The sequence below is a fragment of the Lepidochelys kempii genome, chromosome 7 (assembly GCF_965140285.1).
Source record: "Lepidochelys kempii isolate rLepKem1 chromosome 7, rLepKem1.hap1, whole genome shotgun sequence".
In the NCBI taxonomy this organism is placed as follows: domain Eukaryota; kingdom Metazoa; phylum Chordata; order Testudines; family Cheloniidae; genus Lepidochelys; species Lepidochelys kempii.
This window is the reverse complement of record NC_136386.1, coordinates 106,423,488-106,476,414: the sequence shown is the minus strand read 5'-3', so window position 1 is coordinate 106,476,414 and position 52,927 is coordinate 106,423,488. Positions and strand designations below refer to the sequence as shown.

Genomic DNA, 52,927 nt, shown 5'->3' with positions numbered 1-52,927 from the left:
CCCGGTGGTGCGGGAACCACAGAGCTCCTAGGCAGCAGGGGAACCCTGGAGCTTGTGGGTGGCACCTGGGGATGGCAGGGGAACTTCTGGGTGGTGGCAGCAGTGGCTGGGGAACCCCTGAGCTCATGGGGGGGGACCCCCAAGCTCCCCTGAGCTCCCAGCCACCATGAGTCCCCGGAGCTGCAGGTGGTGGGGGTTCCCTATGGCTCCCAGCTGACAGAGGAGCCGGGGCACTCTATAACCATTTAAAACAGATGTCTAAAGCATGATTGGGAAGCATTTTATCATAGTAATAGCCTACCAAAATGCATTATTCCCCATCACTTTTAAAACAACATATTTAATGCTCTAAGACAAAATGTTAAGATAATTTGTGTTTAATTTATATCTTGACAATTACTACTTAAGTACATGTGAATATTTTCTGCTGTTTCAAATCCTGAAATCAAATTATTTTGGAAACAGCAACTTTAAGGGATTGTCCTTGTTATCCTGGGTTTATATCTGGAAGAATTAATTCTATGTAGATTTTTGTCTTCTGCTAACCAACCATTTAGTCAGCTGTGGGCCTGATCCAACTCCTGTTTGAAGTTGGCTTGAGCCTTTTTACAGACTTAGTGGTCTTTGGTTAAAAACAATGAGGAGTCCGGTGGCACCTTAAAGACTAGATTTATTTGGGCATAAACTTTCGTGGGTAAAAAAGTCTCTTCAGATGCATGGAGAGAAAATGACAGATACAGGCATAAATATATATTGGCACATGAAGAAAAGGGAGTCACCTTACAAGTGGAGAACCAATGTTGAAGGCCAAATGAGTCAGGGTGGATGTTGTCCACTCCTAATAATTGATGAGGATGTGTCGATACCAAGAGAGGGAAAATTGCTTTTGTAGTGAGCCAGCCACTCCCAGTCCCTATTGAAGCCCAAATTGAAGGTGTTAAGGTTGCAAATGAATTGTAGCTCAGCAGTTTGAGGGATTGGAGCAAATGCCTGTATCTGTAATTTTCACTCCATGGATCTGAAGAAGTGGGTTTTTAACCCACGAAAGCTTATGCCCAAAAACTGTTAGTCTTTGAGGTGCCACCACATTCCTTGTTGTGTTTGTGGACACCAACCCCTCTGATGCTTGGTCTTAAGTTAAGTCACTATTATTTACATACATTACCACAGGTTCAGATTCTGGCAGCCAAAATATCCTTCATCCTTTTCAAACTGGTAAATGGTGTTCAGGGCAGCATAACTCTGTTTTATAAGAATGGGGATTTGTCCCAGAGTGCTTCTCCAGATTTCCTTTCACTGTACCCCTGCATTTCAAATTCGCAGCATATCAGTGATGGTGTCTCCAATGGTTTGTGCAGTGGTTTGGGATCCTTGGTTGTAATAAGATGCTAAATAAATGTGCAATTATTAACTATCTTCTCTGCTGTGTATGCTGGTAACTTCTATGTAAAAGAGGTACAGTGCTTTTACATTATCAACCCAAGGCCCTCCTGTCCTTTGTACAGGCTGTCCTTTGTACAGGCTGCCCTTCGCAGTAGTCCCTGGCTGGTAGTATGGGTCCCAAGTAAAAAATGTGAGATCATTCATATCTAATCTAAATTTTGTTAAGAAATGTTGTTGGCTATTGGTCACCTCCTTCAATCCTACGGTCTTGCTCTGCAACCTTTTGGCATCCTTTTGTTAACCTTCTGCTGGGGGCGGGGGATTTATTTTTACTCCTTTTTCTCTCTGCCACTTTGTCATGCTTGGCACTACACCGAAATATGTCTGGGTCATAAATGAACGCGGCCAGGCTCTGCCCTCCACCCTCCTTTTCCCGGCTTGCTATCTGCAACGTACTTTGCCCCCTCGTCGTGTTGTCCCACCCCTACCTTCTGCCCTATGTCTCACTCACCTCTACCCCGCCTGCCCCTTTTCTCCACCGTCACCCGCCAGCTTACGAAAACTGCTGTCCTCCCCCATCCCCTCCCAAGCGCTGCAAACCAATGGGCCGCTTTCGACGCAGGCGAGACGCTTTATAAGGCAGCCCCAGCCGGGGCCCCTCCCCTGCCCTGACCCTCTCTCGCCGCACACCCCCGTCCGGCGCGCGCTCCTGGCCGCTTCCCCACAGCCCAGCAGCGACGTCCTGCCTTGTGCTTGGGGCCGCTCCGGCTGGGGGGGTGAGCTCTGCCTAGTCTCCTCCGTGCACCGCTCGCCTGGGGGGGCGCCCTTTGCACGGCTCCCCAGCTCTCCCCGCTGCAGAGCGGGGCTCGGGTTTCAGCGGCTTGGCAGCCCGGCGCTGCTGGTCTTCGCTGGCCGCTGAGCATCTTGGGGGCTGCATCCGTCTCCGCTCCGGCCGGCTCTCGGTTCCCCGGGCCAGGATGCTGCTGTGGCTGAGCTGGACAGGCGGCTGCTGCCTGCTGCTGCTGCTGCTCCCCGGCGGCGGCGGGGCTGAGCGGGCCGCCGGCTGCCCCGAGCGCTGCGAGCGGGCGCGCTGCCCCGCCGTGCCCGCCGACTGCGCCGGCGGAGAGGCGCGGGACGCGTGCGGCTGCTGCCTGGTGTGCGCGGCCCAGGAGGGCGAGCCCTGCGGCGGGCCCGCCGGGGAGCCGCCCTGCGGAGAGGGGCTCCAATGCCGGCTCCCGCCCGGCGCGGGAGTGGCGGCGACGGCCACGGTGAGGAAGCGAGCCAAAGCCGGGCTCTGCGTCTGCACCAGCAGCGAGCCCGTGTGCGGCAGCGACGCCAGGACCTACGGCAACCTGTGCCAGCTGCGGGCGGCCAGCCGGCGCTCCGAGCGCCTGCAGCAGCCGCCGGTCATCGCCATCCAGCGGGGCGCCTGCGGCCAGGGTAAGAGCCGGCTGGCGCCTCCCCAGCCGCCGCGGGAGTGCGGGGCGGGCAGGGGGGAGCGAGGGTCTGGGGTTCCCTGGGGCGCTAAACCGCGCTAATCCAATGGGCAGCCGCACACGTAATGAGCCGTATTACCTGGGCTGATGTCCGCTCCGCTGCCGAGCTTTGTAGTGAGCCCCGGGCCTGAAATCGGCTCCGCTGACCGCAAAAGAACCTGGTTGCCCTGTGAGGATCGGGGGTTGTGTTGGGCACCTCTGTCCGGGCGGCCCCGAAAGCCTGCCCAGGGCTCGGCCAGCAACCCAGGTGCCTGCTCCTAATCTCGTCTCCGTTTTATAGTACCCCATTAACAACGGCTAGCTGTGTTACTTGTGATCTCGCCATTGATCTCAGTTATGACTGGGTAGGTGCCCAGTAAACTGACGCATGTAAAGGAGATAAGCGAGACTCCGAATGTTCAAGTCTCAAGACTTGGTCAAGGATTCCAGAGCAAGCCCCTTTGCTCGTGAATGGCCTTGTCGAGCTCGATTTTTAAAATCTCATCCCACAGGCACACAGTAAATTGCAAAGAAGAATAGAGTGTTATCCAGGGTGATTTTTTTTGTTTTGTTTTTTAGTCTGTGGGTTCTGGGAATCCGTAGTTCAAACCATTCAGTGGCCATTCAGCCTGATACAGTGTACTGGTCCTAATGGAGACTTCAAACCTAAATTTATAACAGGTTGCTGCTCAACACCTTTAAAATGATCATGCAGACTGTTTTCATTTATGCATTTCTGTAGGTTTTGGAGCAAAACGAACATTCGCAAATAAACTATAATTCTCAGCCCTCTTAGAATTTAAAACAGTTTTAAATACATTTTGGGGTGAGGGAAAGTGGAGATCCTCTGCTCTTGCTTGAGTGGCTTCCCCTTCCAGTTGTAGTTTACATACCTGGGTGAGTGGGAGTGAAAAAGTTTTAGCCACGTGGCCTCCCACTAAATTAGTATAGAGGAGTTGGGAAATCTCTGAGACACACTAGCAAAATCTCAGTCTTATCAATTGTCATTATCATCATCATGCAGGGAACTGTCAATATTGAGTAATAAGGCTCCCTAAGTGCTTTATAAATTGGTATATAATTTCTACAGGAAGATTGTACCACTGAAATGCAGCCACCTTGGTGGTTAAAATAAGTTAATTTTATTATATATGCACAGAGGAAAGGGTTGTCCTTGCCTGATATTTGGCTTTCAAGTCTGGTCAGAAACTAGGGCAAGAATGCAATATTTTTAGTATGCAAAGTAACAAGGAAAATTGTTTTTATGTTCCACTTAAAATAAAACAAATACCCCCCCCCCCCTTAAAACTAGATACAATTTAATTCAGATAAAAATTATTGTATTGCCTGATGTAGGTTCTGAGAAATACTCGTGAGGGGGTTATAACTGGCTACTCTTTCTTGAAGAGATGTCATGGAAAATGAAATAAAAATACTAAGTTGGCAGCTTCTGTTGTAAAACCAGGTATTACTAAAGGATGCAGTATGTCCATGACTACAGAGCAAGCAGTGAGCTGCTGCCACCCACCTCATCAGATGTTTTATCTTGTTCTGTTTAGTAATAATACTTAGGTGGGAGTGGGAAAGATATAAACTAAAAGCACAATAGGTCAACTTTCTAAATTCTCTTCAAAAGGAACACAGGATCATCACAATACAAGTAACCGTGCACATAATAATGAAGAGGCATAATGTTTTCTCTTGGTATTGTTTATAAGCATTTATGGTTATGCTAATTGAATCTCACAATTAGGGAAGTGAATATTTATTTGTAGTTTAATGAGATTATTTTTCCCCATAACAAAATATGATGGGTTTTAATAGTTTTGTTAGGTATAGTTAATGTATTCCAAGGTAGAGTTCTGTAAATTTGAGCGGTTCATTGATCATGTATATTGAAATGAAGTCTCCTCACATATTATATCAGGATAAAAAAGGTAATAGCATTCTGTTCTCATATAAATGAGGCCCTACCAAATTCAAAGTCCGTTTGGTCAATTTCACGGTCATAGGATTTAAAAAAAAAAAATCATGATTTCAGCTATTTAAATCTGAAATGTCACTGTGTTGTAATTGTAGGGGTCCTCACCCAAAAAGGAGTTGTCGGGTGGCGGGGGTTGCAAGATTATTGTAGCGGGGGGTTGCGGTACTGCTGTCCCATACTTCTGTGCTGCTGCTGGCCACGGCGCTGCCTTCAGAGCTGGGCAGATGGAGAGTGAAGGCTGCTGGCTGAGACTCCAGATCTGAAGGCAGCAGCGCAGAAGTAAGGGTGGCATGATATGGTATTGCCACCCTTACTTCTGCACTGCTGCCTTCAGAGCTGGGCAGCCAGAGAGCGGTGACTGCTGACGGAGGGCCCAGCTCTGAAGATAGCAGTGCAGAAGTAAGGGTGGCATGGTATGGCATTGCCACCCTTACTTCTGCACTGCTGCTGCCAGGGTGCTGCCTTCAGAGCTGGGCGCTCGGCTAACAGCCGCCATTCTCCAGCTGCCCAGTTCTGAAGGCAGCGCAAAAGTAAGGGTGGCAATACCATGACCCCCCTAAAATAACCTTCTGACTCCTCCCTTTTGGGTCAGGACCCCCAATTTGAGAAACGCTGATCTTCCCTGTGAAATCTGTAGAGTGTAGGATAAAAGCACACAAAAGACCAGATTTCACCTGGGAAACCAGATTTCATGGTCTGTGACGCGTTTTTCATGGCTGTGAATTTGGTAGGGTCCTACATGTAGATAACGGTAAGAAACACATAATGAAGTTACATGACTCTGTTATACTCTTGTACGTGGAATTGCCATACTGAATCAGACCTATAGTCCGTGTAATCCAGTTTCAAGTCTCTTAACAGTGGCCAATACCAGATGCTTCAAAGGAATATGCAGTATCTCCTCCAAACCCATCCTTAGGCAGGAGTGGGATAATTTGTCCCCCATTCCTCTGGAAGGTTTCATCTTAATCACTTACAGTTAGAGATTGTTAAACCCTGGATCATAATGATTTATATCCATTCCAAACTACCCAGCGCTTTTGGAAGTTGTTTACAAAAAATAGGATAGAATATATGGCTCAGTTTTCAGTTTCTAAAATATTAGTCATGTTTAGTGTTTCAAATGTTGTTCCCCTTGAGGTCAATCATTCTGATGAAAAGCATGCAGAAACTTTTCATCATCTTTCTTCACAGAAACATCTGCAACTGTTTGAATGTTTTACTCTTTCATGTTCAGTAAAATAATATCTGTGTGGCTCAGTGCATGTATATTCCAGCTCTGAGTGAAAAACTTTTGTGGAATAGGTTTTGAGTTTCAGAAGTGATTGATATAAGTGTAGTGGTTATACAAATCTTACTTTAATGGAGCATCATATTTGGTACACAAACAGAAAAGTGAGATCTGAGTTTTGTACCTCTCGGTACAAATTTTTTAAAATTTAAAAGCTATACTGTATTCTATTAGAACAATCTCAACCAGTTAACTTCAGCAAACACTCAAAGCTTTCATTTCCTCAGTAAAGTATAAGCCTTTGATTTTAGATCTCAATTCACGAAAACAATATTGTCTCTTGGTCTTTTTGCAGAATGGTCACAGAATTTGGGCTGTGTTTGAGCGGTAGGGAAATACCACTCTGCTCTTGGTTATGCAGATAAAGCATAAGTCTGAACTGACTCATTCAGTTCATAGTCTTACGTTTTCAGTAGAAAACCTAAAAGTTAGTTTTTAGGGTAAATTTTCAATAAAAAAACATCAAACATCCAGAAATAGAGCATGTCTGGACAATCATTCTGTTCCTGTAGCATCTCTGATTAGTGCTTTGTTTGATGTCTGTATCAATGAGAACAAAAGGGAGGTGCTGGAAAAGCAGACCAGTTGTGTGACATCTCATCCCTGGTACAGAGCAAATGTTGTTGTAAGCAAAAATGTTTCAAACATAAAAAATTCCAAAACAAGGACACAGAGGCTAGTCTGTAGGCAGGCGAGAAGGGAGGGAGGCTTCTAGCAATTTCTGATAAAGCAAGCATTGCCTACTGCATGACTTGTAAAACTTTAGCTGTGGCTTTTTTTTTTTTCCAATCCTATTTCTAACAAGAAGGTTTTTTTATTCATATCCAATGAAGTTGGGTTTCCTGACTATAAAATTGAGGAGAGGAGGGAGAAATCCTATAACAGTCTTTTATTTGTAGAATAAATGTACTGAGTATATCATGAATTGCATAAGGAAACAGGGCAGTGGATGTGTAACAGTTTCCTTCAAATTCAGAAAATACAAAGCATTTTATATAATATTGGGTCATTTTAACAACTGATATAAAACAATCCATAGTGCAAACAGTCAAGTACTATGTTCAAAATCCCTTTTTTCTTGAAGTTGTCTGAAGATATGCAGCTGTTGACCATACAGAACAACTTCTCCTCCAGTTATTTCCCAGGAAAGCATATAGGAAATTCTACTCTGAGATAGCGCGTGAATTACTACCTCTGCCTTGTTCTTCACAAAAGGTCTTCAGATCAGAAAACCTGCTTGCCTTTCGGTCTCAGTACATGGACCAGCATTAGGAAAAAATGAAATGTACTTAACTTTGTACCGCCTATCTTTTGGTTCCCTGGGTGTTGTAAATATTCTTTACTTGTCCCAGGAGTCTTATCACAATGCTGCATAACTTGCATCTGTACTAGCCTTTTTCTTGGTTCTGATATTCTGTTTCATACACAGAGGTCCAGGCATGATGTCCTTTTCTTAATATGGCACACAGAGGACCGCAAGGATCCAAACATTATGATAATACATCTTATTCTTTAGCTATCAGTTATTCAGTATTTAAACCTTAGGCATCACACATTTTACTCATTGTTTAATCTATCCCAGTCTATGCTGAACATTTGCATTGGCTGTCTGCCTGATTGCTGCTGTGGGATATCTTTCTCCTCTAGAAATCAAACATTCAAATACATTTTATTTAACTCTAGGGCTATGTGTGTGAGTGTTGTGTTCTCTACAGAGAATGCAAAAGGGGGAATTTGAGTCATAGGTGAAAAGTTGTAGAAGGCAGAGTAAGTCTGGAACGTTTTCTTGTGCTTCCTTATCCCCTCTCTTCCCTGGCCTTCAGTTACAAATATTGTGAACTCTAGGGAAGAGGCAGTTCACTTCAGGGTCTCTGGCAGGTACTAAGACCCTGCCTAAGGATGCAGGCTGGAACTTGTCCTGGAAGCCAGATGAGCTTGGGAGAGTGAAAGTTGAGAACTTCTTGAAGACAGAAGGAACTAAGAGCCAGGACCCGCAGGGAGAAGTCCTAGGACCAGCAAAGTGGAGGTGAGAGAGCCCAAGCTGAATTGTTGTTGTTGAAATTACCCCCTCCTTGGGTTTCATACAATGATAAGTTTGAATGAGATGAGATGGACCAATTGAGGAAACTTATGTACAGGGTGCCACATTCCACATACACACAGGCTAATTGAACTTTTTTCATATACAAGCACCCCCTCATCTCCCCCTCCCCCCTAAAAAATGCATCCACAAACTTTTAATTTGTGAATTGCATGCCATTTTCATGCCAGTATATTGCAAATTACTTTAACAAAACAGAAGAAATTCTCCATCTTTGGAAAAGCATGAGAAATGTCAGCCTAGAGGGTTCAGGAAGATATTTTAATCTTTGTCCTATGTAGAGAGTCATTATGAAGACAGACCTTTTTCCTTCGGCAGTGTTCAGAGGTTTCAATCAGGCTTTGGACCCCATTGTGTTAGGTAGCGTACAAGAGCATACAAAGATATTGGTAATGTCCCTCAGCCCTGGTAAAGGGGAGCTTATCTATAAATGCAAATGTCATTATACTATAAAAATAATGAGGAAAGTGAAACAAAGTATCAGTACTTGGTATCTAGATACTGCAGCGATGGGGGCATTAGAAATAGCTAAGGCAGATCACCCTGAGTTACTAGGAAATAAACTTTCTGTTGCTTCTTCCTCCACAAGGATGTGTTTCAGTGGCTCTAACTTCCTCCTGGTCCTGTAGGTCAAAGGGAGAAAAATCCTTTGCAAATAACTTCCTAAATATCATTTTTCTTTTTGCTGTCTCTCTCCCATTATACACTTACAGGCATTCGAGGACAGCATCCCACACAATTTTGTATCCTTGCTTGATTGTTCTTATGGGGTTACAGCATAAAGTTTGGACAAATTTGGATTTTTTTTTTTAACATTTGCATCTAGTAGGGAAGGATAGAAACTTTCTTGTGAATGTTGTAAATATTAACCCTTTCCTAACAGCTCTTGTTCTGGAACGTTAGGACTCTTGCCTTCTATTCTATATAGGTTCTTATACTGCCCTCATCACTGTAGTATGTGGGTACCTTTCAATAGTGCATTAAGCAGTGTGACTATGGGCATGTCTACACTTACCTCCAGAGAGAGCGATCGATCTAGCAGGGGTCAATTTATCGCATCTAGGGAAGACGCGATAAATCGGCCCGCTGAGCGCTCTCCTGTTGACTCCAGTGCTCCACCAGGAGCATGAAGCATAGCGGAGTTGATGGGGGAACGTCAGCAGTCGACCTACCGCAGTGAAGACATTACGGTGAGTAGATCTAAGTACGTCAAGTTGCGTAACTTAGATCGATTTCTTCCCTCCTTGTCCCCCCCCCTCCCCCCCCCCCCCACACACACGGTGTAGACCAGGCCTAACAGTGTCACATGTGGTTCCTCCATTCTCTCATTCTGTCCCCAGGGGGAGATTGTGTGTGCAGTGCAAGGTTATGTTTTGGTAGTTTTATTTTGTGGCTTTTTGAATGTATATTCTGCCCTATGTGTGTATGAGAAAAGGCAGATTGAAGAGGCGTGCCTTGCACTGAGAGCAGAAGGTAGTGAGGTTTGGGATGTTCCTTAGTTCTTCTGGGGACTCTGTCTCAGACCAGCCCCTGAGAAGGCTCTGTGTCCTACACAGCCCAGCTTTATGGGTTTACTGAGTTTTATAACCTCCAGTCAGCACATCTTCCTTTCATAGTTTCAGAGATGGAAGAAGTTTATTCATCACTAAAGCTGACTGACTTGATATTTTGAAATGCACTAGAGCCATACATCTTGTCCAAATAACACACTATAATTATCTGACAGAATGATTTAAATGGAAGGTCAATAACCAACCATTTGTCATGAATTCTGAGTACTTTGAAACAACAGAGAAATGAGAACTATGCAGCAAACGATGGGAAAGAACAGTAAATGGAACGACTTAGATTCTTTAGCTTATAGGGCTGAAGTGGCTGAATGGTTTTGGCAGTGGAAAGCAGTGGAATAGTGGGGGCAGAAGAGAAGCTCAGCTGAGAAATCTGGGAAGGTCAAGAACTTAGCCAGATATATATCAAGGGGAAAGCTGATACGGTTTGTTGTGAACTGAGCTTTCAGCTGTTTTCCTGAAGATAATAATAGACATGTCATGTTTCGCATTCTGGAGAGATTTTTAAGAGAACTCCATAGGTTACTTACTACACACTAAATCCACAAAAATGATCTGTGTTAGACTGGGGGGTTGAATACAATGGGGGCACAAAGTAAGCTCTAGAGCAAATGGAATAATTGACATAGCTTTCTTCTCCGCCCTCTCCTCCCCATTGTGGCTACATCTTACCTTATCTAGGTGGCCTGAATTTGATTTTTTCCCTCTCTCTCTTTTTGTCTGGGTCTTTCTTACTCAGTGGGGAGTTGTTTTTTGTAGTGGAAATACAACAACAAAATATTTCCTGAAGAACAGAAGGCATTCCCAAACTGTGGGTATTGAAACTTCTCTGAGCCAAATATTCAGATTAAGAGGAGAGGGAGCTGTGTGAAGTGGATTGTCTGAAGTAGCTCACCTTTCCCCCCCTTCCATTCTAATCCTTCCTTGGTGGGAGTCGGCAGCAGTTTTGGAGTTACTCTAGGCTTTTCTTCAGGTCCTTATCAGCAAATAAAGCTTTGGAGGGTTGGACTTAATCCTCTTCTCCTCCTGGATTTGAAATTTAAGAGTAACTTACAGGAATATATTAAAAACCAAGAGTAAGTGGCAAGAACTTTAAAAAGTGGAATTTGAATGTGGTGGGGCATGTTATAGTCTTACAGTTCATGGAAAGTGTTGTGCTGTCCAAGAAACTGGAGATCTTGGAAAATATTTTTTGCAAATAAGAGCTTGTGTGTGCTTGGAGGGTAATGTTGGAAATAGAATCTGTGAATGGCATGCAAAATCTCTCTGAAATTTTGTTGAAATAAAGTTTGGGCCACTCTTTCCTCCCACCTCTCCCCAAACTGATTGGGCCTCTGGGATCCCTGGCCTGCCTGGGTGGTAGTACAAGTTTCAGGGTATATATAATTGGGTCCAGTCAGAAAGTGAATGCATGGTACTATTGTAGTGATTTGGCTTCAGAATGTGGCAAAGGAAAGGAGGGTTCTTTATGGGGTTGCAGGTGCATGTGTTTACTGACTTTGCTCATGTGTCTTAATTTAGGAGAAGGAGTTTAACTTCTTTAAAAAATCTGACTTCCCTGTACTGGAGGAGCACTACAGTGTATTGCCTTGATTTACACAAGTTTAACATATAATCTGCAGATGATTAAAAAAAATCTACATTGTAATAAATAGCACAGTTCATTACTGCTGTAGTTTTTGGAATCCATGAAGTGAGAAGATTTTTGTGCCCGATAGCTATAATCTCATAGTGAAGATGAATTAGGCAGTCAAACATGCTACGCTTTGCATTTCTGGATTATTCTAGCATACCTTGGCTGGTGGTAAAAGGTAGAAGGCTGAAGGCCAGCTGACACTCTTAAACTGCTTGGGTTGTGTAACACCTTATGAATGCTCTGCCAAGGAAGTGTTCTATTTCTGGGGAAAGTCATTTATAAATGAAAATTAGTTGAATAAATACCTATAAATAAAAATATGCAGTGTTGTTGTAGCAACAGAGCTCTGGAGAAGAAGAGCAATGTGAACGCTCGAAAGCTTATCTCTCTCACCAGCGAAGTTGGCCCAATAAAACCTATTACTTCACCCACCTTGTCTCTAGAAATAAAATGAAATAGGAAAGTCAGACTTCTGAATGTACACCTCAATCCTCTAAGAGTGGAATCCAACCTTTTTATGCCCAGGATCACTTTTTGAATCTAAGGGCAACCCCGGATCTACCCTGCCCCTTCCCGAAGGCCCCATCCCTTACCCAAAGCCCCGACCCGCTCACTTCATCCCCCCTCTCTCTCACTCGCTCTCCCCCACCCTCACTCACTTTCACTGGGCAGGGGCTTGGGATTCGGGACGGGGTGCAGGCTCTGGGCTGGGGCTGAGGGGTTCGCAGTGTGGGAGTTTGGGTGCAGGAGCGGGCTCCAGGCTGGGGCAGAGTGTTGGAGTGAAGGAGGGGGTACAGGGTGCTGGCTCTGGGAGGGGGGTCAGGGCTGGGGCTTATGGTGCAGGAGGGGGTGTGGGGTAATGGCTCTGGGAGGGGACTCAGGGATGGGGTTTGGGGTGCAGCCTCCCGTCGGGCAGCTCCCAGTCAACGGTGGGCGCAGTGAGGCTAAGGGAGGCTCCCTCCCTACCCTGGCCCCACACCGCTCCTGGAAGGGGCCAACACGCCCCTGTGGGAGGGCAAGGGACATGTGGCTCTGCGTGCTGCCCCTCTCTGCAAGCACTTCCCCCACAGCTTTCCCAGCCAATGGGAGCTGCGGGGGCGGTGCTTGCTGGCAGAAGCAGCGCACTGAGGGAGACTCCTGCCCCGCGTTCTCGGGGCTGCGCTGGCCACTTCCAGGAGTGGTGTGGGGCCAGGTTAGGCAGGGAGTCTGCCTTAGCGGCAGCCACACTGTGCCACCACAAATCGCAATCGACTAGGAGATCCTCTAGGATCGATCAGTTGATCGCAATCGACTGTTTGGTGACCACTGTTCTAAAACACGCCTACCTATGCTTAACCTTCCCACAAATAGTCCCACAAATGGGTATAGTAGTCCCATTAAGTAAAGTATGTATACCCATTTGTGGGAAGGTTAAGCACATGTTTAGTATACTTTTTTTGTTTTGTTAATTTTTCCTCATGAATAGATTTTTTTTTTTTTAAACAGGCTGCTTATAATGTACTTAGAATATCAGAGTTGGAAGGGACCTCAGGAGATCATCTAGTCCAACCCCCTGCTCAAAGCAGGCACAATCCCCAATTTTTTTTTCTTTTTGCCCCAGATCCCTAAACGGCCCCCTCAAGTATAGAACTCACAACCGTGGGTTTAGCAGGCCAATGCTCAAACCACTGAGCTATCCCCTCTCCTCTAAATTGGTCTTCCTTTATGCTGTATTTTCATCTTTTCAGAGTTCAGGTGTGATCCCTGAAAATATATTCTTTTCATCACCAGAGTTTGAAATCCAGTTCTACCGACTTGCATAACTTCTCCACAATGAGCTATTTGTAAGATGTTACCAGAAACACGGATGATGCCAAATTTAGGAAGGGTTTACATAGTAGTTGGAATTAGTAAATACACTTTAATTTTTAAGGCATCCATGCATCATGCCTTACTTGGATATTTGTGTTTTTAAAGAAATGAGTAAATAATTTTCCAGAGTAGAACGTAATTTTTTGAAAGTTCTGCAAAATAGGTTTAGGTGTATATGCTTTTCTGTACACCTCACTTCTTTCAATTTGATGCCTATCTCTGACCTTTTTATTGCAATAAATGCACCTATCACTTCCTGTTTTCCTGGGGTTTAGTAATTAGAGGTAGGCAAAGAGACTATTTCAGTTTGAAAATAACATGGGGAAAGAATGAATGTGGGCCCTGCAGGAAGTAAAGTAGCATAGACCTATGGATGAGAAGTGCTGTATAAGAATAGGTATTATTAATAAAAATATGTTGTGACTGTTACACAGTAGCTTTAAAATCTCCAGATAAGACTACGGTCCTGTCTTCCTTCTGTGATATCAAGCTTTTTAGCATAGTAATTTGTATGTGTCTTTAACTTCTGCCATTAGGGGAAGCTATGCAAAAGCTGGGTTTGTATTTTTTCCCTGCTTTCTTGCCCTTGATAGCCAAATATTCCTAGAAAATGAAAAAAAAAAAAATCAGTATCCCCAAAATAGGGACATCTGTTAAATATTAAAAGCAAAAGTCTCATGCCTTCAGAATGTGACTTTATCTTTTTTTTAAATACTTAAACAAAATGTTCTGGATACACTTTTGTTGTTTACATTTGGAATAGGTAAACTTGCAATGTGATTGTTACCTAATACCATTTAAATGGGCATTTTATTCATTTTCTCTCTGAGGCATATGGAACTGGGGAGGAGAACAAGATGATGACCTGAATTGGAAACTTTAAAAGCTGTAAACTGAGCTGGGTGGAAAAAGGAGAAGGCGGAATGATTGCTGACTCATCCATCGTGTTTTCAGAATTCTGCAGAAAAGAAAATAACACGTCTGCTTTGAATACTGTTGTCTGAAGTGCTCATTGCTTCTGCCTACAGGATCTATTACAGATCCTTTTCCACATCTATCAGAAGGACATGTCTTAATATTTCTATTTCAGGCAGGTTTTCCTCAGTGATGTTTTCCAGTTCAATATGCCTCATTCTTGTCCTGAATATCTTTCTTCTACCTGTTTAGCTTTTTCCTAGCTCTGGTCCAGATGTTGAGCATAACTTTCTGGGGGTACATAAAACGCTAGAGAGTGGGACAACTGTTGGAAGTTTAAGCTCCATTTCTGTTGTTTTTTCCACTATGGAAGTCCAGCTCTCCCCATCACCACTTACATTTACAATGAGGGTCTTTCACTCCTGATTTATTTTAGCTGTTTGTCACTGTGCTCTGCAGTTTCTTTCCATTTAATCATCCCAACGTGTCTCCCTCATTGATTTGAAAATCAATTGGTTTGATGTGGATGTTTCCACTGATGTAACTTTTAGATTGTTTTGATGGCACACTAATGCTGCACAGTTTAAAGAAGAATTTCTGGAGGCTTTGAGCATTTATGTAGCAGCTTCATTTGAGGTTCTCCAAGCATTAGTTAAGCATGAATATACTTCATTTTAAAGGTAAACTTGTAATATAGAGAGGATAAATGGCACTTCCATGATTGCACAGTGAGTCAGTAGCATAGCTGAGAAGTCCTGAATCCCAGCCATAACCACGAGACACACTTCCTTCAGCAAAAAATGTTCCGGTTGATGTTTATCTAGCAATCCTGATAGTACTTTGTAGCAAGAGTCATAATCATAAGGATGTTCCCCTGATTCATAAACCACTAGTGGTGTCTTTCATATTAGTGGTGAGAAGATCTGCTTGAAATACATCATTAAAATCCTAGCCAAATAAGGAATACACTATAATACTCAATAAGAAAGTCATAGGCACTTTATCCAAGAGAGGTCATTTACCACTTCTATTCAGTGATAAGGAGATACAATATTTGCACGGGCTGGGTGTCAGTAGTCGGTATGTGTCCACAGAAGTCTATTTCATCCTCACTAAGAACCTAGAGTAATTTATGGATCTGAAATAACAAGTTCTTCGAAGGTTTCTGTGGTGGATAATTAAATTTTCTAAAGATGTTTGCACGTTTTGACTCCAATTTTATAAATATGCAAGTGCATTGCCTATGTTACATTGTTTACATAACATGATTATTAGTAAATGTCCAGTACCTGTGCTTGTTCCTTAATAATTTGTCTCCAAAGCACTGCTCCTTTTTAGACCCCTTTGAAGTGAGTAAACTTTACTGTCCATGTTATAGTTTGGGGGAGAGGAGGAACAGAAGTACAGAGTGGCAGAGTGAGCTATCCAGCACCCCACAGCAAGTCTGTGGTATAATTCATGTTAGAACTTCCTGGCTGCCAACCCTCAACTCATCCCTTCAGTCCATTCTGCTTCCAGTCAGAAGTTGTGGGAGCTATTTAGTTCTATAGCCTTTGGTATAGATTCCTATGTTTGTTTAACCATGAAACAATGAAACAGACTACAGTTAGACACCAGTGCTTTTTATCCACAAGGGAAGCAAGAGTTTTGAGGCTGACATTCATAGGAGCATGATCAGGCCATGTGACACATTACTTGTAAGAAGATCCTGACAGCTGGCCAAGAAAGAATTGATCCTCATGTAAATATTATGAGGATGAGAATACAGTGCATACTGTTGACACCAAACAAGAAGCTTTACTTTAAATCCTCACGAAAGCTTATGCTCAAATAAATTTGTTAGTCTCTAAGGTGCCACAAGTACTCCTTTTCTTTTTGCGAAGACAGACTAACAGGGCTGCTACTCTGAAACCTCTTAATCCTGTAGAGTTTCTAGCTTCAGGAAACGTTTGATGAAGTGAATACTAGATTTTGGTCAATTTATTATTCACTTGACTAGGACATTTGAAATGTCTCCATGGTACTCTCTGTCATGCAAGTATATTCTTTGTTAGGGATATTAAGTGATGGGTATAGCTATTTCCTAAGCAATTGTCAGTGAAATCTCTTTAGTTTGTCCTCTCTAGTTTGTTAGCATAATAATGCTGGCAGTATTGACAGACCATGTCAAAACCCGCTCCTTTGATCTTCGTTTATTTTGTTGGATCCCACTCTTGATCTTTTTTTATGCTGTTAGATAAGTGGGTTGTTTTTACAACATGTAAATTGCTGCTCCTTGTTTTATTAATACCATCCTTTTCCTTTATAGTGAATTACACTATATTTATCCTTCAATAGTGCATGGAATATTACAGTTTACAGTTTGATGTAATTTTAAAGATAAAATGGAAGAGATGGGGAGAAAAATTTCAAATATCATTTTTCTTTACTTTCCAATGGGGCAGTAAGTACCTTTCCCTGTGAGCTAAATAAATACGCTGCACTTCAAAGAAAAAAAGAAAAGAAAAGAAAAACAACTACAGTTATAGAGCTTTAAAATACAGCTGTTCTGGATGACTAGACATTTTACACTGCAACTCATTGTTCAGTGGAATTTTCCCCACAGAGTTGGAAATCACCTACAGGATGGATAACATTTTAAGGTTCTGTGGCCCCGAATCAGCAATCCATCCTTATTCAAACAAAGCACATAATCGTGCGCTCAGGTCCTATTGGTCCTCAGGTCCTCACGAAAGCTCATGCTCAAATAAATTGGTTAGTCTCTAAGGTGCCACAAGTACTCCTTTTCTTTTTGCAAAGACAGACTAACACGGCTGCTACTCTGAAATCAGGTCCTATTGACTTCTTTTATGCTGGGAGAATTGTGACTTCAGTTGGGTTTAAGCATGTGTCTAAAGTTAAGCATGTGTTTAACTACTTTGCTGAATTGGAGACTATAACCATAGTAAAAAGAAAAGGAGTACTTGTGGCACCTTAGAGACTAACCAATTTATTTGAGCATGAGCTGAGCTGTAGCTCACGAAAGCTCATGCTCAAATAAATTGGTTAGTCTCTAAGGTGCCACAAGTACTCCTTTTCTTTTTGCGAATACAGACTAACACACAGCTGTTACTCTGAAACCTATAACCATAGTGTGTATGTAATGTTAAACAAGTAGCAGGTAAATGAAGTAATAGTCGATTGGCAGCAAGTCGATTTGCTTGTGCAAAATTGATACCGTTTGTAGTTTATCAGTAGACACCGGAGCAGGATACTGTGGGTATAAATTTATATAGAGGGCCAGTTGGGGTGTGGCCTGGCCTCCATCCCCCCCTGCTTCTTGCCCCATGACACCCCTCCCCCCCCCCGGAACTCCTGCCCCATCCAAACCCCCCTGTTCCCTGACAGGCCCCAGAACCCCCACCCCTGACTGCCCCCACCACCCCATCCAACCCCTCCTCTCCTTCCTGATGGCCCCCCGGGACCCCTGCCCCATCCAACCACCCCTTCTCCCTATCCCCTGACTGCCCCCGAACCTCCGCCCCTGACTGCCCCCGAACCTCCGCCCCATCCAAACCCCTCCTCTCATTCCTGACTGCCCCCCCAGAACGACTGCTCCCTATCAACCCTCCTGTTCCCCACCCTCTGACCATCCCACCTCCCCACCCCCGACCACCCCTCCAAACTCCCCTGCCCTCGATCCAACCCCACCGCTCCCTGCCCCCTTACCCCGCTGCCTTGGGCACCGGTGGCTGGAGCCAGCCACACACCGTGCAGCACAGAGCACCGGGTCAGGCCGGGCTCTGCAGCTGTGTTGCCCCAGGAGCTCACAGCCCCACCACCTAGAGCGGCGAGGTGAGGCTGCGGGGGAGGGGGAACAGCAGGGGAGAGGCGGGGGGGAGGGCCTAGCCTCCTGGGCCAGGAGCTCAGGGGCTGGGCAGTAGGGGCCCGCAGGCCGGATGTGGCCCACAGCCCGTAGTTTGCTGACCTCTGCTTTATATGGTGCAAGGACCTTCTGGAAAGAGTTTTGATAACTGTAGCATTAACAAGGAAAAAGAGATTAATCCTTGGATATGATTCTTACTCTCTGAAGGGCTACCAGGCACCAGCCTGGTTTTAGCATACCACGGGATCTGCTGCAGAGCACACAGATCTGTTGTTAACAATGGTTCTGATGAATGAAGGAAAAAAACTCTTGAAACCAAATCTTTTCATTGAGGATGCTACTGCTTCACAAAGAGTCCTAAACAAAATAAAGAAAAACAAAAAACCCAAACCCCATTATTTCATTGAAAGCACCAGGGTGTTGGTGGTAGAGGAAATGTTTTTCAAGTACAAAACTACAATTAGACCAGCCAGATGCCCCGTTTTTCTAGGGACAGTCCTGGTTTTGGGGACTTTTTCTTATATAGGCACCTATTACCCCCACCCCCGTCCTGTTTTTTCACAGTTGCTATCTGGTCACCCTACTGAGACATCATATTTCAAAGAGGATGCTTCGAACAATTAGCTTGTATATGCATGTACACTATCTTTTATTTTTGTTTTAATAAGAGTACTGATAATCGAGCTGTCCAGAGAATAATTCTGTTTTGCAGCAGTTTTTGAGGTTTCAAAGTTTGTTTAGGTTCCATAATGAAAGAGAACCCATTGAAGATTTTCACACAAATAGAATTGTGTCTAAATGTCCGTTTTCTGAAACGTAAGCTTTTTGGTTTGGAAAGGTTTTTTGGGTACAGGGGTCTCTGGTTTACCCTCCTGTTTGAAACAGCATTACTTCAAAGCACGCTGCAGAACTTTTAGTACATGATGTACTGTCCACATGGCCAGTTAGTGTGCTGTAGAGTCACACCCCATTTTGCCACACACTAACTGACCTGATTCAGAGTGTTCTGGATGAAAACTATGTCCTGAATCAGGCAGAGCAGGGCCTTGAACTCTGGATTTCCTACATCCCAGCCCAGTGCCCTAACCACCAGACAATAGAGCATGATCATCTTTCTTTGTCTTTCCCTTTCTTGAAGTGTCCAGAGACTTGGATGAAATTAAATTGTTCACCCAAATGTTCCCATTCCCTTTATTGCTAGTGTTGTTTGACTGCTCTGTTTCTTTTCTGAAGTCTTTGATTAGAATCCATACTGGTCACTTGCTGTTCCAGCACTCTGTTACTCTGCTGGGAAATGCAAAAATCAGAGATGGGATAAACCTTTAGTCTAAATCCTTCAAGTTTTTGAAGTTAGGGTATGAATGTTTGTTGTTCATATTGCAGTAGTCCATAGAGACCTTTTCCTGGTAAGGTTTGTGGAGTTACTGTATAAACACACTGTAAATGACAGTCACAGCTCCAAACTGCTTACACTTTATGTAATGTGGGTGAAATAAGCAAAGTAAAAGGTGGAGAGGGAAGATGGGGTGGTAATAGGATGTTTCACCATATATTAGCTGTGTGGTGTGCAACTCGTAGATACAGGAGGCTGATCAATAATAGTGGTCTCAGACATCAATTTGCCACCTGCCCACAGGGTATTGAATGGAACCCAACCCCTACAGTTCTGGTACCAGGTTGGATTCAGAACTGGATGGGGAGGGGAGGGAGTCTGGATAGTGAGGGAGTCCTCCTGAGTGTCAGTCCAAGATGATGAGAAGCTCACGTCATAAGATTTCCAACACGCGAGATGGAAATCTCATAAGAGTAAATGACCTCCAAAGTTGCCTTCCAGTTTGGGTCAAAATCTTTAAAAAACAAAAAACAAAACCAGTTTGCAAGATATTGGCTCTACTAAACACTATAGCCTTGAACCCTGATTCAGTCTCAAACTAAATCTAACATAAATCTAGATCCAGATATGCTCTTTGGCTCATCTCTTATCAAGGTAGGTTGTCATTGGAGAGTTACTCAGGACAATGATTTCAAATACTTGACTTTCCCAAATGTAGTATACAGCAATGGTTCTCAACCAGGGGTATGCGTACCCCTGGGGGTATGCGTACCCCTGGGGATATGCGGAGATCTTCCATAGGGTACATCAATTCATCTAGATATTTGCCTAGTTTTACCACATGCTACATAAAAAACACTAGTGAAGTCAGTACAAACTAAAATTTCATACAGACAATGACTTGTTCAGACTGCTCTGTGTGCTGAAATGTAAGTACAATATTTATATTCCAGTTGATTTATTTTATAATTATATGGTAAAAATGAGAAAGTAAGCAATTTTTCAGTAATAGTGTGCTGTGACACTTTTTTGATTTTTTATGTGAGATTTTTCTAAGCAAATGAGATGAAACTTAGGGGTACGCAAGACAAATCAAACTCCTGAAAGGGGTGCAGTAGTCTGGAACGATTGAGAGCTACAGGTATACTTCATGTAAAGTATGTGTGAGTGCATTGCCCTCTAATGGTTAGTCCACTGAAAATGGCCGCCATGCTGACAGCTAATAGAGGTTTTCTTTATGTCCAGTTGCAGAGAGCCATGATGTTTTCCAATTATTCTTTGAAAATTAGTTGCCTCAGGAAATTTTTCATGTTGTAACCTATTAGTGTTTTAGTCAGTCATCATCTACCAATTAATCATCACTAACTTGATGATCATCCTTGTAACTTCATTAATTAATCACCACTAGGCATTGTATAATAGTTCAATACAAGAATTACAAAACCCAATAAACAGTGTGCTATAAATAGAGATGGGTCCAATCTGCAAAGAACCAAACTTCCCCAAGTTCAAAAGTATTCAAAGTCAGAGTTTTTTGTTCAGGCTCCTCTCTCAGTATAAGGCTTTTTCTACACGGCCAATTGAACTTTTGTCGTTCACAGGTGCTTAAGCCGCCCCTCCCCCAAAAGAAGAAGCCGTGTACGTTGTCTACTGACAATGGTATTTTGTCAGCAAAAGTGCCAACAAAAGGCGTTTACGCTGCCCGACTTTTAGCGACATAACCGTGTCGCTAAAAGCAGTGTAGTGTAGACAAAGCCCTAAGACACCATCAAGAAAATACCAAGTGGAAAGGGAAAAACAATAAGGGTGTGACAAAGAAATAAGAAAACAAGCACAAAGGTTTTAAATATGGAGCCAATAGTGTCCATACCAAATGTAGGTTAGAAATCTAGATTTTAATTAAAACTTTACAAGTGGGGAGAGATCCACAGAAATGGAAATAAAGTGGGCTCTAATTACAAGCCTTATCTAATAGTGGGCTCCCTAAACAGCAGGGTGAAGGTGTCTGCTTATGCATATCAGCATGAAACGCAAGGAGGAGTTAAAATTTGTAGGAACCTACACCTCTAAGGGCTTCTGTATGATGCTTTCTATATTAGTAGGTGGAAAGTGGTGGGAGTAATTAGATAACATCTCTGAGTTTGGAGGAAGATACATTATCTTTAGTCAAAATAGTAACCCAGTCTATTTGTATTTTTTGTTTTGGTAGTCATGGCATAGTAAAATACGATGTTTTAAAATGCTGCAGTTAGAGAGTAACTTTCATTATTTGAAATCAGGAAATACTTTGTTTGCAAAAGGAACTTGTAAAACCCTGTAAATCACTCTTTGCACTCACTTTTCTCTCGAATTCCTTGCTGTCACCAAAGCTGGTTGGAAAATTTGGACAACAATGAAACAAATGAAATTGCTCAAAGTTGAGAATTTTTCACCCCTGTTTTCCAGTCAGCTCTAGCTGTTCCAGCAATTACATTGTGATTCAATTATGAGCAACTATTGTTCATATACAGTTGTGTGAGTAGAGATTACATGATAATTTAGACTGCTATGTGGATGTCTTCTAGTGATTTGTTTTCCTCTTGGTTTAGCCTGTTTATTTTTGGTATAAAAGATACAATGACAAACGTACTTAATGGTCACTGCCACTGTTATAGGAAATAGTAAATATATACCTACATACATAACAAATAGCTGTGCAAGTAGCATTTTAAGGAAAAGCAAACTTTGGGGTAGGTTTCAGAGTAACAGCTGTGTTAGTCTGTATTCGCAAAAAGAAAAGGAGTACTTGTGGCACCTTAGAGACTAACCAATTTATTTGAGCATAAGCTTTCGTGAGCTACAGCTCACTTCATCGGACGCATACTGTGGAAAGTATAGAAGATCTTTTTATACACACAAAGCATGAAAAAATGGGTGTTTACCACTACAAAAGGTTTTCTCTCCCCCCACCCCACTCTCCTGCTGGTAATAGCTTATCTAAAGTGATCACTCTCCTTACAATGTGTATGATAATCAAGGTGGGCCATTTCCAGCACAAATCCAGGGTTTAACAAGAACGTCGGGGGGGGGGGGAGGGGATTTGTGCTGGAAAAGGCCCACCTTGATTATCATACACATTGTAAGGAGAGTGATCACTTTAGATAAGCTATTACCAGCAGGAGAGTGGGGTCGGGGGAGAGAAAACCTTTTGTAGTGGTAAACACCCATTTTTTCATGCTTTGTATGTATAAAAAGATCTTCTATACTTTCCACAGTATGTGTTCGATGAAGTGAGCTGTAGCTCACGAAAGCTTATGCTCAAATAAATTGGTTAGTCTCTAAGGTGCCACACGTACTCCTTTTCTTTTTGGGGTAGGTGTCACCCTGCCTCTGTGGGTCACAACTGAGAACTCCAAATTCAGGACAAACCCCTAAGAAATATGGTAGACACACTGCAAAATTGGTGGTTATTCTTCCATAAGAGATACCAAACCTGCAAGAAAAGTAAACTTCTGTTTTACCACACTGGCTAACAAGAAGTCAGAAAAGCAATCTCCTTAGGCATTCCAGTCCTGGATTCAACACCAAGACACTAGACTTAAAGATGAGTGGTTATTTAAAACCAATTTCATCAAACAAAAGGGTTCTTCTGATCCCAAAGGACCAGCCACATACCCAAGTCAATATACAACTCAGATCTTACCCAGTAATCACACTGTTGCCAGTTCTCTAGTATCTAATATCTAAATGTTTATTTCTAAAAAAAAAAAAAAAGAAAGAAAGGTAAGAATTAAAATTGGTTAAAGGAATCAAATACATACAATAATCTACTCCTGGGGGAATTCTGTGCCACTGCATGTGTGCAGAATTCATGTCCCCCGCAGATTTCTTTGCTTCCCCGCAAAAAAATGACTTTCTCACAGGGAAGCAAAGAGAAGCTGCAAGACCAATCACGCACCACTCCCTAGCTGTGCAGGTACATCGTTTCAGGAAGCCTGCAGAAAGGTAAATCACCACGGTGCTGGGGACATCTGAGCCAGGATCAGCTGCTATTCCCAGCTGGGTTGGAAGCAGGAGAGGATGGGACTCTCTCTTCCCCTGCAAGGAGTGGCTGGGGCTATGTCAGACCCACCCCCAGAAACTTCCCCCAGCTGCAGGAAGCTCAGCATCTTCCCCTGCTTCCTGCCCCCATCACTCCTCAGCTGCAGAGGGGAGGGGTCACTGTATGGGGAGCTGCTCCCCCATCTTTCCGACCCCGTGCATCCAGACCTCCCATACCCAGATACCTCTGCCAAGCCTCACCCAGTACATCCAGAACCCCCCCCTAGCCCTCCATACCTGAACCCCACTCCACTGAACCTCAACCCCTGCATCTGGAGCCTCCTGCACCCAGACCCCCTGCCTCCGGACCCACACCCCAGACCACCCCCCACTGAGCTCCCTGCGCTCAACCTCCCACCCTGATGAGTCCCCCCACACCACCCTGAGCCTCCACATCTAGACACCCACGCCACTGACCCCCCAACTAGTTGCACCCAGACCCCTACTCCACTAAGCTCCATTCCCATAGCACTCAGACCCCTCCGCTGAGCCCCAACCACCATCACCTGGAAGCCCCTGCAGAGACCCATTGCCCCTGCACCTGGGACCCTCCCGAAGAGCCTGTGTGCATCCAGATTCCTCCACAGCTAGATCTCCCACTGAGCTGCCTGTACCCAGATTGTCCTACACAGAACCCTCTCACCCCACACCTGGATCCCCCCCACCCTGAGTCCCTTCACACTTGGAGCCTGCCTTCCCCACACCGAGTGTGCCTGGCGCAGAGGGTTGTTTCTGGGGCAGTCTCGGGCCTTGTGCTGGGTCAGGATCGGGTGGAGCCTCACCGTTCAGTCCACGTCCCAGGGGTGGGGGGGGGCTGTAAGGTGATCTCCCGCCTTCATGCAGCCAGTGTTCTGTGCTCCCCACTGCCATGCTGGAGCCTCTGCATTTATTTATTGACAAAACTTGCAGAATATTGTGCACAGAATGCCCTCCGGTGTAAATAATTGCAAAGTTCTTGGATCAGGCTTGTAGCAGTGATAGAATAAACTGCTGGCTGGTTAAGTCTCTGGTTGCTTCCAAATCATTGGAAGGTCCTCAGTCCCTTGGTTAGAATGCTCCCATCAGTATAAGCTCATAGTCCAGAGGTTTGAGCAGGAAAGAGGCCAAATGGAGATGTTTCCAGCTTTTTATGGCTTCTGCCAATTGAAGGGAAACCCATTGTTCTTACCGTGGAAAAATTACAGGAAACAAGATGGTGTTTGGAGTCACATGTCCGTGCATGCTTAGTCATAGTAGAGGTCATCACAGGAAAGTCTATTAAGTGTAGATAGCAAAAAGAAAAGGAGTACTTGTGGCACCTTAGAGACTAACCAATTTATTTGAGCATGAGCTTTCGTGAGCTACAGCTCACTTGTATCTCCCCTGATCCATTGTGAGTTAAGTGTTCTTTGATGAACCTTTTCAATTGAATAGTCCATTCAAGATGTGCAGGCTAAATACCTTGTGGTCATTACCACAGGAGCAAACATATTTGAAATACAGGTATAGACCCAGTGCTTATAACTTCAAATACAAAAATGATACATGCATACAAATAGCATAATCATATCCAGCAAATCATAACCTTTCCATGGATCCCTTATTTGACATAGTTTGTACAAGTCCCATTGTTAAGAATTGATCAGCGTTCATCAATGAAATCTTTCACTGGATAGCACTCTGATTTTTGTTTACGTATTTAAAAAAAACAGCAGGTGTCCTCCATTCCATTTTTAAACCATTGTTGCAAAACCATATTATACAACACAAGACTCTCTAATACGTAAGAAGGGAAAAGGAGGGTCTGAGTTATTTAGGTCACCATGCCATGACTCAGTCTTTGTTACCTAATGTTTTCAGACAAAATATGAATAATTTTGGCCTTTCAGTTGTGTATGCAGTTTGACTGGAGACTGCACAATAGCCTAAATTTTAGACCGTGACAGTCTTAGGTCTAAAGTTCCTTGCAATTGTAGATTCAAATGTAAAGTGAAGACAACTCATTTAATATCCTTACCATGTATGCATTTGTTATAATGAAAAAAAATTTGAAAACAATTCAGTAATGCTATGTACTGTCTGTCTGTGAAGTTCCCATCACTAACAGTGCGAGTTCTAGCTATGTCTCAGTAACCAGATATATAGCCCGAAGTGCCTACAACATTGTTATTAATATCCAGTCATTTTATAAGTGATGTACAGAAAGTAAACCGATTTAAGTGGCAGTGTCCATGGCTTTTTTTAGCCAAACAAAATAGTTATCCAAGCTGACAATCTGTCAAGCTTCTGTTTAGTTTGAATGAATACTTCCACAGTATAATTTTTATTCACCCAGTTTCCAAAATAGCTCGGTAATACAGCTGGTCAGCAGAGCTTTACAGATGATGGTGCTGTGGTTCAGTGGGCAATGAATTTATCCAATAAGCAATACGAATCTCATTTAGATGAGATATTAATCAGCCATCCTTTATGCCCTGTTCTGATGACTGCCTAAAATGAAGTTCAGGAGCCTGTTGCACTTTGAGGAAGAGATTATGTGGTGATAACTCTGGTATCCTGGCCAACATTCTCTTTGTAATACAGATTCTTATGTCCAAACTGAGAATTGTCACTGTAGTTCAGTACGTAATTACTACTGCTTGCTATTGTCCAGTGAACAAATTGCTATATAAAGCACTTTGGGGGCTTCAAGTATTATGGTGATGTGGAGAAGCGAGGAACATATGAGACATTAAGGATGAGGGACGCAGTGCAGACTAGTTGGTATAGTGTCTTGTCTGTACAAGCCCGCTGGGAATCTTGGATGCCGATTTGCGTTGCTAATCTGTGCCAGAGTCCAAGCTGCTGCATCTTCACTTCTATTTTAGCCATGCTACTTAGATTAAAGCTAGCATGGGTATTCCCACCTGAGCTGCCATCACACCTCCGGTTGCAATATAAGATGTTAACCTAAAACTCACCAGACTTCCTGGGGCTTTCCTTTATTCTTCGTTTAAGAACAACCTGAGCCTGAGATCCCCCTTGAACTGACTGCTTCTAGGTTTTATATTTTCTCTGCAATGCTTCCCTCTCTTGCCTTAGAAATCATCTACTTTTTGTTCTTCTGAATTGTAATTAATGAGACTCCTCCATGTATGATGCTGGGGTGAGTCATCACAATAGTCCTGCATCTCTCACCAGGGTTCTAGAGTCTGATAAGTTATCACAGATACCTATGACAGGTTTCAGAGTAGCAGCTGTGTTAGTCTGTATTCGCAAAAAGAAAAGGAGTACTTGTGGCATCTTAGCGACTAACAAATTTATTTGAGCATAAGCTTTTGTGAGCTACAGCTCACGTCATCGGATGCAGTCAGAGCCAGAAGAGTTCCCAGAAGTCACCTACTACAGGACAGGCCTAACAAAGAAAATAACAGAACGCCACTAGCCATCACCTTCAGCCCCCAACTAAAACCCCTTCAACGCATCATCAGGGATCTACAACCTATCCTGAAGGACGACCCATCACTCTCACAGATCTTGGGAGACAGGCCAGTCCTTGTTTACAGACAATCCCCCAACCTGAAGCAAATACTCACGAGCAACCACACAACAGAACCACTAACCCAGGAACCTATTCTTGCAACAAAGCCCGTTGCCAGCTGTGTCCACATATCTATTCAGGGGACACCATCATAGGGCCTAATCACCTCAGCCACACTATCAGAGGCTCGTTCACCTGCACATCCACCAATGTGATATATGCCATCATGTGCCAGCAATGCCCCTCTGCCATGTACATTGGTCAAACTGGACAGTCTCTACGTAAAAGAATAAATGGACACAAATCAGACGTCAAGAATTATAACATTCAAAAACCAGTTGGAGAACACTTCAGTCTCTCTGGTCACTCGATTACAGATCTAAAAGTGGCAATTCTTTAACAAAAAAACTTCAAAAACAGACTCCAGCGAGAGACTGCTGAATTGGAATTAATTTGCAAACTGGATACAATTAACTTAGGCTTGAATAGAGACTGGGAGTGGATGGGTCATTACACAAAGTAAAACTATATTTCCGCTTGTTTATTTCCCTCCCCCTCCCCCCCCATTCCTCAGACGTTCTTGTCACTGCTGGAAATGGCCCACCTTGATTATCAGTACAAAAGGTACCCCCTCCCGCCCCCACTTTCCTGCTGGTAATAGCTCACCTTAAGTGATCAGTCTCGTTACAGTGTGTATGGTAACACCCACCCATTGTTTCATGTTCTCTGTATATATAAATCTCCTCACTGTATTTTCCACTGCATGCATCCGATGAAGTGAGCTGTAGCTCACGAAAGCTTATGCTCAAATAAATTTGTTAATCTCTAAGGTGCCACGAGTACTCCTTTTCTTTTTACAGATATCTATAGTATTATAAAACCACATTTTATTCTCATCTATTTGACAGATCAAAGAATTACAATATGAAGGAAATTTGGCTAGAAATTTACATTTTTATAAATTTATGTGCGTGAAAAAACAAGTTTGAAAGTAATGTTCTTAATTCTATTAGGGCAAAAATCTCTCACATATGGACAAAACTCAAATAATTAAGCTTTGTGTGGTTCGTGTAAAAAGAAGGGGATCCCTGTCACACAGGCAGAGCCTAAGACATTTCAGTAGTCCCTCCACACTCACTACTTCAGACCATGACATATTTAAACAGTTTTGGGGAAATGGGTCAGAACAACCAAAAAATTGTTTATGGAACCTTGCACTGCATTTACAGGGAATACAATATTTCTGCACTGAAAAAAAAATTAATGACTTACGTAAAACATAAATGGTAAAAATACTTTAAACACTTACAGTAAGGACAAATAGAGAGGAAGGGGAAATACGACATTATAGGATAAGAAGAGTCCCTTACTTTTTCTGTTTTACCATTTCTTTTTTGTGCTTTTGTAATGTGAGATCAGTGTATGAGATCAAACAGTCACATTGATGAAAACGAAGCAATTGTATTTGCCTCTAGGCACATGCAGAGAACACACGTCGTGTTCCCAACACTTCCGTACCAAGAAACAAGGCTTTGTCCTATAACTGTAGCAAGCTGTGGTTAAGAGACTGAGGTTAAAACAGTGGTGGCTAAGCTCTTACCACATGGGGTACAAAGGGCCACTAAAGATGCAGAGAGGCACCTACTAGGACTGTCAAAAGTGCCTTGGTACCAACGCCCATTGGAACCAATGGAAGTTAGGCCCCAGGTGCTTTTGAATATCTTGCTAGAGGCTACGTTCACAAGGGGAACTTAGTCACAAAGTGGCGGTTAGGCTCGAAAGTCTAGCGTTTAGATGCCAATGGCATTCATAAAACCATGACTCAGCTTTTGCCTAACCCTGTAGGTGCCTACTGTCCTCCAGGCACCTGTATTTCTGTTAGGGGAATGCACACAGTCCTGATACCCTCAGCAGCTCGGCACCTAACTTGTACCAAGCCATGGGAAGATTCACAAATTAGGAGATCCCCCTGCCTGTCTCACCTCTAGTACCTGATCTTATAAGTGTGCTTTGAACATACCTATCCCACGCAAAGGACAGCCAGCAGGAGTAGATGTGATGGTGCTGCATGTTGCTCCCCAAATTCCCAGTGCTTACAGCACTCCCCTGGGAGGTGGAAGACCTGGGTTCAAATCTGTCCTCTGCCTGATTCAGAGCAGAGATTTGAACCCAGCTCTCACATCTAAAAGGACTGTGCTATAAACACTGGGTGATAGGGTATTCTGGGATGTGAGATTCTCTCTGTCTCTCCTGTTGAAGCCATTCCACTTTATATGAAATACTTTAGTCACTGGGCCAGAGGGTAAGTGATAATGACTCTAGCCTGGTGGTTAGGGCACTTACCTAGGATGTGGGAGACCCAAGTTCATGTCCGGCTCCAATGACTAATTATTAAAAATAGAACCACTTCAGCAGGAGTGATTAAGAGATTTCCATACCTCAGTGACTGCGGTGCCCTTCTGCAATGTGGGAGACCCAAGTTCAAATCACATCAGGCAGACAGGGAATTGGTACCTAAGATCTTAGGTGAGTGCCCTGTACTAAAAGTTACCAGTAGGACAACACCCCCAGCCACTTCCTTTGGTCATTTTGTGAATCTAACACTTTAAAAATGCCCAATAGAAAATGATTTCAAAGTAGCAGCCGTGTTAGTCTGTATTCGCAAAAAGAAAAGGAGGACTTGTGGCACCTTAGAGACTAATATGTTAGTCTCTAAGGTGCCACAAGTCCTCCTTTTCTTTTTGCCAGTAGAAAATGTTTCAGATCAACTACATGCTTCATTCAACCCAGTATGGATTTTTTGATTCACTGGAGGGTTTTCTTTTGCAGTTTTCAGATTCAGTTCAACCCAAACCATTTAAAAAAAAAAATGGGCACTGTCAGTGAACCAAAAACCCAGTTATACTCCCAGCTCTACAGGCAATAAAGTTACAGCCAAGCCTTGTATGAAGGCATCAGGAGGATAGAGGCCAAATTAGGTAATCTCAAATATGAGTTAATATTATTACTTGTATTACAGCAGCCTCAACTGAGATTGGGGCACTGTTGTGCTGAATAGAACAGAGAAGGGTGAGAGGGGAAATGGAGGCACATAAATATGAACTGACTTGCCTACAGAGACCCAGAAGGTCAGTGGCAGAACTGGGACTAGAACCCAGGTCTCCTGACTTCCAGCCTAGTACTCTGTCCAATGGCTCTCTCCCCCTCTGGTGCAAGTGCATTGGATATAGAAAGAGATTCCATATCTATTCAGAATTTTCCATAGCCCCCTTTGCCCTATGAACTGGCTATGTTGCCAGTAAAGCTTTTCCCAAAAGTTAGGGGAATGGTTTAGGGCGGGAATCAGACTCAGAACTACAAGACTCTTGTTCCTTTTAAAAAGTCATCTCTGCCTAGTGTTTTTTAATACAAGTGTTTTGCAACAATTCTTCTCCTGCCATTTGAAGAACAACATGTGTTTTCTGTGTCTATTCTCAGGCCAGGAAGATCCGAACAGCCTACGGCACAAATACAACTTTATTGCAGATGTGGTGGAGAAGATAGCCCCTGCTGTGGTTCATATTGAATTGTTTCGCAAGTAAACAAGATATCCAGTTTTGATTTATATTTCTGTAGCTCTCAAGGATTAAACTTGCCAGAATTGGTTAATATACTGATATATATAAAAGAAAATGACGCTGTTTTCAAGATATTTATTCATGATAATAAATATTTGTTACATTTAAGTAATATAGTATGTTTCACTTTTTAATATTTTTGCCACATATTTTGAAGATAGTAGACTAATGCATGTCCAATTAAATGTTAACGGATATACTTAATAAATTATACTAAATTTTCTAAAATATTTTTAAAAGTGCCAAATACTTGTTGGCAGTCTAGGAACGAAAACAGTAATCACAAATGATTTGTCATCTCTGAAGAAAATTCAGGTTGTTCAAACTTAAATGTTTATTTCCCATATTTTCTAGGCTTCCTTTTACAAAGAGGGAGGTTCCTGTTGCTAGTGGTTCAGGCTTTATTGTCTCAGAAGATGGACTAATAGTGACAAATGCCCATGTAGTTACCAATAAACATAGGGTAAAAGTGGAGCTGAAGAATGGTGCAACATACGAAGCCAAAATTAAAGATGTTGATGAAAAAGCAGATATTGCACTAATTAAAATAGACACTCAGGTGAGTCAAGACATTGTCAGTTTCTCTTGCTACATTATATTATTTCCAAAAGTGATGGTTAATTGTAATGTTTACAGAAAACACAGCTTAATGGCATGGACCATAATGTATCTGTGTGATCTGACAAGATGAATAGATTTTTAAAAGCTGTGTCACAGTGAATTTTGGTAGTTACGTTCTTCTGTACAAAAACTCTGTACATTATAAAAGCAAGGGTATTTGGCCTCCCAAAAAGAAAAGTATAGTTTACTAAATGGTTAACCCAGGCTAGTGTAATCATTAGAGCCAGGAGAGGAAGTTTGTCTTCTGGCTGGTACGGGGCTATAGCAGTACATATCTCATGTACATATTGTGAAATTGTCAATTAGAGTTTATAAAACATGTTGACATCCTCAGAACATGCTATATTAACACCAAATGTTAAAATGGACAATATTTATATTTGGTACCATGTTTTATAAAAATTTGCTTAAAATATACCCAGATCAAAAGCATTCTTTGGGAAGAATACTGAGTCACTCTTCCATTGAATGTGGACTTGTGAATAAAGCAAAGGCATGATTTTCAACACTATTCTTCCTATCTGCAAAAATGCTACATTTTATTTGAACTTAATTGTATAATTTAAATGTTGCTGGATTCAGATGATTGCTTGAGATGCTTATCATACTGTTTACTTGTTTGGGCTTCCTATTTAAATGAACTTCATACATCCAGTGTAAGAAGGCAAACCATATTTAGGAAGAATATTAACATAAATACAGCAGGCAAGTAGGCATCATCTGAAACACATGACTCAAAAATGTGTAGCTCCTCCAGTGTTTTTAGTTCTAATCTATTCCACATCAAGGTCAGAGGATTTCAGTCCAGAGTTCATTAAAATAGCCGACATCAGTCAACTCGGAACTCTTGTCTAATTCATCCTATGAAATGATACAACATGCTTTCCCTACCTATAACATTTAAAAGTTCCTTTTGCTCTTACCAGCAGCTTGCCTGCAAAATCTTTACTGTACCCAAACATTCTTTCCTGTGTCTTTCTGACTTTCACTGGATCAAATGACTATGACATACACATACAGACGTTGTTTCACTCCATACTTGCAGGTACAGTTTGGCTTCACCTTCATTTGCGTATCTACCAACTTAATCTGAGAAGTCTTAAATTCTTCTTTGTACATTTATGGGTTAAGATAATCAAATGCAAACCTGTTCTTTGGAAATAGTGGCAGGGCAATGGGAAGGAGGCAAGGGGATACTATAGGTGAGAACAGACACTGTCAAGTCGAGTGAGATGGGAGAAGGAGAAGATAACAGGAAAAGAGGAAGTGTGAGCAAATAGAATGATAATGTAATGGAAAGGCAGGACATAGGCTATAAAATGGTGGGAAAGGTGGCAGGGCAGGAGTAAGAGACGGAAAAGAGGATGGTGAGAAAAAGGCGTGGCGAAGATGATGAGGTAGGTGGAAGAGGAGAAGAAAGGAAAGAGAAGACAATGGAGAGGAGTGGCAGGATGTGAGGTGGGGCGGACTGAGTTTTCTCAGGACAGGTTCTTTCCACTGCCACTGCCACCCACACCTAATAGATATGACTCCTGGATTTCATTAGCACTTGCAGGGAGTGAGATTAGAGTAGTTTTAGAAAAGAAAAATACTCAGCTCTGCAGAGCCACACATGCTAAACGTTGTAAGGACTTGCTCTGCAGAACAGTTTGATGGTGGTCCATGGAGAACTAGCTGGCTGGCTGTTCTTATTTCCAGCTGCTTCTACAACTCTCTAGGGTGGTGGGCTGCCTAGGAAGGAAGAGCCTGGAGGCTGTAGAAGCAGCTGGAAACAAGAAGAGTGGGAGGCAGTCTCGCTACATAAGAACATGAGTTTATGGTCCCTTGGAGTAGATAAATAAGGAAATGGCAGATGAGCATATCTGCTAGCTAAGTGCCGGGGTCTCTTTGGGGTTTGTACATTGGTTTTTAGAAAGAGGAAAAAAAGAGATGCATGAGTACAGTATGCTCCTAAAACATAAAGCACAATAATTCTAGTTATATACAGCAGGAAGTTAACTTGTTTGGATATCCTGACAGAGGTTATCCATGATTTTTATTACACCTTAGTTACAATTCATAGCTAGTAGATTATTTCATCAGTGCCATTTTTTAAAAAAATGTTTGCACAATGTCCACAAACAGTTTATTCCAGTTCATTTTTTGCAACTTTCTCCAGCAAATAATTGTTGATCAACTGGTAACTTGCAATTTGCTATTCCAAATTCATGGTATGTTACGCTGTCCAAGCAGGGAACAGAAACAATACCATGTGACTTATGTAATTCATCAGTACATTGTGCATTTTGAATTTTATATTTAATTATAATATACCCAAATTGTTCTGTGTTGGTTAGTTACATAAGGCACATGGTATTGTCTGTTTGGTGGTTAGATGACTTGTGTAGCTAACACCGTATAGCACAGATAGTAACACTGACAATTCGCAATCTAATGTATATATTCTAATTTATAGGCTGTTTGGGGCACGAACTGTCTGCACTATGAGTTGTACAAACACACAGCAGAAGTGGGAACCCAATCCTGACTGAGGCCTCTAGGTGCTTCCATTTGTTGTCCAAATAATAGTACATTTGTATTTGGTGAACATCAAGCTAAAAATTCATTCTTCATCAGTGTTCATGCTGAGAAGCTTGAATGATGATGGAATGTGAAAATAAAAAGGTCACAAATGCAGTCAACTAAAAAAATTGACTTTCAATCTGAATATTCATGAAACACTTTCATTTATGCGCACAACTAGTGTTTATGTATCCTTTTGCATTTAAATGTCACGCAACCTTTAGATCCGTAAAAGCCGTTTAAAAATCTCAAATTTACTTTAGTCAAATTTATTCAGATTTTAACTGATTTCTTGATTAAAGATTCTGCTATAATCCTTTCAAATCCTGATGTGACATGAAAACACCCATCCAACAATTTAATTTCTAAGCCGGAGGTAACCTACCTTCCTTTAGATAGATCATTTGAAGACGACATCAAAGATGAAGAATAAACTGTGTTCTGCCCTAGCATGTTAAGGCAGGCTCTGAAAGGCACAAAAATGTGTCTGTGGCAGAAACAGATAGACCTGAGGTATGAGTCCAGGTTACCAGTTGGTATTCCCAAAATAGTTAAGTTCTTGCAGCAATGTGCATGCTATTTTCCTTTAAACAATTCACTTCTGACTGAAGACAGACTGGTTGAAGTAATGTGGCTTTTTTGAGTGGAATAGGAAATTAGATAGGATATTAGGCACCAGTAGAATGGAACTGGTTTTCACTGACTGACCTATTTCTCTATTGAAAATCTACTTGAAATCAGTGAGAAACAAATCTCTTTGGGGGTTTTCTTCTTCTGCCCATTAATTATGTTATGGCCTAGAAAAAAAGAAACCTTGCATTAATAAGAATGTCTATGGTCAAATACAGTTAAATTACTAAAGCATTAAAGATAGGAAATTAAATCAGAGCCAACCCCAGAAAAGCCCCCAAACAATATATAATATTTGGGAAAATAATTCCAAACTCATGATACTCAATGGAAGAGAGAGATTTGGAAAGCAGTAATGCTGAAAAAGGTCTAAGGTCTAGTCTACACTAGGGGCGGGGGGGCGAGCAATCTAAGTTACACAACTTCAGCTACGTGAATAATGTAGCTGAAGTCGACATACTTAGATCTACTCGCCTCTGGTGTCTTCACTGCGGTAGGTCGACTCCGCCTGCACGTCTCGCTCCGCTGGAGTATCGGAGTCGATGGGAGAGCGCTTGGCGGTCGATTTATCGCGTTTTCACTAGACACAATAAATCAACCCCAGCTGGATTGATCGCTCTGGAGGTAAGTGTAGACATGCCCAAAGAGTGGTAGCAGACAGCTTACCGAATATGATCTTGTGATGTAATAAGACCCCAGAAAAAAAAAAAGGCAGCCGCGCTGCACTTCTGAGCCTGCGCAGGCAGAAATTCTGTTCCAGACTGGAGGAGCAATAGTGCACTGGTGAGACTGCAGCTCGAATGCAACATCTCAAAATTGTTGCCAAATTGGATGGCATTCTGAGAACAGCAACAAAATGATTTATGAGCTAGATGGCTGAACTATGTCGAGTATTTTCAGAGAAATATTTACGGTTTGGTTAAATGATTGCATATAGCTGCCTTCAAATATTTGGAAGTTGTAAATGCCAAGAAAGGAGAAGCTTTTGGGGTGGTCTAATGGGTAGTAACTGGGACAGGCATAGCACAGGAAAAGTAAGGTTGCATAACAAGTTGTTTCCTAATGACGGGGTTGGTTAGATTGTCTTCAGCAAAACCAAACTGGGCAAAGCACTTGGGATTGTTGGACTAATCCTGTGCTCTGTCAAACAGTGGAAGCAAAAGCATGATTGCTGCTCAGTGTCAAAACTGAGGCGAGCCCCTGATGACTGTATGCCCTAGAAGTGAACTCGGTGGCAGGTTTCTCAGCTCACTCCACAAGGGAGCAATGTGGGTGGGCCGCGGGTGTACACTCTGGGAGCCAACCCCACCACAGAGAAGCCCAACACTGGTCTGCTTACGCTATTCTCTGTAATTGCAGCTATGACATGGCTACATGGGCTCAGTGTTCTCGTTTCTCAGTACCACCCCAGTCATTTGGGCTTTGCTTCATTGACAAGATTTGGCCCATAAACTAGGGAGCAATGTTGCATTGGCAGAAGGAAATGGGTAGATTACATTATGAAAGAAAATACAGATGAAAGACCTTTAACTTCCTTCAAACCTACTCATTACAGGGCTTTAAAGTAAATCAGAACTTTTGCCCTCATTTCTCTCTCCTTTTTGCCTGCCTTTCAATCAGATTTCACTTTCCTTGGAGCACCACAGGTTGTCAGTGTGCAGAAGGGATTTGGCTTTCTCTGTGTGCACAAACTGGAGGAAGCAGAAAAGCAATTTTTTTCTATTTATGCATAAATATTTTAATAGCCAGCATCTTTGAAAACAAACTAATTGAGCTTCAGATGTAAGTGACTTTTAAAAACATGTGGAATCAATGCTTATTTTACTTGAAATACAAAACTGAATACTATAAAGCTTCCTTGCAGGAGTCTACCACTAGAAAACCCTCATGGTAGTTCCAGGAGATCTTAAATGACACACACAAATGAAAGATGGTGGCGGGGGTCAGCGGGAGGAACAAAGGCAATCCGTGAAGTGCTTTCAGGTGGCAGCGTTGGTGATTTATTGTTTTTAGATTGCAATAATACCCACCACATGCTAGGCTTTATCAAACAGAGAAGAGTTTCCTGCAATATTTGTATGAGAATCTAGGAGTATGTTCACTGGGGATGGATCTGGGGACATGTCTTTTATCAGTTCCTTTGTCAGTAGAAATTAGGGTGTGGTGTTTTTTGTTTTGTTTTTTTAAATATATTGAACGCAATGTGAAAGATTTCTATGAAAATACAACCATGTAGCATGGGCTACTTTCTTTCTAAGACCCACTGTTTGCCAAAACAACAAAGCAAGATGCTTTCAATTAAAGGTTCACAAAAAGAACAAAGTATATTAAGCTGTCTCTGCTGAGAGACCCATAAGAATAAGAAATTCCAATGGACTGTATGTTTCACAGTTCTTGTAACACTTTTCTTTAAAAGGAAACAAGTGAAATACAAGTACAAATTTCTTCAAATCCGAGCATCTCTCTTTTCCCCCAATATTTAATTTCCGCCTTATCAAGTTCCCCCTTGCCTTACTACTTTCCATCTTTTTTCACTTCCTTTTTCTCCTTCCCTATCTTAAGACTTGATCTTTCCTTTTCACCTTTTTCTTGTTTTTTTTATCAACATAATCATTTGTTCGGATGCTGAACCTGCAGTTATCCTAGCGTAGAGGATGAGTATACTGGATGCAGTTGTGCTCCTATTTCAGTATTGATTGTATTATATGTTTTAGGGTTAATGTTTATATGTTGTTAGATGACCTAAATCCCAATGACATCATGAAATATTATTTGTCCTTTGTGCAAGCTCATCAGATTTTATCTGATGGAAATTTTTTAAAATATGTGAAAATACTACAAGCTGTGAAACTATCCAAAATTGGAAGTATTTTGTTTTCTTCGGCATTTTGTCAAGGAATTCATCGATTGTAAAGGACATTTCTTGTTTTAATATGGTAAGGCCTTTGTATTTTTTGGTGTAATTTATTCTGCAAGTTTAATTGAATTCCATATTTATAATAGAAAGGCAGTTCCCAAGACTTTCAGAGTTGTATCTTTTTTTGCAAAAGTTGAAGTGACAGCTGAATTTGTAGATGCAAATATACAAGCATCTGTTTCTTTTCCACTTAAAAACAAATTAAGGGACTATATGTCACATCTCAGCATAAATCAGAATGTTGTCCCGTCTTCACTGATTTACGGAGCTCCAAAACCACTGAGTGCAGATTCATCACATTCCTTCTGTGAATTTAGCAGATTCTAGAATAAAAAGAGAGAAGTCAACATGCTTTTCCCCACCCAGCTGCATTCACGTGTCTTATGGTTTAAGTTCTAACTGAAATATCCTTGTATGTTTCTGGTTGGACTGTTATCTCTTATGTTTTTAACCCCAGTGTACTAGGCAAATTCTGACTGATTATTACAGTCTGCCTGTCTAGATTCCCTGCCCTTAGTTTCAGGGTGCAATCCTTATCTGGTACAATTTGGCAAAATTCCATTGACTTAAGTTGGTGTGGCTCCATAGCCAGTTTACACCAGCTGAGGATCTGGCTATCAGGGTACAGAGTTTGTCATCCTTGCGATAAAGTTACCGTTGGGTAGTGTTACTGTGCATAGTTGAACAGCTGCTGAAATCCACAGAAGAGAGAGTTGCATTTCAGTGGTGAATGAAAGTAGTGGGATATAAACTTAGTCCTGTAAATCTACTGTGGAACTCAAATTATACTCAGTGGAAGTTCTGTGTACCACGAGTTTGTAGGGTTGAACCCATAGCCTGTAAAATGTGCAAAGTAGTGGGATGAAAAGTGCTAAGATATTATTTCTAACTGATGGTTTATCCTATGAGAAGGTATAATCGTGAATTATGGGTTTACATGGTTAGTCATATGTTAGTTTGCAGACTGTGTACTCGCATGTTTATACTGTTGTGTTACCAGAGTTGCCCGAGGTCACACAGTGAGTCATTGGCAGAGGTGGGATTAGAACTGGAGTGTTTAGCTTTCAGCCATGTGCTTTATTCACTGCATTATGCTGCAAAGCAGATGCGTTAATGCTGGATTTTAATTAATCATCATGGCATATCTGTAGTTAATTTGAAGTGATTATCTCCGATAGACTGTTTTGTGACAGTAAGCTGATCTACGACCTGCTGGTGATAGATAAAAAGAAAAATGAATCAATTTATTAATTGTTTCATGAGGCCCGTGGACACAAGTGCTTAAGCTTGAATTACTAAGTGGTGTTTTCATACTCCAGCCATCATGAGAAAGGATTGTTAACTGGAGCTTGTGGAGGGCACCTTTTATAGTTTTGTTTCAACTACTGAATTATAAGATGCCTTGTATTTTATAAGAATCCTCTTGTAGGCTGGAACAAGATCCTTTATGTGGACCAGGTGTGTTGTACACATCTTATTATTCATTTCTAACGAGGTCTACTAATTTTAGTCGCATTTTTCCCTAGTTCCAGTTGATAATTTTTACCACTTGGATTAAATTCTTGTTTGTTTTCAAGAAGTGAAATACTGTTAGTTGTCACTGTGGCTGTGGAACGTAAAGATGGCATACCATAGGTAGCTTACAAAATTGATGGACTATAATGAGTGCATTTACATGTACTGACACTTAGCAATTGCTATCTCTCTCTTTTTTTTTTTTATAAATTAACATTTGCATAATGCTGTAGGTGTCTGTGACACTATACTGAGAAATGAAAGATAAGGATTAACATTCTGAAAAGTGTTATTGATTTTCAGTGATCTGAAAGTCTTGGGCTCCTAAGCCACTTAGGTGCTTTTGATAACTTTACGTAGGGTTCTTTGCAGTCTAGGGTGCTTGCAATAAGCTCTGCATGGATCATCCCCTACATCCACAGAGCTTCATTAAGGGTAAAAATTAACTATGTACGCTGATGCAACTTCAATAATTTTGACAAATAATAATAATGAATCAAATTTGTAGTTACAGACCATAAGCTCAAAATGCTTTCTCTTAAAGTACACAACAGTCTCATCGAGAAACACCCTGCATAGGGAACACATGCTTTTCAAAACCATGTTTCATAATGTGTGCAGAGGGAAGCAATTTTCTGAGTTTGTTTTTTTGTTCTAAGCCAATGAAAGGTTAGTCTAACTCTTTCCAGAAGGCACGTTGAATCACACAGATGATCCACAGCCAATCCATACAGTGTTAGATTCTGAACTGAAGTTTAACTAATATGGGCCCAGGCTTGAAAACTCAGCACCATTAAAAAATAATTGCACTAGTCAGTGATTGCTTATAATGTATTTTCTTTCTACTGCCAGATTTCACTTTGGCTACAAAAATGTTTATATAGGAATATTTTATAAATCTCTGAAGTATCAACAGAATAATGTAAAAAAAAAAAAAAAAAAGATTAACTGAAGAGAATACTGTCGATTCAGATTTTTTTTTTTGGTCAGTTTCTTTTTTAATCTGTTTTTAAATATCCCCCTGCTCTAAAAGTACTTTACAACATACCACTGAAAGTTTGTGCTCTAATTGGTTAAATCTGAAGTAGGTTGAAATACAAACATAGGGCAAATTTATGCTTCTACAAAAGAGGAACTAGGCAGAGAGGGAGGTGTGACACTACCAGAGCAACAGCATCTTGAACTTGTGCTGTAAAGGTCATAAGCCATTTAGGGGAGTGTGCTCAGTACTGGCACTTCCAGCACTAATAGCCGAAAGAGGAGGTAGGACTATGATCCTATCACCATCGAGACAGTACCCCTCTGGGGCTGCTAGCACAGCTGACGTTACACACACTTTGTACTTCTCAGTGCAGCCAGTCAAATTATGGCCGCCCTGCATGTTGTATTGGTGAGGTTCTCTGTGAATACCAGATTAATCTGTATTCATGGCCCTTATTTGGCCCACAGATAGTGCTTGTTTAATCATACTATATTTTAACTCACTAAAAGTGTTTCTTCTAAACATGAATCAAAAGTAAACTGATCCTCCCTTGCTGTGTTGCCTATTTCGTTGCCTACCCAGATGAATCTCTTTAGTCAGCAGCTGGTTAATTATTTTCTTGCTGTCTTGAAGCTGCAGAAGATGAAGTATCTTATCCTGTTTTATGGGTTTGGCACTCAGTTTTATTAAAACAATATGCTCATCTCAGTAAAACTTTGTTGGTAGAACTGAAATGCAGTTAGATAAAAGGATATAGTGAGTCAAGCTTTAACTGTGAAAGTTGGGACTGCTGTTTTCATTGTAGCATATATGGATCTGATCACTGTAGTAATGGAACCATTTTTATTTTCTTGTTACAAATATTTAATATTTTCCGGAATATACTTTATGAAATAAAACCCTAACTGAAAAATTCCAAGCAAAATATTCTTGAGAGATTTGTATATTTTGTTGTTTTACACTAGGGATTTTTTTCTCAGTCCCAAACTAAGAAATTATGATGAAATGATTGATGAATGAAAACTGTTAAGGGTCTGACTCCAGAAACTAGCTGTAGCCAAATTTCCAAAAGCGACTAGTGATTTTTGGGTGCCTCATGTTTTGGGTGCTCAACGCAAAGATACCTGGAAGGGGACCGTTTTTCAAGAAATGCTGAGCCCTGAAAATCAGGCCCTTTAAGGTGTCTCAAACTGGGCTTCCCAAAATAAAACATCCAGAATCACTGGCCTGATTGGAAAATTTAGGCTGGTGTGTTTCATGGCTGCTGCTTGAGAACAAGGAAGTGAATCTTAAAATGGACTGAGGAAGGAGGAAGTTACGCCTAGCAAGCAGGTTACTCCTCTCTTCAGGTCTGTGTATGTGAGACTTCTACTTTATTTATCTGATTTCCTTTTTCCCTCATCCTACCAATCAATAGTATAACTCCTGCATCATGCTCTTGTAACAAAATCAGTGTAGTTTAAACTAGATTTCAGAAATCTAGGCCCTTGGCCTATGAACATTTACGTATGTGCTCAGCTTTATGTGCTTGAGTTAGGGCTGCTGCCTCGTAGGTACAAAAAAAAGGAACATCTGCCCTCTTAGGTACAAAAAAACAGGATATCTACCTGTTTGCCTGCCCTCCAGACTCCACCTAGGGCTGCCATCTCTGAGGCGCAAAAGTCCACGACATGTGTGACACCCCTGGGTACTGCCTGCCCCCCCACCCTGGGCACTGTCTCCTCATCCCATCCCCAGGAGATGGCTTATCCCTCATGGACTCTTGCTCCTGGAGCTTCCCCGGGCGTTAATCTCACCAAGCTGGATGTGGCACTGGCCAGATCCACCCCATTCCCGCCTGGCTATGACCCCCATAGCCGGTACTGTGCAGTGATGACTAGTACTGCCAGCCCTGAGCTCCCTCTGTCCACTTGCTACTCCCACGCCATCCTGTCCCTGCTGTTCCTAGACACACTGGAGCCAGAGCTCCCTCTGTGCAGGCTCCGCTACCTTGTGGGTCCCCCTGCTACAGCCACTCAGGGCTGCGAGGCAGCAGGGGTGCAGCTAACAAAACCTGGGAAGGTTCATGTCCCAGGAGGACCTGCAGCTACCCTTTTAAAATAATAAAATAAAGTAAATAAAATAAAAGGAGGGTGGGGAGAGAAGATGAACCTGGAAAAACCAGGGTAGGTGACAACCCTACAGTGAGTAATGTATTGACCTCAATGGGACCTGTCAGATGATTAAATTAAGCACACGCATAAGTGTTCAAAGGATCAAGGCCATGTTTACAAAATGTTAAACATCTTCCAAGAACCAAAGAGCTAGTTAAATTATGGAGAGCAACAAAATGGAGATGGAAATAGTTACTCAGCCTAGCCCTTTCTTAATATTGGTTTGATTAAAAGTATTTTTATAATAGGTATAACTCGGGGGGGGGTGATAAAAATCCCACCCACCATGCCACCTTTGTAGACGGATGCTGTTGAATAAAGAATATGGAAGTTGAGTGACCATTTCAAAATGAACCCTGATACAGGGGTCTCTTGAGAACCTAAAGTAATCCGCAAGTTACTGCTGCCTTAGAATTTCAGTAAGTCACCCAAATATGGCTCCTGTGGGAGGGAGAGAAGGGGTGGAAACAAGAAGGGACCCATATATTTCCTTTTATATAAATAAATGTGAGGGTGGCTAAGGGGCCAATCTTCTCCAGTTGCCATATGGGAATCTTCATCCTGACAGGGCCCATCTGTGTTCTCTCCATAAGATAGCCAGCTAATTCAGTCTTTCCCTAGATGTTAGTTAGCCTGGAAGGAACCCAGTCTTATCTCTCAATCCAGTACATCGGAAAAGCACTGCACGTGCCTTCACTGCCTTCATTCTCCACAGCCCAACTGCCGTATGTGTCAGTTGAGTGGATAGAAGCGCTGTCTCCAGGGCAGGTGTATTACCAGCCATGCCAATTTGCTGCTGATAGCGTCCGTGGTAAGCTGCTTGGGCCTGGATTTGGTTCACTGAAAGCAATGAAGAGTGAAATGAATTCTTCAGAAGTGGAATCCTCAGGGAAATGCCTGGATCTCTTGGATGTTAGAATGGGTGTTCTTTGGCTCAGTGCAATCTCGGTTAGGGATAGTAGGTTTTCCGGAATAGGGTTACCAGCCTAGAAGTTAGAAAGCATGTTGTGGGTATCTTAGATTGTAAGATCTTTGGACAGAGACTTTATTTTTGTTAAAAGAAAAGGAGTACTTGTGGCACCTTAGAGACTAACCAATTTATTTGAGCATGAGCTTTCGTGAGCTGATGAAGTGAGCTGTAGCTCACGAAAGCTCATGCTCAAATAAATTGGTTAGTCTCTAAGGTGCCACAAGTACTCCTTTTCTTTTTGCGAATACAGACTAACACGGCTGTTCCTCTGAAACCTGTCTTTATTTTTGTTCTGTGTTTGTACAGCTTCTATCACAAAGAGGTGCTGGTGCATGACTGCGACTTCTAGATGCTGCCATAATACAAATAATAATACTGTAAAACCTTTATTAACAGTGTCCCCTCAGAAGAAGAGATAGGGTTAATTATGTTCCAGATTTCCCAAAATCTCTAGGATGGAGTAGCTGTATCTGATTTAATCTCCTCATCAGAATAGAAATTACTTTTATCCACCTGCACGTCTGGTTATGTACCTTAACTCTACTTTGTATTTTACTTTTCAGTATTATTAAGCAATGCACGTATTTTATTTTACATCTACAGCTGTTTTGCTAATTTATTTCAAGAAGCTGTCAGACAAGTCCAAACCTGGTGTGTTCAGTTATTTGCCTTGGAGAGCACAAATATTAATTTATTTTGTAATTGCTTTTGATTTAATGGCTATACTATGTGGAAAAAAGAAATGTTATCTGAAGAACACACCCCTTAGATTTAAAAGCTCATGGAGATATTATTTACATAGTCACACAAAATCCCTGGTGATAGCTGAGCATGTTTCTTCATTTTTTCTATGAAATCAATTTGTGTGTGTTTCAGCGGTATAGATTTTATTTGCAAAGGAATATCTTATGATGATTCTGACCATAATTTATGCATAGGGTAAATTGCCAGTCCTGCTGCTTGGTCGATCTGCAGACTTGAGGCCTGGAGAATTCGTGGTTGCCATTGGAAGTCCATTTTCACTCCAAAACACAGTGACTACAGGGATTGTTAGTACTACCCAGCGTGGAGGAAAGGAATTAGGGCTTCGAAACTCTGATATGGACTACATTCAGACGGATGCAATTATCAACGTAGGTCACTTCTACACAGCTGAATAGCCCTTGTTCCATTCAATTTAGACTTCTGACTCTAGCTGGAGCTAGAAGTTTGTCAACCGTTTTCCCAAAGAAAAGTGGGTATTGCTGGATTTTATTGTTTAAAAGGATTTTTATCGGTATGAACATGGACAACTGCCATGGCTACAGTATTTTTGAAAAGTCCCTAAAGGGACAATATCAAGTAATTAATCATAAAATATCTGACCTAACTTGGAATTGTTTGAACTTGTAAAGAGTATTCCCTGGATGCTAAATAGCATTTAAAAATTCATCATGCTGTCACCAAGAAATTTTTTTACAAATATCCATGCTTGTATTTATGTGGGACCATGGCAAAGCAATATGCTGACGTCTGTGTTCTTACCCTTGGCCTCAAGAGCTGTTGTCATGGTCCTGGGAGTTGGGTTTGATAGTTAACAATACTACGTAAACTGTTAAAGTCCTCTGTGTTGCTATGTGTATTTTCTTAAGCTTTATTGGCAAAAGAATTAAAAACTCAGTTTTGAAAAAGTTGAACTGTAAGGGGGTATGGTTAGCAGGGAATTATTTTCCGATTCCAGAGGGGTGCTATCTTGCGACTGGTTTATAGAGGGTGGAAAATAATGTTAGAAATATTTCAACATTTCTTTTAAAATACTTAAATTTGTGCTTGTCGTAACTTCATGGAAACAGATATTAAAATATAATCTGTCTAAATTTATTTTCAGTATGGAAACTCTGGAGGACCTTTAGTAAACCTGGTAAGGGTTTCTTTTTAAACAAAATTCTTTAAGTTTGTGTTTAATATTAAACCTGACCATTTTTTGAAAGAAATTTTTAAACTTTCTTGTTATTGTTTTTATATAGAACATAAACATATAATGAAATAAAACATATACATATGTGCACAAGTTGGAAAAAGAATATAAACAACAAAATTCATTGTTCGGAAAGAACTTTGCCAAAGAAAGTGATTCAGTTCTGATAACTGGCTGGCTGTACAAACATGGCAGGGTGCTTACTAATTGCTCATCAGTGTTTATGTTGGCCAGTCACCTGATATACTTTAGGAGTTCAGTATTCCAAGTGTTTGCCATTTTCATAGTTTAAAATGAGTGTAATGACTAGTATGTTTGCTCATGCCATGCAAAAGGTAATATTAAACATACATTTTACGTTTAAGAAATAATTGCACTTGTCAAAGTATGTAAGCTCTTTGCAAATTGAAGTTAAGTTCAGTGGTATCCATATGTATTCTCCTTCATGGTGCGTTCGTCACTGTGACGGCAGAAAATCGCCACTCTGGATCAGGGCAGGAATGGGTCAATGGTCTGTTCTACAGTCAGATGTTGAACTGACCCAGCCCAACAACTGCCAGCAAATTCAAGTACAATTTTGTCTTGTGGGCATTTCCAGATATTTAAGAATAAAGTTGTGGCCTAGTTCTGTCGTCCTTCCAGCATAGCCAGTGTGACAAAGCTCCAAACCTGTATTGGTGCGTCCCACACTTCCAGGCAGATTCAGTGGCTTCAGAAGCTCGCTAAAGCCCTCAGTGTGATCTTCCTTTCCCAGTATAGCAGCAAAGGTCACAGCTTATTGAGCTACTTTCATCTTAGGCCAGTATGGGAGGTGAGAAGGTGGAATACCCACAGTCTCTGTTGCTCCTTAGAGCTCTGTAGGTGCAGTTTGGCCTCCTGTCTGGACCAAGGCCTGCTTCCCCTCTCAAGGGGATCTCTGTAGAGCATGGGAGGAAGGAGGGAACCTGGGCATCCTCTACTCCAGGTTCTAGCCCAGGGACCCTAATGGTAGCAGCTGTTGGCGGTTTTCCCATCACCACTGATGCTCTTTGATTCCCTGGGCCACTTCCCCGTGGTCCCCTTTTCCTAGCTTCACCTTTACCTCAGGATTCAGCAGTGCTTCCTCTCCTCCATCTCCTTTCACCTGGGGCCTCCCCCAAGGGGGCTGGAAAGGAGAGCTTTTAAGGAGTATGAGTGAGACCTTGATTGGTTCCAACTGTCTCCATTAGCCTAACGGCCTTAACTGACCCTTTACCAGTTAATTCAGGTCAGGTGCTGGCATTAGCCTAACTACCTTAACTGGTTAATTGGCGTCAGGTGTCTTGATTAGCCTGGAGTAGCGTTTGTTTGGCTATCCAGGGAACAGCGACCTGCTCATTCTGAAGCTGATATACCTGCCTTCTAAGTGTTTCAGATATTGTTTGTATTTGTATTTTTTTAATTTTATTGCTTCATGAGTTTCTTGTAAGTCATCTATAATTGACAGATGATTGTAGACCTTGCCTGAGTATTTTTTCTAATAAAACAAAAAAACTACTCTTATATTCTTCTAGTCTGAGTCTGTCACACCAGACAATGTATGCTTGGAGGTCCTCACTATGGAGAAACTACTTAGTCTGCATCAGAAAGGAGAATTTTGCCTTGAAAAAGATGCAACAAGACTGATAGAATATTAAAGTTACTTTTGGCCTACCACACTGTACAAGTTCAGCAATGATTGTCTGATATTTTAGTATTTCAATTTAAGGGCCCAGAATCCAATAAAGTTACTCATGGTGAATTTAGGGTGCCACTGAAATAAGCAAATTGAAAATATGGGACCAATTGTGCAATAGGCGCTGTTTATTGCAAGTAGAAGCATTCCCAGATTCTGATCTTGGCTATACGGGTGTAAATCTGGAGTAGTTATATTGGATTTTAATGTAGTTACTCTAAATTTACAGCAGTGAAATTTATATCAGACTTTATATCCCAGACTTTTCTAATTATGGCAAAATCTTTGTTTAAACTTAAAAATATAAAGTTAAAAAACCTTGAAAAAAGGAGTTTAAGCCAAGTTTAGTGGCTAATAAATTAGCTTAAAAACACTTTGCATACACCTTATTAACTTTCTTTGTGACTTCCTGCAGAAAAATCTTCCCTTGCATTGTTTCTTCGTCATGGTGTTTCATCTTTACTAACATACTTTTTTTATTTCTCCAGGATGGTGAAGTGATTGGAATTAACACTTTAAAAGTTACAGCTGGAATCTCGTTTGCAATTCCATCTGATAAAATTAAAAAGTTCTTAACTGAATCACATGACCGGCAAGCTAAAGGTATTGTACTGCACTATTTAAAAAATGGGCATGTCACACAGTAGGGAACCAACATCAAAATATTTGGTTATCTCTGTGTTTAAGTCCACCAGGACTTCTGGTAAGAGCAATAAGTCAAGATTTTCTTTTCTCTTTCTAACAGGAAAAGCAATAACTAAAAAGAAATACATTGGCATTCGAATGCTCTCACTCACTCCTAGGTGAGTAAAGATAAATTCTTTCCTCCGCCTGTAATTTTATTTAGGTGTGGCCATTTCCACAAATTTTGCTTCTGTCACCTTGAAATGGGTTATTGTAATATGCTTCTCAAGGAGCACCTGAAGACCTAAAAATAATGGCCTGATTTTTTTCATTATTTTTGTTTTCATCTATTTATTGCCAGTGGAAGATACTTATCAGTATTAAGAAATCCGTATGCTGTAAAATAAGTGTAAAGTGTTAAAATCTTGTCAAGTCTTTAGGAATCTGAACTGAATTGTACCATATGTGACCTCAGTATGTATAACATACCATAGCAAATCAAGGTTAAGTGACTGAGGTTTTTCAATCCTTGCAGTTTAACTTCCTTATAAGTGAAATGACCTTCTGTCTAAATAATTTTAAATTGGTGTCAATTCTTTCAGCAAAGCTAAAGAGCTGAAGGAACACCATAAAGACTTTCCTGATGTTGTTTCTGGGGCCTACATTATTGAAGTAATTCCAGATACACCAGCTGAAGCGTAAGTGAAAGGACTTTTTTTCGTTTATTTTTTTTTCTAACAGCAACCATCAGCGTAACTAATTGGAAATGAGATGCTTTCACCCTTACGACAAGTTTGACTATTCTAAAATCAACCAAACTATTGCCATCTGACAACTGTTTGGCTGCTTACATGAAAGGAGTTGGTGGGTTGAGTCAAGTCCCTTGTGGGCAGCCCTCTGTATCACAAAAAAGATGATCACAGTGGAGCCCTTGTCACAGATCTCAGCAGAGAGGTTAAGCATGGAGTGGACATGCTGGCTAAATCATCCTTTCACTTCTAGAGATGATCTCTCCTGGTCACGATTGGGGTACACATTGGTAGGGCAGGTTGGGGAAATTTGTGTTTCTGCTTCCTGTGCGATTATGTGTTTCATGGTCAGAGGATGTGTCCATCGAGCACCTTACATGGGCAATTAATTCCCATGATTCACTTGGTTAATTTAAAATACATACATACATAAAGTACTTAATTCAGGTGAGTGAGGAGAGAGTTTATCCAAAACATGAAATTAGAGATCTTCTAGGAAAAGAGCAAAGGTTACTGTGCAGCACACTTAGGGTAAGAGGCATGTATGTGTAAAACACATTGGAAAATTACCATTTCATGGCACACACTTTTAATAATCTTTGTTCGAAGAGGGGAAGAGGGCTGGCTGGCATCTCTGTGGAGCGGAGTGAAAGCAGTTGCAGGTACTTTTTGTTCTGTAGCTAACATTTTTGAAAGGTAACGCTCATTCAAAGCACTGATAGGTGCCTGCAACCTGAGCCTCCCCTTAAATGATTGCAGGAATAATCTAGTTCCTTGTACTGTAGTGTGGGGTTTGTATTTGTCTTCTTGACCTGAGTGGATAACACTTGGTTGTATTTGGGATGAGAAAGTGAGCCTGCATCTTGAGACCATGCAAAAAAAGATGTTCTGTAGTGTGGGAGTGACACAGTTAGCAAAGAGACAGAAGGGACAGAAGAGAGGTAGAAGACAAGTAATGTAATTTAGCACTTAGGAAGTGAGGCCACTCAGAATCTGAATGCTTCAGGAGTTCAGAGTCACATTGATATTAACATGTTGATCATTGTTACCCACCCACACCCTCCCACAGACAACTTTATTGATGAAATTTGTACAAACTTTGATTAGGGCTGGGTTTTTCACCAACATTTTGTATTGTGTATGATATCATCTCAAAACAGCTCTTGCTGCCACAAAATTCTATCAGACTTTTTAACTGAGAGCAGGGTCCTGTTGCACCTACCCACAAGGACCAAGATATTCCAGTCTGATTCGTGATTTTTTGGTTGCCCAACTTGAGACACCGTAAAGGAGTCTGTTTTCAGAAAGTGCTGAGCCACCTGGCCTCTGAAAATAAAGCCCATTTAAGGTGTCCTGAGTAGGGCACCAGAAATCTTAGCCAAGGCATGTAGTTGAGAGAAGCACTTGGGCAAGACATTTCTCTGTAACTGGAAGAGGCATATGATTACTGTGTGGTTGTGTAAAGAGTATGCTCAGAGGTTGAATCATGTCTGATCTGGTTACTTGTGTTAGTATTTCCATGACTTGGTGCCAGAGTTTTGTGCATGACTGGGCAAGCCAATCTGGTATGTACAATATTTCCCTTTCCACTCCTGTTCTTCAGTCCCAGCTGCAGTCTTAGCCAGCTCTTGTGTATAAAATATGAAAGAGACTCGGCACAGAATGTGGAGGATCTGAAGTAGAAAGAGCCTCAGTCTGACTTATCTAGTCCCCACCTATCTGTATCTAGCTGTTGTCTCTTTACATTGTAAGCTCTTGGGGCAAGGATCACTTTTTTTGTTGTGTTTTTACAGTACCTGGGATGCAGAGGTCCTGGTCCATAATTGGTACTCCAAAGTGTTATTTGCAATAAAAATAATAACAATGGGTGGAATAAAACTGCATCCTACAGAGTCCATGTGTAATAGATCTACATTATTTTCCACTTTACTTTTGAGTCATAATGGAGCTGCATTTGAAATGTAATTGAGCCAACTAAGCTATTATCATAAATATAAAGGGAAGGGTAAACACCTTTAAATCCCTCCTAGCCAGAGGAAAAACCCTTTCACCTGTAAAGGGTTAAGAAGCTAGGATAACCTCGCTGGCACCTGACCAAAATGACCAATGAGGAGACAAGATACTTTCAAAGCTGGAGGGGGGGAGAAACAAAGGTTCTCTCTGTCTGTGTGTTGCTTTTGCTGGGACCAGAGCAGGAATGCAGGTCAGAACTCCCGTAAAGGGCTAATAAGCAATCTAGTTAGATATGTGTTAGATTCTGTTTTGTTTAAATGGCTGATAAAATAAACTGTGCTGAATGGAATGTATATTCCTGTTTTTGTGTCTTTTTGTAACTTAAGGTTTTGCCTAGAGGGATTCTCTGTGTTTTGAATCTGATTACCCTGTAAGGTATTTACCATCCTGATTTTACAGAGGTGATTCTTTTACTTCAATTAAAATTCTTCTTTTAAGAACCTGATTGTTTTTTCATTGTTCTTAAGATCCAAGGGTTTGGGTCTGTGTTCTCCTATACAAATTGGTGAGGATTTTTATCAAGCCTTCCCCAGGAAAAAAGGGGGTGTAGGGTTTGGGAGGATTTTGGAGGGAAAGATGTTTCCAAACAGACTCTTTCCCTGTTATATATTTGTTAGACGCTTGGTGGTGGCAGCAATAAAGTCCAGGGGCAAAAGGTAAAATATTTTGTACCTTGGAGAAGTTTTAACCTAAGTTGGTAAGAATAAGCTTAGGGGGTCTTTTATGCAAGTCCTCACATCCATACCCTAGAGTTCAGAGTGGGGAAGGAACCTTGACATGGTGGCAGAGCGGTGGGATTAACTGGAAATCATTTTGAGATCAATTTGAGATTTTTTGAACCAGAAGCATAGATTTTAAAAGGACATTTTTTTTTCCCTTTGGGTGTCTGGAAAGCAGATTTTAAGCTGAAAGCAGTTAGAGGGTTTTTTTGTCTCTGCTTGGGAGCCAGGGCAGAGACAAAAGGGAATTGTCTTTTGTGAACTGGAGTTTTCTCTACCTAAAGGCAGGGTAGTTCACAAGTCTTCACAGACTGAGAGAACCTTTCTTTCTCCCCCCCTCCAGCTTTGAAAGTATCTTGTCTCCTCATTGGTCATTTTGGTCAGATGCCAGCGAGGTTAAAAGGGTTTTTCCTCTGGCTAGGAGGGATTTAAAGGTGTTTACCCTTCTCTTTATATTTATGACAGCTATGTATAGAGCACAGTGTGGGATGCTAAATATACAGTTCTCTTAAATGGTACAGGTCCCCTACTGGAGTGGGCTGAAATGTGGGTTGAAATGTATGCCATGTGTGCCTGCCACTGTACACAGTGTTGCTCCGATGGAATTGCTCTTACATTGTATAATTGAGTGAAAGGTTTTAAGGTTTCCGTGCTGAAATAAAACTCCCTCGTCTTAACTATCTGATACATGTCACCACATAACTCATAAAACCTGTTGTTGCTTCTATGCCTCTCAGATTAGAATCCAGTCCTTTGAATGTCAGTATTGGTGAATTGTGAGCATTCAGTTCTCTTCTTCAGTCGCATTATGAGGAGGATAAAATGGCAGTTGCGATAACGTATCCCTTTTTTGTATTTTAGTGGTGGTCTGAAAGAAAACGATGTGATTATAAGCATCAATGGACAGGGAATAATCTCAGCCAGTGATGTCAGTGACATTATTAAAAAGGACAATACTCTGAACATGGTTGTACGCAGGGGCAATGAAGATATTATGATAACAGTGGTTCCTGAAGAAATTGACCCTTAATCAGAAACATGAGCTGGATTTCATGTTTTCTTTTAGCAACAGTGGACTGCTTACATTATGTCTGTGCTGGTACAGGAAACATTAGACTTTTGACCAACATTCTGCTTGTTCAAAAGAATAGTATTGGCCAACAACACCAATGTAATGTCACAGATATTCCAGATGATAATATTTTCCTTCTGTATTTTATGTATGCAATATATTCTTTACTGGCTAACACAACTGTTACTGCTTAAACAGTCAACATTTTTTTTTCTCTGTGTCACTCTTTCAGCTAAGACTTCAACAAAACAAAACTCATGCACACAATGTGTGTTGTGGTATTCAGGTATAAATAGGATAGCTGTTCCTTTAACTGGAAAATGCCATTGTAATAGAATTGTGGGATAAAAACACAGTTGGAAAAATGTTGGCTTGTAAACAAAAACACAAAATAACCTTTTCAGAATCCATGCCAAATTTTTACTACTTCAGTCTTTTCCTAGTGTTATTAAAATAATTCTACAGTATTTTTTTTTCTGGTGTCATTCATTTTGCCTCATGGAAGTTGTTGGATGTTTTACTTTTGAAATGTACCAAATACCTACCTTAAACTATTTCTCAATGTACTTATCTCCTCTGTCATTGAGCCAAATCCCTTTTACTTTTCAATGTACTATCACCAAAGTCTAAGGTAAACATTTGAAGGAAACAAAGCCTAGCGTTTGCACTCTGGTTTCTTAGCTTAGTCTTTAGCTATAGTATCTCAGCTATCCTAGGAGGGCAGGCTTCCATGTATAATTATATTTTTTACCACATTTTCTCCTCTTTTTAAATTAAATTATACTGCAAACAGTGTCTGAAACACTTCTCCTTCAGCAGAGGTTCCTAATCTGTGAGTCATGGACCAGTGATGGTCCAGGTATAGCTATGTGGTCTCATTTTGCTATCTCTTCTTGTTCCAGATGCTGAATTTGAATAAAAGACTGCTATAATGCATGGAATATTTTCGTAATACTGCTTTTTCAAGTATGCAATTTCTGCTGCTTGTGGTTGTGAATAAGAGGTGGTTTATGGGACACTGTTAAGATGTGGTGTATTCTGTATAGGTTATTATATCTGTCACCTTTTTGCTCTCTTCTCTCCCCAGTGTGTGCAGTGGACTGTTTTGGAATTTTTTTAATACATACACATGTTACTGTATGTATGTTAGAG

General features: G+C 41.5%; 1 protein-coding gene across 1 annotated transcript; it reads left to right on the top strand.

The window, feature by feature from the left end:
- The first annotated feature begins 2,035 nt into the window (after window positions 1-2,035).
- On the top strand, window positions 2,036-52,242 carry HTRA1 (HtrA serine peptidase 1). The gene is made up of 9 exons (XM_073354158.2): window positions 2,036-2,823; window positions 30,459-30,558; window positions 30,953-31,157; window positions 43,887-44,081; window positions 44,816-44,848; window positions 47,087-47,201; window positions 47,344-47,401; window positions 47,825-47,920; window positions 51,565-52,242. Exons 1-9 carry the CDS (start codon window positions 2,361-2,363, stop codon window positions 51,731-51,733), a joined length of 1,434 nt encoding a protein of 477 aa, XP_073210259.1. The 5' UTR covers window positions 2,036-2,360; the 3' UTR covers window positions 51,734-52,242.
- Window positions 52,243-52,927: the final 685 nt, after the last annotated feature.

Excerpts from the sequence above, each read along its gene's own strand:
- HTRA1 (XM_073354158.2), top strand. The coding sequence starts at position 2,361 with ATGCTGCTGTGGCTGAGCTGGACAGGCGGCTGCTGCCTGCTGCTGCTG. Across the intron at positions 2,824-30,458 it reads GCGGGGCGCCTGCGGCCAGG|GCCAGGAAGATCCGAACAGC; the intron begins GTAAGAGCCGGC and ends GTCTATTCTCAG. Across the intron at positions 31,158-43,886 it reads TAATTAAAATAGACACTCAG|GGTAAATTGCCAGTCCTGCT; the intron begins GTGAGTCAAGAC and ends ATTTATGCATAG.